Here is a 71,636-nt window from a genome sequence, read left to right on the forward strand (position 1 = left end):
TAACACCTTTTTTCCTCTCCTTTAAAATGAAATTAAAATAATACAAATTTTTATTGCCAGTGTGGCTCAAAGGTGCCACAACTTTCAATGGAGGAGTGTGTGAGCTACACAGTGTGTTCTGAAGGGAAAGGAATGGAAATCTTATTCCCCACTATTTTCCTGGGAAAAAAATTCATACATGTACAGTTGAATGATTTCATTTCATCGCTGGCATTATCTCAGACAAATCATTTCACATTCTTAAAAGATGCACAGTGCATCTTTTCAATAACATAAATTCAGCTGGCTCTTTTAGGAGTTCTGCCTCTGTTTGGCAGCTGAATGACACAGCTTGGAAGAAACCTATTTTATTTTAAACTTTTGCCCCAGGAATTATTTTATTGCTGATTAAAACATTCCATGGCACCAGGATTAGGCCCAGCTCTTTACATTAATTGGCCTGCATGTGGGGCCTAATTTTGTGTCTCAGCAGCACTGAGGGAAATGAAACTTGAGAACTCACTTGTGCAACTGCACTAATGACAGCAAAGTGAATTTTTCAGCCCTTCCTCTCCCTGAGAGCCTGGGAACAAGATTGCTTTGGACCTTCTTCAAGCACTTAAATGTAACTTTTTATGTAAAATCTGACTGTTGTCAGGAAAGGCCGCTGCATATTCCTAAGGCATCTCTGTAATTGCAAATATAAAATTCAGCAGAGCAATAAAAAAATCTACCTTCAGAGTTAAATAAGGTGAATAAGTGAGTGAGAAACACAGAGCCCTTAAAACCTGCACTGCTGGCACACAATCCTGGGTGTGTTTATCACTGTTTGTCACTTGTAGGGTAAGGGACAACAAACCCAGGGATAACACAGGCTGCCTTGGCTTTGCAGTGGGGCTTCCACAAAGCAAACTGTGCCCAGCCCCTGCATAGCCAGATCTGTGAATGTGTGTGGGTCAGGTGGGTGTGGTGGGCACAGTTTGCTTTGTTCCAGGCCCAGCTTTTCAGGGCTATAAATCCATGTGGGTTAGGTAAGTGGGATGGGCACAGTTTGGTTTGTTCCAGTCCAGTCCCAGGGGCACCCCAGGGCTGGGGTCTGCAGTCCAGTTCTGCAGGGCTGTGCTCATCCCAGAGCTGGTGCTCTTCCCTTGGCCAGTCCAGCTGTAGCTGAGCTGGACAAACGTCCTTCCTTCCTCCTTCCAGCTGTCCTGGGCTGGCTGGGCTCAGCAGGAGATCACCAGGGGCTTGGACAGGAACTGTGGGCTCTGTGTCTGCTCCAAGGGCTACTTGTGCAACAGTTCACAGGCTGTCAGCTCCTGCTGAAGGGTGTCCAGCACTTCTAACAGCTGGGCTTTGCCCTGGGGAAGAAAATTGCAAACATTAGACTTCAACAAAGTAAGGAAGTTGCAGTATCACAACCACAACAGACTCTTTTATTCTTAGGTGCCCTTTTGTCTTGGTTTAATTTTGACTTTCCCGGCCAATGCACCAAATTAATGTCTTGAGTTTGAGTTGCCAATTTGAATAAACTTATTTTTCTTGTTGTGAGACAGAACCAGGAGCAAAAGAGTGAGGCAGGCCTAAAACTTGAGAGAGTATAAAAGAAAATTTATTAACTACACAAAAAAAAAGAGAGGAAAAAAAAAATTTCAGAATAAGATTTTTTAGATCACTCCTTCCCTCCCTCTCCCAATCTTCATAACAACAAAACAAACATATAACAAATACTTCAGCCAGTGCCCAATTTAGTCTTTCTCAGTTCACTCCTGGAGAGAGAAGCCTCTTCTTGTTGAAGTTGTAGGGATTTTTCCCACAAGAAGGAAAAAGACAGTTCTCTCGTGGTTTTATCTTTCACGATTTGCATCCGCCCAGGAACCTGCAACCGTGACGCTCCTCCCAACTCCACAGCCGTCCCAAAGCTGTAGATGTGGGCCATGTCTGTCTCATGGGGTATTACTTTTAAGAATGAAATGTTCAACCGCAAAGATTCTCTCTGTCTCCTTTCTCTCTGCTCAGGCTTCATCTTCAGAGAACCATAATCCCCTTCTTTTCTCAGGGCAGAAATTCTCAACACAGGTGCTCTTTAGTCAAATCATCTATTAAATGGAACATTTCCATCCCCCCATGTCTCTTTCCATGGTTTATAGGAATATTCAGTACATCAGTTCATTCCTACAATTTCACAAAAAGATTTTCAGCCATTTCAGCATCTTCTCATTCTCCTTCCATCTTAAAAACTTAGCTCTTACGTCACTGACTTCAGAAATCTTCTTATTCTCTTTCATATTCAAAGGAAAGGCTGGAGGCTTTGCAAATCTTATCTGAGCACTAAAGAGTTAAAGTTTAACACAACTACAAGAGTTGGGCCAGGCTCAGGCCGTGCTGGGTGAGGGTGGCTGAGGTGTCAATCAGCCTTTCTGGGGCTGGGCTGCAGCCCCACACTGCTCATGGCCACCCGGGCAGGCCCGGCCCATCCAACAGCAGCAAGAGTCGGCCTCCCCCCACGCCAGAGCCGCAGGCCCGTGGAGGAGGAAGCTGTGAAGGTCTCATCACACAACTTTTTCTCCCCCCGGCCATCGGGTCCCCCTCGTTGGCAAAGGGGGCCCAAGCGGCTTCCCGAGCCTCCCCCCCCGTATGGGGGAGGGGAAAGCTCAGGTTGGTGTTACCTGCTCAGCCGCCAGAAAGAAAAAGAGACTCAGTTCTGGATTGCCTCCTTCAAAATGTGTGTTCACGGAGCAAACTAACTTTCTCTAATTGGCTGTTGCAGGTATCCCAACCCCCACAGAGGAAATTCCCTTAGGAAGAATCTCTTCTGAGTTTCTTCTTCCTAAGTCAACCTATCACACCTTTCAAGTGGTTATCATAAAATGTCTAAATTTTGCAACCAAATAATGAATTCCTGTCTATAAAAAACGTGAGCAAATCTGGGTTCAACTGTCTTCTCTGTTTTTCTCTTGCTTCATTCCGTGCCCACTGGGGCCCCATATACCTGTGTGAACTAAGACTATTTCACAGCACCATTGCCAACCCAACCATCCACTTTGGCTTGTCAGAGAAAGACGTTTGATTACAAAGACTTGGGAAAGCTGCTCAACTCTCTCCAGGTGCACAGGCAGACAGTGGAAAGCAGAGCAGGTGAGCTGTGTATGGCAGTGGTGATGCAGAATGGACAGACAGCAGCACTTGGAGCTTTAGGGAGCTGAGCTGTGCTGCTGTTTCAAAGGGAGGAACTTTGAGCAGCATCCCTTGGAGTCCCTGTTTCTGTGCAGGACAATTGGCAGCACTTTCTGAACACTGTGCTGTGGACCCAAACAGCCTCCTCTGTTCTCCAGGAGAACATCAAGCCATGGCTCAGCTGTGGTTCTCTCTCTATTGGTGTCCTGGAAGCCACAAAAGTCAGTCTTGGCCCTCTTTTCTCTGCTTCCTCTGCAGCTGAAGGGCACAGCTTGGCTCTGGGCTGCCTGTGCCCTGGATTGCTGGGCACGAGGAAAAGCAGGCTTTGAAATGCAAACCCCAGAAGGGTTCCCATGCTATTCTCCCTAAATCCCTGTAATTAGTATTCTCCAAAACCAAGCACCCAGGCCACATCTGGTCTTTTCTAATCTTGTCTTTGTCTGCTGCCTGCCTATTAAAAGCACCTCCAAGCCATGTTCCTGGGACAGGATGTTCATTCCTTGGAGGTAAGTACAAATGTTCTGCTAATAGGAACAAAGTTTTCAAACCAAAGCCCTGGGGCTGTGATCCCTGCACGGCTCCTGCAAAGGCAGCTCCAGACCATTGGAAAGGAAAAGGAGTTTGCAAATTCAATTTTCACACAAGGAGCACAAAATGCTGTTATTAGAGGAGTGCAGGTTTGATCTGGTTTGTACAGAACTGTTCTGATGGGTAAATCTTGCGTTGCAGCAGAAGAGCACCAACACACTGGAGTAGCAAACCTGAGAAACAGCAGCCTTACACACTTGGTCATTTTTCCACTTTCTTCTATCAATGAAACCCTACAAACATTTGTAAGATACTGAATTACCCCTCAAAGGCCACATTTTAATTAAAATTTTACTAAAAAAGTACCCTGGGTGTGGTTTTGATGCATTACAGACTAGAATCCATCACTTTCTATAGATAATCTTCTTGCAAACTACCTCCTTCTCCCCAGCCTGGACCCCAGGATTTGAAATATCCTTTTCCTACCCATCTGTGTATTACTCAGTGTTTGTCCCACAAAACATGTTTCATCTTTAGATGTGATTTCTTTTCTTACCGGGCTGGGGAGTCATGGCAGGATTCCAAAGTGCTCAGCAGGATTTTCCCCAAGGCTCGCTTAGATATGTTCTTTAAAAAAACAAAACAACATTATGGCACAAGTATGTCCTTCACCATTTTACAGATATGCAACAGAACCTACGTGCAAGGTATTTGCACTTGGAAACTAAAGCAAAATGACACTGAATCCTGATTAACACAAGACTTGATATTTGCTGTATTTTCAAGCATTTTATCTTAGACTGTGCTCAGAAGACAGCAGTTTGTAAGGGGTTGTAATACCTTAATATGGCTGTAGAAAGAGAAGTAACAACTATTCAGTGGAAAATACAGAATTTTCCAGATCATGTGCCCAAAGTTCTCCTAGATGGCAAGGAGGGTAAGCAGAGCAAAAGCTCTTTGAGTCCTCTGCCAGCTCTGTGGGGAAGGTGAACTGGACCTGGTGGTGTTATTTTAGGAAGGGTCTTCTCAGACTCAGCTGAAGGACAGAGCAAATATGCTGTGGCAGGGCTGGATCTGAGATGGAATAAACATTAGCCAAAGTGAGAGCACTGTAAAAACGACTCAGAACTTGGATGGTTTCTCTCAGTGGTGCTTTTACACAAGAAATCTGGTGGGACATTACATAATGTGCCTGGAAAAGCAAACTCTCCTAATTTGCTGTCAAGACGCTCATGTGCTTTCTGGAAGATGGTCTTGCAATCAGTTTAATTAGCATTTAGAGAGCCCGTGCCTGCAGGGACAGGCTGTTCTTGCTAAAACTTTGAGAAGTGGAAGTGGAAGGGAGCAATGCTGGGAGGAAGATGTTGTTACCCCCAGGCAGAGCTGGCCCTGCTCCCTCTTCCACCTGCCTGGCTGCCCCGGGGGGGACTGGGGCACAGCGGGAAGCAGTCTGGGAATTTCACATGGATTCACATGGCCTCAGCAGCACAGTGTGAGGTTTTGTTAGTGCTGACAGGATGTGTGTGTGCCTTTGGACAGTCACTGCCCGGTGGTAGGTTCTGATGTGAATGAGAGAGTTCAGACATGAGGGTGAATGTGCTGGGAAAGTGACAGCTAATCCCACAGGTTCTGATGGGGAAGGTTTCTTAGGGATATCCCACCAGGGATTTAAGGGATTCTTGCTAAATTCTTCTGGGAGTTTTATCTCTTTAATACTGACTCAGAGTTACATTAGCAGGCAGATAAACAAAGATCCTGATCTAGAAGGAAAAATACATATTCTGGAATCTTCCTGACTTCTCAGTTCTTTGTTTTTCTCGTTTACTCTCAATTTTGGATTAGAGGATAATGAGCTTGAAGGTTCAGCCCCAAGGAGCTCTCTAGGCTTTTAGAAAGCCAGTCAAAGGGGTCTAAAAGCTTCCTGCAACCACCAGGCTCCCAGGGCACACACATGTAAAATTCTGTCTTGCTGCAAAGGATTTTCTACCTCATAGAAGGGATGAATATATTCTCAGTTTGGAAAGGACCACAAACCCAGTTCTCAGCCCCAGGACTGCCTTCTCACCATACCAAGGCTGGGAGCTGCTGGAGAAGCTGCAGAACATCCATGAGCTTCTCTTCCCCCAGGGACAGCCGAGTCCTCTCTGTCTCCAACATCTGCAGCTCCATCTTCAGCATTTCTGTCTCCTCCACCTTCTGCCGCAGCTCCCCGAGCAAGGTGCCTTTCACCTGCACAAAACACAGCAAACTGAAGGCTCTGGAGCTCTTCCTTTCTTGCCCAAGCATTGCAAAGCTGAGTTTCCCCCCTTTTGTGGTAAATGGGGCTCACTCCAGAAGACTCTGTGGAAAGGAAGTACATTTTTCAATGTGCTGCATGAAGTGAGGTATCAGGAGCTGTTAGAAAATCAGTGCTTAGCTCTTGTGCACAATGGGAGTTCATTCATCACTGAGTGCAGGCAGGCCATTCAGGAATTTTAAATACTAAATTTATTATATATTTTACACTTAAATACTGGCATTGCTACATCAACTTTCTCCCCTTTTGCATTCCTGTTGCCCTCTATAAAGCAAAACTAATTTATGTGCCCTCACCACAACCATCTCTGTATCTTGCAGCTCCTATATAGCAATCATCTGTACATTCAGTGAGACAAGAAGATGTGTCTGTCCCTGGTGAAGGGGGAACCAGGTGAGAAACACCAAGAGGAACAACCTCTCCACTGTTTCTCCTTGATTTTCTCCAGATATTGGGATGAACTTCTCATTATAGCAGTTCATAAATGAATTGCCTTTTTAATTAAGATGGCAGCTTGCATGCAAGCTCATATAGAAAACAACTGGCATTTCTTTATAGCACTACACTTGGCAGCATAACACTATTTTTAGATTTCACTCATGTTCTCCCCATCCACCATCCCCAGGTCACCACCCTGTCCTCAGGAGGAGCTATTTTGAAGTGTTTGGCTGTTGGAAGGTAGAACTTTCTAGACATGACAAATCTCAGAACTGTCTCATCCTCTGGTTTCACAAGCCTCAGACTGGAGCAATTATTAATCAGCATTTGAGAGTGCTGCCCTTCACTTGCCTGCTGAGTCTCTTGCTTGTTAGCCTTGCTGTTATTTGTCTGATTTTCCACACGGAGCAGCTCCAAACAGAAGAATATACAGCAATGAATAAGGTATTTTTGTCAGCTTCAGAGAAAGTGTCGGTGGTTTATTTATTAAGCCAATGTATTTATTAGAAGGTGCTCGAGAGAGCATTTCTCAGACTTCCTATTTGCTTTCTGCTGATTACAAGGAGAGTCACCTTTTTGACAGGAATTTTGTATTACTTGTCTGTTTTGTAGCAGCAAATTCCTGCCTTATAACTGCTGGCTAATATAAAAGGGCCTAAGAATAAATTTCCTAACAGGCTCAAAATGATTAATCCCACTGCTATTTAATTAATGTCACAGTGAGTTGGCACTATGTCTTCTTCACCTCCCCGCTTGCCTCTGAATCAAGAGCAACAGATTCCATTTCTCTTCTGGAATTTTGCATTAATCTGTTCATAATAGTGCTCTCCCAGACAAGCTGCACAGAACTAATATCCATCAGCAAAGGATGGAAAAAGAGGGCAGTGTGATGCTGCAGAAGATGATGAGCACCTCAGAATGAGGAAAAAAGGAGAAGAAAACTGGCACTACCTGCAGGTAGTTTTTTCCTGTGGACTGATGCTAAGCAGTAGAGAAGGAACTTTTGTGTTTCTGCAAGGATAAATTGCCATTGAATATTGCAAACTGTTTAAGGCAGAAATAGGATTTTACTCTGGTTTTAATTTTTTTTCCCCTAACAAGTAAACTCTTCCATTAGTTTAGTCAAGGAAGAAAATTATATGAAACACTGTCAAACACAAAGGATGGCAACATGTAAAGAAGCTGAATATTTTACTTTAAATATTTCACTGATTCACATAATCCTTCCAGAACTACTGAAAGCTTTTTGCTTTGTTTAAAGATGGAGTATAAAATACTGAACAAGCACAGGAGAAAGCAGACCATGGCAATGCACTATTTTTGTTTCATAGTAAGATCGCTGGCACTTCAATCTGTGCCCATCAGGGGCTGAAGTCTGCAGAATTCAAATAGTGAGATCACACAGGACTGCTGGGATACAGCACTGGGGCTTTAAATAATGTGGTTATAATCTCTGCTCAAGGGGAGTTGGACATGCTGCTAACCTGAGAACTAGTTTTATTCATATTTTATTATTGTTAATTTGATTGATTATATTTAAGGTATAAATATATCTAAGTAATCTCAAAGTAATGTCCATGATTAACTGGCTTTTAATTGGCTCTGCCTTATTGTTATGGAAACATCGAGCTGCAGGAAAACTCACCTGCTTCTGGTGCTGAGCATATATTGGGCTTAAATAATTCCTGACTGATCAGAAAATAACTCTGAGGAATTATTAACTTGTCATTCACAGACCTTTAACTCATCTCTTTCAGAGACTTCCTTGGAGCAGATCAAACAGCTGTGTGTGTACATTGCCCTGAGTGTAGTTATACTCAGAGCAATTCATTTTCAAAGCGTAGGACTTGTGGCTTTTAACCAAAATGAGGTGTGATTTTTATTTTTGTACTATTTTACCTGAACTGTCAGAGTTCAGGGAACTCAGAATGGTTTCAGATTTGGCTTATTCCCTGCGGGAATTACAGACTTTGGGTGTGTACATTTTTGAATTATTTATGACTTTTCATTTACTATTTAGATTATGTTTTCACAATGGAGCTGAGTGTCTGTGTGGGTTTTCTGAATACGTCGGTCCCAGGTTGGTGCTGTGAGCTCCCCTCCAACAGAAATCCTATGAATGAACTTTCTATAATCAATCCAGATGCTTAAGCTCAGCTTTTAAATAGCTTGATCTGTCAGGCTTTAAAGATAAGTGTTTAAAAGCATGAATTTTTAGTGGCTACAATAAAGATCACTAAATATCCTGGCTTTATATGGGCAGTTATAAAGTACAGTTATAACTTCAACTATAATGGTTACAGTTCTGGGAGATTTCCTGGTTTTGGCTGATGATTTTCATTTTATTTCCAAAATCACCAGCCTCTAGAAAAAGAAATCATTTAAGTGATGGCCATGTTTTTTCTTGCAATCCCTTCCATCTCCCTGCACGTTGGATACGGGCAGGCAAATCCTGGACTGGTGCAGTCCCACGCACAGGGCTGTGCCTTGCTGTCCTTCCCGTGGTGACTCTGAGCACTCTGGAGACAGCACAACGCTTTGTGCACACACTGTGGAATTAAATTGCATTGTTTGAGGTCTGCTCTCAGCCCAGCCCATAAGGAATAGCAGCAGAGGCACGTGGAAGCAAACACAGACACACCCCCACAGCCCATGCCAGAACTGCCTGGATACATTCTGTTTGTCCTTCCTGCTTTTTAAACTCAGATCTTGGGGAATTCTGTCTCTCCTGCTGTCCTGACTTTGGATTTTACAGCAAGATGCTTGAAAGCCTACAATCAATAACTAATAACTAAAATACTGCGGTGTTCTGAGCACTGACAGCTCTGGCCAAGGCACCTGACATAAATCAGAGAAGTCGGAGAAAGCAGAGTGTGCTCCTGTGGATCATTTCCTTCTGCCACAGCTCTGTAGCAGCCCTCACCCTCGTGTGTTCCTTCATGTGTGCTGTTTAATCCCCAGGAATCCTTCCCTTATCTCCTGGCTGCTGCAGTGTATGCCAGCAAAAATCCAATGTCCAGGGAGCCTTTTAGTGTCTTCAGAAGGGCTCTTCCTAGCAGAGTACTTAGCAGCTGGCTGAAGGTCCTACAGAATTCCACTCCAAAAGCTTCAAAATGTGCCAAAGCTCAAAAATGTGCCAAAGCTCTTTCTGATGTCTGCAGAACTGCAGCTCCCCTGAGCGTGGGACAGACTCTGAGAGCTCCTACTGACTGGCACGGAAATTCCTGCAGCATCTACTCCAGCACCTCACAGATTTAGAGCCTCATGGATGTGGAGTGACAGAAGGGAACGATGGCTCATTTAACACCAAACATTGTGCTTCAGCTGGCTCCGAGCTGCTTCTGTCCAAGCATTTGGGAAAATGGACAGGATTGTGTGAGGGGAGAGGCTGGAGCATCACTTCTGCATCCAAGCTGGGAATTTCTCAGGAGCTGTGGGAAGGGTTTCTGGTGCCTGCAGGTTCCCCAGGAGAGCTGTGCTAGGGTTTTGTCAGTGCAGAGGCACTGGGAGAGCTGAGCTGAGGGCTCAGAGCCAGCAGTTGCCTGCTGGGGACATGGGGAAGGCGCAGCTTCCACTCCTCAGATCCTGCATCAGGAAGCAACAGCAATTACCTCAGCCCCTTGTGTTTGCTGCTTTGTAAAAACATCCTCAGAGCTTCAGAGAGTGCTGCTCTCCACCAGAGACTCTGGAACTCTGCACGTCCCTTCAGCCTAAGCTCCGTGCCTGCTATCTTGGTGCCTTTTGAAAGTTTTAAGTTCCCTGACAGCAGCCTGCCCTTTGCCTTCTTCAAGTATTGTTCTGGTAGGTGACTGAAAAGCAACTCCTGAATTGACTCACAGAACTCAGAATATTCTGAGTTGAAAGGAACTCCCAAGGCTCAATCTTCAGTGAATGGCCCATAGTTGGATCAAAACCACAATCCTGGCATTCTCAACACCATGCTCTGACCAACCGAGCCAACCTCAGGATCCATTATTTCCCTTTGCAAATATTTGTAAGTTATTTGCCTTTTCCTAGAGACCAGAAAATGCTGCCTAGTGATTCTGCATTTATTAGGATCCTACCTGTGCTTTGCCAGCAGTTATAGCAACTCTATTTTGTCTTTTTTTGATGATATGGTTGAATAAGAAATGTTACTAGGAGGTCAAACGTGTAATGTGACCATTTCTAGCTGCTCCCTGAGTCTTCCCTTCCCTGGTAACCCAGCAGAGCCATCACATCTGAAGTTCTGGGGTCTGTTATTCCTGCAAGAGCTGTATTTGTTTCCAAAACCAGGGCAGAGAGTTCACAGTGCTGCTGCTGCTCTCGTTGACTTCTCACGTCACTACATTATTGCAGAAGAAAATGTAGAAAAATCCCAGCATCCACGAGATGCCAGCTTGAGAGATATTTGTTGTGTGATCACTGCAAGCCTTCCAAGGATTTAGCACCTGCAACTCTTCACAGTTGCTAAGTTTGGCCAGTTTAATTTTAAATGATAATTACAATGGTTGTACTGCCTCTGGCAGGTGCGTCTTCCACGGACCCTTTGGATTTCCTCACTTCCCTGATGAGGCTGATGGAGATCTGAGACCTCCTTGTTGTTGTGCCCAAGGGCTCAGGTGCCAGCAGGACCTGAGGGTGATGCACACCTCTCCAAACTGTCCCTGATGTTTCCCAAGAGATTACCTCAACTCTATAAAAGCAGCTGAAATCAGAGTAACATCATTTCGAGGCAACACATTTGACTTTTCTTCTACAAGATGTATAAAATCCAAATCAAATCTTACAACCTACCAGTGCACACCTCAGCCTGCCTTCAGACCTATCTCAGCTGGTGCAGGAGATCATTTCCTGAGCAATCACTCTGGAATCCACATTTAGGTGCTTTAATCAAATTCTTTTTCATTCCCTGTGGGTCTGTGACCACTTGGAAAGTGCTCTAAGGACTGACTTTGGCATCATACACAAAACCTACCAAAAAACCACATACATTTTAGTAGACCAGCATGTGCAGTTATGTATTTGTACTTATGCGCCAGCATAGCATCCATAACAATGGAAAAAAGTTCTTAAATTAAAAGCTCAAAGCAGCCCATAAAGGAAAATTTCTCCTGTCCTCTGGTGGGGATTAGACCTGCAACTTTGAAATCTTATAGCACGTGGTTTATTTTTATAAAATTAATTTCCTGAAGAGGAAAACTACAATGCCATGTTTACAAACCTGATGAATTCTTCTTCTAGAAATGAACAGTTCAGTGGGAAGGGACTGACAGCCATCAACTAGTCCAAGTGTAAGTCTTCTAAATCAGTGTTTGCTTTTAAATAGTCTGTATTTGATATTCAAGATGGAGTTCTCTAGGATTCATAGCACACATCCTTACCCAAGACATGCATTGATGTGAAGACATTTTAAATGAGATTTTTCTGAATAATCTAACCAGACAATTTCATCATGCTCTTTTATCATATAGACATTTCTCTAGGGCTAAAATATTCAGGATAGAGCCTGTATTTGATATCTACGGTACTGGCAAGGACAGTGTAACTTCTATAAAAACAGATTTCTGAAATAACAAATTTGAATGTCATATTCAAAATATTCCTAAATCCCTGGCCAGGGTTGGACGGTACAAAGTAATAAGATCTATTACACAAACTTTCTTTCTCATTTTGCCACTAAACCAGCAGTTATTTTTCTGGTGACATGAGCTATTACAATGGCTAAAATTATCTGATCGTATAGTTTGCATGGTTGTAGAATATGTATCAATAAAAGCCACTGTTGCGGGACACTGCTGAAAATCCAGCTCCTTGTATTCCTAAGCAGTGCTGCTGGGGGAGGTTTGGGATGAGTGAAGCTTGGGATGTGTTTGGGATGATTTGCTCCTGTTGAAGTGAATAATGCAGGGTGTGCCCTGCAGTTAATAAGTCCTTTTGTGTCATCTGCTTAAACTTTGTGTTTTACAGCACAGCTCTGCTGGCTGGTTCTCCTCCATTTGTGGAGTCAGGCTATTCTTATATCCTCAGAGAGATTTTAAAGGAAGAGAGGATTCCCCATTAATACTTCATTCCTTTTTTCAATGAGATAAAATGTTGTATTTCTATCTCAGGACTACCTGGACTAGAAATAAGAAAAATCCGTCTTTCCAGGGTTATAAACACCATTTTCTCTCCCCGACAGTCCCAACAGGGTGTGAGAAACCAAGTTAGAGCTGCTTTTATGGGCAGAGAGAGGTGAGGCACTTGGGTATGAATGATCTCACACAGATTATTGAACAGAATCTTTAATACTGGATTTAATATACATGCCAAGCAGCTTGAAATGAGAAAACACACAGAGAAACACCAGTGCATGTCCGTGCCAGCCAGCTGCAAACAGCACGAAGGCCAAGTGAATGGAAATATTAAAGTACATATTCTATTTCTGATAAGCACACAGCGCTCTGAAAATGCTCTGCTTGCCCCCAAATCTCAGCCCGTGTTGAGAACCTCTGGGCCAACACTCTTACAAAGGATGTTTTTCAACCATGTAGGGAAATATTTGCTGTGCCAGCATGTCAGAAACACTAAGCCTAGCTTTTCAGATGAGATTTTGCTGTCGGCACGAAGGGCTGGGAAGGCTCCTTGCAATTTTGGTGTGGCTGTGTCTGCCTCAAGGGCTGACATCTCCACTGAATGGGCTGTGCTGGCTCCCACTGGGCTCTCAATGCCGATTAAAGCAGCGATTGCAGCCTGGACAATAGGCATCCTCCAGGACACCAGAAAGGAAAAGCCTGGCCTAAAGGCAGGGACTTGTGCAGGGCTTTGGCACCAGATTTGGGCTGGGCTCTTCAGCCACCTAATCCCGTGTCCTACTCATTATGTCCCACAAAGAGAAGCTTGTGAGGGGTGTGCAAGAAATCTTCGAGAGGTTGCTAACCAGGAAGTTTGGGCTAAAGCTGAGAGATTTTCCCAAATTTGAGCTAATATTTATCACTGCAGCTCAGAAATTCTCCTTACCAGAGGAACAGCTAATCCATTTTAAATCCTTCTGATCTCCAGCTATCAGTGCTATTTGTGCATCTGAATGAGAGGGGGTTGTTACAAAATAATTAAACAGCATCTCTAAGCTTGGAGGTCAACTTGAAGGGGACTGCAGGAGCAGTAGCTGATGTGGGTGATATCTGCCTTCCTCTGTGGTCATTAAAATCGCGTTTTAGAAGGGGAAATTGATGTGGAGAGACAGCATCCAAAGCTGTGGTGTGGAGTGTGAGTCAGAGCTCAGCTTAGAGCCCTCTGAGATTAGAGGTGTGAGGTGAGCTTGATTCTCAGAGCTGTGACCTTGGTCTCCTGCAGATGAAGCCAAGGCAATGTTAGAAACTCAAACTCTCATTTTGTCATTTTATGTGTATTAAAGGCTGAAAGACAATACCTAGAGATACATTTCCCCTGCTTATCATGGATCTGGTGCATCCTTAGTCCTTCCCTGGCCTTTCACTGTAGTATTTAAGTAATTTCCACAGTGAATCAGGTGGAGTCATCTTTCCATTTAATACCAGCAAAGTGGGTTTTTTGGGTTTTCTTAATTAATATTTCAGTTGCTTGTTTAATCTGTGTAACCTTTCCTCAAGCTCAGCACTGTGCAGGAAGATGCTCCAAGTTTGTGGGACCCACTGGATGAGATTAATTTTGTTTTCTGTCTGCTTTGAACCTTCCTCTGCTTTCATTGCACAGTTCCTGTGCTGAGAGACTGAACAATTCTGCCCTATTCATCTTCTGGATGAAAATTTCACTGAGGCATTTCACATCTCTCCAAAGCTATCTCTCTTCCACATCTGCAAGTGGCTAAAATAATTTCCATGCCTTTCTTTTCACACATGTTGCCTTTTCTAGGCCTCTTCCAGTTTAACTGGTTTCAGTGTAAGGATTCTTATTTCAAAGACCAGGTCTCTGAGCTAAAGCCAGTCTCTTGATGCATTTTACAACTCCCAGCTCGCTTGACTTGAGTGCACAGATTAGGTTTCACATCTGGAATTGTGAAAATATCATAGAATTTGAGAGTGGTTTGGGTTGGAAGGCACCTTAAAGTTGATCTTTAGGTGGTCTTAAAGTTCCCCTGCCATAGGGGAGGTGGAACTTGGTATACCTGGATATCTCTTTTCTGTAATAAAGGACTGAAGCAGATACATTGACCAGCTCTCCTCCTGCCCTCCTTCTCCCCCCACACAGTCTCAATCAGTCTTTGAATTTCCAGTCTGGGATTATCTCAGGACACGAATCTGTAAGACCAGATCCACTTAATCCAAGTTTGGTTATAGTGCAGGAGATAATTTTCTAGAGTTTTTTTCTGTTTTTTTTCCACTTTCCTTTGGTTGTGACTGCAGTTTTCCTTAGGTTTTTTCAGGGGCTGCAGCTCTGAATTGCTGAGGTTCAGAGTCCCAGGCAAATCCAGGGAAACGTGTTGAATACCACAAAGAAGATACCCCCAGGCAGGCATGAGAGAGGCAAATATCAGTCTGGATTTTAATCATGCTGCTAAGCAGGCAGCTGAGACACTGACAAAGTTGAAAGGATAGCCAGGAGAAAGAAGGGAAGAGCACAGCAAACATGGGCAGCGATTCAGCAGGAGTCCCAAACAGAACAAATATTTGCAGGGCTGCTGAGTACCTGCCTGTGTCCCTGGAAGTGCAGGAGTTGCCTGTACTCTATTTCCTCCCATTAGTGACATTGATCAGCTCAGCTCAGCCTCCTCAGAGTCCAAGCAGGTTTCAATGCTGCCTGACAGGCTCCCCCTGGGTGCCTCTGCTCCTGGCAGAGTCCTGAGGAACACGAGGGCATTTACAGTGTGGCTGAGGGCTGGTTATGATCCAGGACCATGTCTGCTGCTGGTTCTTGCTGTAAACCCAAATCAGTGGCTCTGGACTGGGAGCTCTGCTTTCTGAGGGTCACAGCCTCTCCTGTGTTTGAGTTTGAAAGGGGTAAGGGAGGAAGTTTTTTCTTTAAAGTGATGTTTGTGTGTGAAATCCATCCTTTTTGGGATGGACTTAAGACAAGATAGGGAATCTGCTGAGCACCTAGGAAGCACCTGTAAGAGAGTCTGGTACCGGGAGCACTGTCCAAAGGCAGGGCAGGCAGATGAAGGAGGGGCATGCACAGCTGTCACCAAGCTGCTGCCTGAATTTGCAGGCACTAATTCAGGGAAGAAGAGCTGCAGAAACACTGACTGCACCTCCCCTTGGCAAACACGAATCCCTCTGGTGTAGGAGGGCTTAGCATGATCCAAATCATGCACACAAGGGCGGAGGAGGCAGCTGTGAGAGGCAGGGCTCGCTGGGTAGGGGTGACAGCACCAGCTGTGCCTTGGGCTGGGGGTTTGTCACTGTGCTGCAGCAGGGCTGGCAGGGCACTGCCACCCCTCCATGCCCAGGAAGGGATGAGCTGGGGGACAGCTCCAGCAGGGCCAGCAAACGGAGCAAGGAGGGACAGACACATGGGTGTCCCTGGGTGTGCCACTGCCACCGATTCACTCCCACACAGCAAACACGGCCAGGCACATAAAGGAGGAGTTAGCGAGAAGCCAGGGAAAGCCTGCCAGGAATAAACACTGTCCATAAGAGCCCAGCATGGGAAAAGGCAGGGAAATGGCTACACTTCCAGTGTCACAGCACACCGGGGATAAATGTTGCAGCTCCTTGGGGATAAATGAATTGTGTGCAATTATGTGACTGGATTTGAAGTCAAGCCTTTGCTATTCTTATTCTGAGAAGCTTTGAAAGACTCTTACATTTGAAATAGAATTAGCCCTTCCACTTTAAATTAGCATGCAACTTTAAAAGAAGTATTCCAAATGAAGATTATCTTAAAAGGAACATATAATTTACATTTCAAACCTCACACTCTTTGTTTTGATGTAACCCATAAAATTCCTGCTCTGCAAGGCCAGTGGACATTGCTTATTGCCTTTAACCTGTTTCAAGGTGATCTTTTTATCCTTCACTGTACTTTGGAAAAGCCATTCCATGGGACAAGAACTCATCTTCAATCTTTGGTGCTCATGCCGAGGAGAACGGGACAGACCTGACAAGTTTTGTGGTCCCTTTTAGCACCAGGAGTTGTATCATTCATCCAGAGACCCTGACAGTCATCTTGAATATGCTGGGCCCTCACAGTGTTTTTTAAATGCTATAGATGTTTAAAGAAATGCTTTTATTTTCTTTGATCTTCTGCAAGCATGCAAGGATTAACATACACAATGCTCACAGAAAGACACTGGATCAAATGGTTATTTTTGGAATTTCCTCACTTCACCAAACAGTACAGTAGCTATGATGCCACAAAACTCACTATGAATTCTTCTTGGAAGCAAAGAGAGGAAGTGTGAGTTTAGGAAGAGGCAAGGTCTTCAGAAGATGCAATTTATTAAAATACTACATTTAGTAGGATAAGTAAAAAATATATAAAAATACTGGTTTTGCTTTGGGTCAGTGAAAATATAAACTAGATTTTATTCCACAGGTCAATCTGAATCTTGGGCAGAAATGCCCAACACTTAATAACCATCAGTGAGTCCAAGTTTTGTCTGAGACAAAAAGCAACAAAAGCAGTGGACTATTAAAGTCATGACCAACTTTCTGACTTCTGCAAAGCTTTGTTTATGCTATTACAAAAGTGGGCTTTAGTTGTGTAATGTTTTTTTGTTTGAGATTCTCACTACATTGTTTTGTGGGTTTAGGAATATTTCAGCTTCTCTCTTCTATTTCTCTCTTACTATTCTGTCAGTGAAGAAGCAATGAAGTCACAGCAAGTTTGAAACCACAGGCCAGAAATTGTCCTTGTGTGTTTTTCCCCAATTCCTAGGACATGCTGAAGAGCTTTTCTATGAAATGGAGTGTCAGCCAGCTGATTACAGCTGGCTTGGGATGGGACCTAACCACCAGGAAATGCAGTGAAAGAAACAAGTGTGCTGGAAATGCTTTCTGAAGGACTGCCAGCAATTTGTTTTGGGGCTTTCTTGAAGCATTACCGTGTTGAGTTCTGTTGTTGTGTGTCTGAGGAGGAACTTCAGCTCTCTGCAGATCTGCAGCCTTACATTGGCCTGGAAGGCTCCCAGATCTCCTACAGACCCCAGCCAAAAAAATGGACAAGCAGCTTCTAATTTCCCTCTGGCTAGATTTTACAAGGTGTTCTGGAGACATTTAAGAAGCCACAAGCAGAGATTCTCAAACTCCCTTGTGTCCCAACACTGTGATTTTACAGGCACTTTTTGACAGACTCCAACCTACCTGTAGTGCTGCAGTTGTGATTCCAGCTGCTGAAGGTATCCTTGCACATGTGGCACCTCGTTAGCTCTCACTTCCAGCTCCTTCACTTTGCCAAGACTGTTCAGGACAGCGTGTCTGGCCTCTTCCACCTTCCTCCTCATCTCTGCCTGCTCCCTCTTCAGGCTAGGCTGCAATCCTCCAGGCTGACCAGAGCTTCCTGACAGCTCTTCAGCTCCTTCTCCAGCTCCTGATTGAACCCGATGCCTTCTTCAATCTGCCCATCCCTGGAGCTGGGGATGAGCTCCATTTCCTTCAGGACACTTTGGAGGCACTTGGTCTGGGAGTGCTTCTGTGTTAATGGTCTCTTACTGCCTATGAAGCAGGATCCTTCTTCTTTATGGCTGCCATGGCTCTTCTGCAGTGCCACCTGTACTGAGCAGGAACACAAAGCAGGGAGAAATTGATGTGTTTTAATTAAGACTGAAAGTGGTTGGATTGGGCTTTGTTGGGCTTTTTAAAAATCGTATATAGTTGATCAGCAACTAAAGCTACTTGACCTTTGCCAAATACAGAGACAAGGAAACAATCTCTGGAAAGTACTTTTTAATACCTAGCTTGACATTTAATTTTCAAACTACTCATTATTATGTTATTGCACAAGTTCCTGCATAGCTTTAATGTCATTATTATGGTCTGTTCTCAGGAGTCAAGTAGTGTGCTGAAAAAGGTATTTCCAATGAAGTTCTGTTCAGAGCACCTGGGGGTGTACTGGAGCTCTCCTCTTTGCTGTTTTGATTCTTCCTGGGACCTCTGACTGGTGACTTCAGGTTTGCTGCTGATTTCCTCTCCCTTTTGAAGAGGAAAATGGTAAAAGTGTCTTTGACCTGCTTTGCTGGATATTTTGAAGAGGAACAGTCATCTACTGCAAGTGCAAGTGCCACAGGTGGAGCAGAGTTCTGTGAGTGCTGTGTTAGGATCAAATCAGACCTCGCCAGACCTGCCAGAACAACTGGTCCATGCTGCCCTTCACTGCTCTGCCTGTTCCACACTCTTTCATGCCAGAGTAATTGAACTGCTGTTAAGTGTGTATGTGTTTCACTCGAGCCAGTACAGCAGAACCAGCAGAAAGCAGCCCCAGAATGAACTGGGCTCTGCAGAGGAGCCCCAGACTATTCATCAGCCTGCCTGCAGAACTGGCTCCAACTCTGAAGCCTTGTGACCACACTCCGATGAAAACATACTTCTAATATTGCTGAGTGTTATGAATGATGTTCTATTTTTTCCAATTTATCAAGCAACAAGATTAAATTTAATAGTAAGTTTTTAATAGTAACAAAATGAATACAATCAAAGTATTGGAGATGACAATTAAAGTATTGGAGATGAAACAATCAAAGTGCATATATTTAAGAATATACAAAATTTGGCAGTAAGTAATTTAGTATAATTGAGGTTCGTATAAAGCATAAGCAAAACCGACCGGGGAGGGGCCCCCCTCCGACCGGGGATACGGGGAGTGGCTCCCATTCCTCACGTACCAAAGCATCCAGGCTAACAATCCCACTTATATACTGTAGGCTACAGAAGTTTCTAGAAAGCTCCTCCTAGTTTCTATTCTTAAAATTTACGTAACTATACTGCACGGCGCATGCTCTACTAATGGGTTAGGGGGTCTCTCATCCTTTTGAGGGTCTTATTTCCGATGAAGGCTCATCATCTTCCTCAATGACCGAGGTGTGACCTGCAGGTAGCGCAGGCGCCCTGTGTGACTGAGCAGATGTTTTCCATAACATGACTCTAATTAAGTCCCATGCTTGGAATCATTCCATTTTTGCCCATTTCAAGGTTGAAGCTCTATTTCTAGGTGCTGCTTATTAGACCTACGTCCTTCTACTATTCTTATCTGACTTTCTTCCAACCTTCTTCTTCGACTCCCAACATCTGGAAGATGTCCTGTGCCCTGTCTGATCCATCTCCCCCCTTACTCTGTAACAATAGTCTTCTATTGATTTAAATACAATTTTGTTAATATAGTTACAACTTAATTAGCACGAATCACATTTATCACACTGAGGCACTTATGACTCAGGCACTGCATGTGCTTGTGCAGGTAAGAATCCAAAAGCTCCTTCTTATTTCAGGAAAAACTCTGCACGTCCTCCAGCAGCTGCCGCAGGCTGCCCTTCTCCTCCTGCAGCTCGGCCGTGCGCTCCTCGGCCCGCTCCAGCGCCACCATCTCCTGGCAGCGCTCTCGGGAGCAGGGCCCCGGCGGCCGCCGCTCGGGCTCGGCGGGGGCTGCGCGGGCGAATGTGGCTCTCGATGTGCTCGCCCTCCCGGCCCAGCGGCAGCCGCGGCCCCGCGCGGGTGCTGAAGTGGCCGCAGAGCCGCGCGTGGAGCTGGCGGAAGGTGAGCTCGGCCCAGAGCCCGTCCCACAGCCCCGCGCACTCCTCGGGCTCCGCCGCCTCCTCCGGCCCCAGCGCCCGGCACAGCGTGCGGGACTCCTCGCCGGGGATGCGGCCCGGCCCGGCCCGGCGCAGTCCCGCTGCTGGAAGAGCTCCTGCAGGGATCGGGCCGGGCCGGTGGCCAGCACGACCATCTCGTTCTCCACGCCGCGCTCCAGCCCGTAGCGGTGGGCGAGGGCGCTGAGCAGCCACTGCGTGCGCCGGGCCGGCCGCCCGGAGGGGTCCCAGCCCTCAGGCGGCTCCATGGCGCCCGTCCGGCCCGCGGCGCTGCCCGAGCATCCCGAGCCCCGGCACGGAGCGCTCGGCTCGCCCTGCACGGACCCGCGTCCGCCTTTGTCCGGCAGGAGCAGGGACTCGGGCACAGCGGGCAGGTGCCACCCTGCTCTCTTTGTCTGCCAAGCCTGAGCCCCAAGTGTGGTTCTTAGTTCTTTGCTAATTTCTCCTTGGTTGCTCTCTAACACAAGCACGACTAGCATCGCACAATCCAGTTTGACAAGTAGAGCTTGTGAAAGAGTGAGTGCTTCCACTGAATTAAAAACCCCATGTGCTTGAATGCCGACCTTGTGTTCGCTCAAGCTTCCTCACCTCTGTAGATGAGGTGACTTCCTGGTGTTGGTATGTGGGTGTTAACAGAGGTCTGGGTTAGAGATGAGTAAGTGTTCAACTCGTTCAAACGAGCTGCCCAAAGCAGTGATTTTGGTCTCTCTTTGGCTGGGCAGTAGGACCGGGGTTGTTGAACGCAGGCAGCGGCACAAGCCGGGCTCCTCCAGCAGCAGGGACACGCCAGGAGCCAGAGGGGACCGTGGCACCAGAGGGGACCGTGGCACCAGAGGGGACCGTGGCACCAGAGGGGACAGTGGCACCAGCCGTGCCCGAGGTCTGAACAGGCTGCGTTAACAGCCCAGGCAAGGCGTGGTGAGGAGCCAGGGCTGGAGGCCATCCAAGGAGTCCTGTCAAGAGCAAATGATTCTAATATTCTCTCTAGGACAAAAAAGAAGCAAACCAGTCCAGCTGATACGTGAGGAAAAAGAATTCAAATTCATTGAAAACGCTGCTTAATACAGGGTTGGGTTTATTTTGAGTGAACTGATTCTAATAAGTATTTGCTCACATATGGTGGGGTTTCTCTGCAAATAGGCTTTGATGGGAAATTTCTGACCACCTTTGGTATTGCTCTTTAAGATAAGTCGAGCACCTGAGTAGCTTTGTTGAGGAATGGAGAATTGATTGTAGCTCAGTATTTTCTCAGGAGGAGCCTTAAATTCGAGCAGAGGAGGAAGGAAAGGCAAAGGTTGAAAAGCCTTCCCCTCCTGAAGTGACACACTTTCAGAGGAGGCTGTGAGAAGTCCCCTCAGCCACTGCCAGGGCTGTTTGCCTCCTCTGCAGGCTCAGTATTCTGGGAGTTCCACAAGCCTCAGCTGCCACTCTATTTTCCTCTGAATATTTCTTGTTGTGCAGTACACAGGGAGAATATTTTGTGCTAGATTCTCCTCTGGGCTTTGAGGTGAATCTCAGTAATAGTTGTGATTTTCATGTCCAGATGTACTTTTTATAGATAGTAAGGAAAAGGGAAGAGGTACCACGGAAAATTAATTGATCAAAATGTGAGTGGCCAACCACATTAAAAATGAAGTCTGAACTGAAGAACTTTTTTTATTTTTTTTCCCCCGCTAGGTGGGGTAAAACATACAGTGCTAAGAAAGTTCTTTGAAGAGATTCAGCCAGCACCCAGATGTATGAAAATCAAAGCAGCCAAGGATGAGACAGGGCATGGGAAAATCTTCAGACTTTCCTGCTGAAGGTGTAACAGTATGAAAATTGCCTCTAAGGGCCTAAGGGGAAGCTGTGTGAAGAGCAGCAGAGAACTCTTTGTCTCTTCTGCCTGGAGGAGACTGATGGGAGAGCTCATAGGCATCTCCGACTTCCTCATGATGGGAAGAGGTGAGGCAGGAACTGATCCCTTTCTCTTGTCCCCAGTGATAGGGAATGGCCTGAAGTTGTGTCAGGGGAGATTGAGGTTGGATATTAGAAAAAGGATTTTATGCAGAGGACAGCTGGGCACTGAAAGAGGCATCCCTAGGCAGCACCAAGTTCAAGAGAGGTCAAGATGCATTTGGACAATACTCTCAAGCACATGAGAGTATCCTGAGGATGCTCTGGTGCAGGGCCAGGAGCTGGACTTGATGACCACTGTGGGTCCATTTGTACTCAGCATAATCTCTGACTCAGTGATTCTGTTTGTTATAGCAGAATATCTGGGCATGGATCTCATTGAAAAAGATATCCTGGAAAAGAGGGGAACCATCAAGAGCATCTGCAGGGACACAGCCTGAGCAGCAGTGTCAGCAGGCAAAACCAAGGATTTGCTAAGCAATGGCCTTTGATGAAACAAACCATTTACAGTCAGGGCAGCCCATTCGTACAGATGGGGGTACGCTCTGGGGCTACAGCTAAGGCCATGAGGTCACAGCGGGCTCTGGGCTGATGAGAAGGGACATGATGAGATTCCGCTAGTCAGGAAATAATGCCTTGGGCAAGAACATTGTGCCTTTGAGCAAGGAGCAAGGCAATCACGGGATGTCAAAATAAGAATTAGCTTTTGTCAAAACAAGAACTAGATGTTGCGGGAGAGCGACCACAGCCATCCGGAGTATGTAGCAATATGTGCGGGGATGACGTTTAGCAAGGCCAGAGCACAAAACCAATGATGAGCTTAGCTTTTGCAATATGTATGAGCCTTATTATCTAGCCTATATAACTGTAGCCTTCTGATCAATAAACAGAGACTTGCTGATCATCATCTGGTGTGCTTGTCTTCCGTCGTTCCCAACACGCTGACAGCAGGCTGAGGTCACAGTAGGCTCTGGGCTGACAGCAGGCTGAGGTCACAGCAGGCTCTGAGGTCACAGAGGTCCCAGAGCCCCGTGGTTGCACAGCACCACAGCCACCGAGCAGTCAGTCCTTGAGCACAACCGTTGCGGCAGCAGCGGCGGCGGCAGCGGCGGCGGTGGCGGCGGCAGTGGTGCTGACATTGGGACAGCGGCGTCGGGACAGCGGTGGCAGCAAGAGCTGCGGGACTGGCACAGGGCAAGGCACCATGGCCCTTGCTCTGCGCCTCTTCCTCCTGCTCCTCCTGGCAGTGGCCCTCCCTCCCAGGGCTGCCCAGGCAGCTCCGTGGCGAGGGAAGGGAGCAGGTGAGCCGGTGGCATGGCTCCCCTTTCCCAGGACAGGGCTCCCTTCTTCCCACGAAGCCTTGGGGATGGTTTTGCATAGGGCTTTAGGGAGGCTTTCCTCTGTGGGAGGGAGAGAACACCCAGTGTTGGTCATGTCCGTTCGCATCTGGCTCCCACACCCTTACCCGACCCCCTTGCAGTGCCCAGTTCCCTAAGGGAGAAGGGGATCCCAGAACACCATGGAAACGCTTCTGATCTGTGCTCCCTTCTGAATTGGGATCAGGACATGGGTTTTCTGGAAGTCTAAGTGAATGATGGTTTAAACTTCTTGGAGGATGTTGGAGGGAAGTTCTCAATTCCCTGTTACTGACAGACTAATCAGTGTCACTGTGGCAACTGTTCACTCGTGCCACTTGTCCTTAAGATCATCGCAGTGTTGAGGGATTCTGGAAACCTTGCCCTGCTCCCTTCTGGAGCCCTGAGCGATCCCATAGGATCACTGTCACTGGGAGGAAGGAGCATTTAGCTGTACATCCTCTTCCCATGTGCAATGCCAGTGTCTCCTTCCGTGTGCTCTGTGCAGCCACAGAGAAGAGCAGAGAGGGAAGAGCTCAAGGCCCAAGGCTGTGCCCCGGGGCTGTGCCTTGTGTGCCTCTTTTTCCTGGCCCCAGGCAGCCTGAGGATCTCCTGCAGTGCTGAGATCTCTCCTGAGAGCTGCTCTGTCCTGCCTCTCTTTGCAGATGAACCTGTTGGTGAAGGTGATCTGGCTTCCCAACCCACATTTCTGGATGAGCCTCGGAGAGATGGCGAGGGTAGGTGAAGACCTTTCCCCCTGGGGGAGCTGCCAGCTCAGAGCCCAAAGCTCGGCCAGGGGGGTATGGCTGCAGGTGCCAGGCCAGAGCCGTGCACGTTCGTGCCCTCGCCCTGTGCAATCCCCTCACTGCTCCTGCAGCTCAGGGCTGCCCATGCAGAGCAGCAGAGATGACAGAAGCTTCTGTGCCTGTTGAGTTACAGGTGTGTCTGCAGGGAGCATTTCTCCGGCTCCTGTGCTGATAGCTGCACAAAAGCCAAGGTCCAATCACAGAGGTGAGTTGTGTGTCACGGCTGACCCCACAGGCCAAGCACTGCTTTTGTGGGATAGATTAATCTGAAATGGAAATACTTTCCGTTAAGGTTCTCTAAGAGGGAAGAAAACAATTGGAGGAGAGAAGAGATTTCTAAAGTCAAATGACATCTTAAAGGAACTGCAGAAAGAGCATGGTGGTGAGTGCATTTCCCACAGCCTTGTCCTGAGACTCAGCAGCCAAGGACTTTCTCTGCACATCTGGACACGCATTGCCTGGCACAGCAGGAAGGGATCCATGGCAGCCTCGCTGCCCCACTGCTGCTGTCACACCCTGCAGGGCTGTTTCCCAGCCTGGCCTGGCTGCAGCTTCTCCCCAGCCTCTGCACGAAGGCCTTTGGCAACAGCTGGCAGGGAGCCCAAACTGGCCCACGGACAATGCACACCCTAAGATCCCTGCAATTTTCTAGTCTCGGGGTAGATCAGGAGGGCTTGCAGTTTGCAGGAGGAAGTGCTCTGGCCCTAGGGAGAGACCCCAAAGCTTACCCGATTTCCTGAAGCCTATTCATGACTTCCACAAATATTGTCTCCTGAAGATGCCACCTCCCCAATGGGGAACGGTTCCATCTGATCCCACTCTCCCTTCCTCCAGAAATGAAAGGAAAGACTGTGCAGAAGGAAGCATTTCCTGGAGGAAGCAGTGGCTCATTGGCAGCCTCTGCTGCAGGAAGGGAGGCCATGCCAGGCACAGTCACAGGAGGTAATTGCTGTGCCTCTGGGCCTGAGCCCTGCTGAGCCTTGAGCTGCCATCTCCGCTGCTTGGCAGTGCGGGCGCAGCCCGAACAAGACGGGCACAGCCCAGAGGAATTATCCTGAGCAGCCTCAGGGCACTCGGGTACTGAGCACTCCTGCTGGGGTCCCTCCCTGGGAGACACTGCCCGAAAGCTGGGAGGGGCTGCAAGCGGTGACCACGGTGGGGAAAGGGCAGTGGGCTTGAGCAGGGTTCCAGTGTGTCCTGAGATGGTCTGGCTCTGTTCCCTTGGGCTGGGGGAGCTGTTCTAGAGGAAAGAGGGATGGAGAGACAGATAGAAAGGTAGGGAGAGAGGGAGGGATGGCAGGAGGAAGGTTGGGAGGTATGGCTGTGGCACTGCCTGCTGCAGTTTTCCTCAGTGCTCTTGCAAGACTTTCCACTGTGGGAGTCAGAGTGCCCTGCAGGCCTGGGCTGTTCCCCCAACCTCTCCAGGGATGTTGCACAGGGCTTGGAAAGAGAGTGGAGAGTGACCAGGAGCCAGCCCAGAGCTCCCCAGGCCTCTCTGCAGCTTTGGCCATGTCCATTCACATCTGGCCCCACAGCCTTACCCAACCCCCTTACACTTCCCAATTCCCTAAGGCGGAAGTGGATCCCAGCACACCGTGAAAATGCTTCTGGTCTCTGATCCCTTCTAGACTGGGATCGCGACATGGATTACCTGGAAACCCTAGCTCATAACCATTTGAAGTTCTTGGAGAATGCTGAAGGCAAGTTCTCAGTGTGCCTTTCTGAGAGAATAATCACTGTCACTGTAGAAAGAGCTCACACATGTGCCAGTTCCCATAAGATCACCTCAAGGTTGATGGTTTCTGGAAACATTGCCCTGCTCCCTTCTGCAGCCCTTGGGGATCCCACAGGACCACTGTCAGTGGGAGGAAGGAGCATTTAGCTGTACATCTTCTTCCCATGTGTAATGCCAGTGTCTCCTTCCGTGTGCTCTGTGTAGCCACAGAGAAGAGCAGAGAGGGAAGAGCTCAAGGCCCAAGGCTGTGCCCCGGGGCTGTGCCTTGTGTGCCTCTTTTTCCTGGCCCCAGGCAGCCTGAGGATCTCCTGCAGTGCTGAGATCTCTCCTGAGAGCTGCTCTGTCCTGCCTCTCTTTGCAGATGAACCTGTTGGTGAAGGTGATCTGGCTTCCCAACCCACATTTCTGGATGAGCCTCGGAGAGATGGCGAGGGTAGGTGAAGACCTTTCCCCCTGGGGGAGCTGCCAGCTCAGAGCCCAAAGCTCGGCCAGGGGGGTATGGCTGCAGGTGCCAGGCCAGAGCCGTGCACGTTCGTGCCCTCGCCCTGTGCAATCCCCTCACTGCTCCTGCAGCTCAGGGCTGCCCATGCAGAGCAGCAGAGATGACAGAAGCTTCTGTGCCTGTTGAGTTACAGGTGTGTCTGCAGGGAGCATTTCTCCGGCTCCTGTGCTGATAGCTGCACAAAAGCCAAGGTCCAATCACAGAGGTGAGTTGTGTGTCACGGCTGACCCCACAGGCCAAGCACTGCTTTTGTGGGATAGATTAATCTGAAATGGAAATACTTTCCGTTAAGGTTCTCTAAGAGGGAAGAAAACAATTGGAGGAGAGAAGAGATTTCTAAAGTCAAATGACATCTTAAAGGAACTGCAGAAAGAGCATGGTGGTGAGTGCATTTCCCACAGCCTTGTCCTGAGACTCAGCAGCCAAGGACTTTCTCTGCACATCTGGACACGCATTGCCTGGCACAGCAGGAAGGGATCCATGGCAGCCTCGCTGCCCCACTGCTGCTGTCACACCCTGCAGGGCTGTTTCCCAGCCTGGCCTGGCTGCAGCTTCTCCCCAGCCTCTGCACGAAGGCCTTTGGCAACAGCTGGCAGGGAGCCCAAACTGCCCCATGGGCCATGCACACCCTGAGATCCCTGCAATTTTCTAGTCTCGGGGTAGATCAGGAGGGCTTGCAGTTTGCAGGAGGAAGTGCCCTGGCCCTAGGGAGAGACCCCAAAGCTTACCCGATTTCCTGAAGCCTATTCATGACTTTCACAAATATTGTCTCCTGAAGATGCCACCTCCCCAATGGGGAACGGTTCCATCTGATCCCACTCTCCCTTCCTCCAGAAATGAAAGGAAAGACTGTGCAGAAGGAAGCATTTCCTGGAGGAAGCAGTGGCTCATTGGCAGCCTCTGCTGCAGGAAGGGAGGCCATGCCAGGCACAGTCACAGGAGGTAATTGCTGTGCCTCTGGGCCTGAGCCCTGCTGAGCCTTGAGCTGCCATCTCCGCTGCTTGGCAGTGCGGGCGCAGCCCGAACAAGACGGGCACAGCCCAGAGGAATTATCCTGAGCAGCCTCAGGGCACTCGGGTACTGAGCACTCCTGCTGGGGTCCCTCCCTGGGAGACACTGCCCGAAAGCTGGGAGGGGCTGCAAGCGGTGACCACGGTGGGGAAAGGGCAGTGGGCTTGAGCAGGGTTCCAGTGTGTCCTGAGATGGTCTGGCTCTGTTCCCTTGGGCTGGGTGAGCTGTTCTAGAGGAAAGAGGGATGGAGAGACAGATAGAAAGGAAGGGAGAGAGGGAGGGATGGCAGGAGGAAGGTTGGGAGGTATGGCTGTGGCACTGCCTGCTGCAGTTTTCCTCAGTGCTCTTGCAAGACTTTCCACTGTGGGAGTCAGAGTGCCCTGCAGGCCTGGGCTGTTCCCCCAACCTCTCCAGGGATGTTGCACAGGGCTTGGAAAGAGAGTGGAGAGTGACCAGGAGCCAGCCCAGAGCTCCCCAGGCCTCTCTGCAGCTTTGGCCATGTCCATTCACATCTGGCCCCACAGCCTTACCCAACCCCCTTACACTTCCCAATTCCCTAAGGCTGAAGTGGATCCCAGCACACCGTGAAAATGCTTCTGGTCTCTGATCCCTTCTAGACTGGGATCGCGACATGGATTACCTGGAAACCCTAGCCCATAACCATTTGAAGTTCTTGGAGAATGCTGAAGGCAAGTTCTCAGTGTGCCTTTCCTGAGAGAATAATCACTGTCACTGTAGAAAGAGCTCACACATGTGCCAGTTCCCATAAGATCACCTCAAGGTTGATGGTTTCTGGAAACATTGCCCTGCTCCCTTCTGCAGCCCTTGGGGATCCCACAGGACCACTGTCAGTGGGAGGAAGGAGCATTTAGCTGTACATCCTCTTGCCATGTGCAATGCCAGTGTCTCCTTCCGTGTGCTCTGTGCAGCCACAGAGAAAAGCAGAGAGGGAAGGGAAGGGCCCATGGCTGTGCCTCGGGGCTGTGCCTTGCACAGCATCTTTCCCAGACTCAGGCAGCCTGAGCTGCTCCCTCTGCCACTGCCAAGCCCTGGCCCTGGCTGGGGCTTGGTTCAGAGCTGCTGGCAGCTCCAGGGAGTCCTTTCTCCCCTGAATGTCCCACAAGGGGCTCCTTCCATCCCAGTGTGGGGCCACTGCAGGTACGTGCTCCCTGTGCCCCTACTCCTGAGCAGAAGGCAGAGCTGGGCAGTGCCTTGCAGATCTCACTGCACTCACTGCCACTGCAGTCTGGAGGAGAATCTTCATCAGTGCTATGGGAGCTACTCTGTCCTGCCTTTCTTTGCAGCCAAAGCTGTCGGTGAAGGTGATCCTGCTTCCCAGCCCATCTCCTGGGCTCAGCCTCCGGGATCCAGATGTGAGGCACAGGGAGATGGTGAGGGTAGGTCAAGGCTTTTCTCTCCGGAAGAGTTGCCAGCTCAGAGCCAAAAGGTCAGCCCCTGGGAAATGGGACTCGTGCACCAAGGTCCCTCCTGCTGCAGCTGCTCCCGGAGCTGCCCTGAGTGCCCAGAGGCCCAAGGCACAGGAGCAGCCCCGAGCAGGAGGCCTGCCGTGAGCCCAGGGCCACAGCCAGGCCTGGCTCCCGGCTGGGCAGGGGCTGCCCAGGGTCCTGACAGGCCCTGACTCTGTCCCCTTGGGCTGGGGGAGCTGTCACGGGGCAGGCAGGGTCGGGGCTGGCACTGGCTGCTCAGGGAGGGGTGGGCCCGGCTCCCTGGAAGGAGCGACTGCCCAAGCAGCTGCGCTGGCCCCGGGCTCTCCTCCCGGCCCTCTGGGCTTCGTTGGGTGGCACAGCCTGTGCCAAGGGGTGCCAAGGTGCCTGCAGGCCCCAGCTCTGGGGAAAGCAGAGAAAGCCAGGGCCATATTCAGCGAGCTGCCAGCTCAGCCGTGGAGCAGAGCCCGGGCTCACACTCCCCATTGCTCTCACAGATGCAGCTGGGACCTCAACACGTGTTCCCGATTCCCAGAAGGGCATTGGAAGCAATCTCTGTAAAACTACACGTTGTAGGATGGAGGTAGCAGCAGGCCTGCTTTCTTTCACAGTCATCATCACGTTGTGCTTTTTTGGAATCATGTATTGCTTTTAGAGAAAACGGTGAGTGTTTTGTTGCTCTTCCCCTCAGACAGCTTCATTTGATGGCTGCTTGCAGACAGGAACCATTGCCATTGAGCTGCTGTGGAGTTGTGGATGGTCAGTGGTTGTCCACATAGCTCTGCTGAGGCTTCTGCTGCTGCCCAGTGCTTTCATTGGCCTCTTCATTGCTGGGCCTTGTCCTGGGGAGCCCGCTGGGGCTGCAGCCAGTGCTGGCTCCCACTGAGGCTGCGGGGCCAAGAGCAGCCCCAGGAGCAGCGGGCAGAGGCAAAGCAAGGCGGGGAGGAGAAAGAGCAGGGACCAGATTGCCCTTGGAAGGCAGACGCGCTCTGGGGCCCGCTCCTGGCCGGGGACCCTGCCCAGAGCCATCCCCTGCTGGCCGGGGCCTTGAGGGGCAGCTGTCCAGCTGGGCCAAGGTGTGCCAGCAGCTGCAGCCGTGCTGGGGAGCCTTGCCAGCTCTGGGCCCTGCTGTGCAGGAGGGTCCCTGTGTGCCAGCGGCAGCTGGGGCCTCAGACACTCCTCTCTCCACAGGAGTGCCTCTGCAGCTTCACAACGTTAAAGGTATACATTATATTACTCTGGCGTTTTGCAAATATTAGAAGGAATGCTATATGTATAATGTTGGAAAGCTTTGCTACATGAATATAGTTTCTTTTATTTCGGCTATTAAGAAAACTTAGAAATAGTAGTGTGATAAATATATTTTTCCTTGGACTAATAACATGGTGAAGTAAAAAGCTATTGTTCATGTAACTAACTCAGAGAACGGTAAAAAATAATCAGAACATTCTTCCCATTTTTGTATTATCCTAGCTGCATAAAGACAAGGATGACCGCCACAAACACGACAAGTTTGTAGAGCCGATTTATGCATCTACACCATCAGGAATTGCACTATCAAGAGGGAATAATAAAGAAAACAACTTCAAAAGTAAAAATGTTAATTTACAGGTTGGGGTGGTGATTTTGAATAATGCATGGAACAAGCTGATGCATTTAACGAAGTGTTTTCTAAGTTAATGCGTGCTCTTGGCGGAACTCCAAGCACCTGGCCGTTGTGACTTTTTCCTTTATTGTCTCTTACTGTCTTTTACTAAACATTTTTTAAAATCTACCTAAAAACAAATACTCGCTTTCCACAATGAGACCAAAAGCCATCAGTTGGGGACACCTGTACCTGCCACCGGCCATCCCCAAACCAGAGACCATTGTCCCTGTCACAGCTGCCTTACCAGCTTGTTTCTCTGCTGCCAACACCCAGAACAGCAGCCTCTGTCCCCAGAGGTACTGGCCCTGGTGTTGGGGCAGGACTGAAGGTGGCCCCCTCCTGTCAGTGACAGGCTTGAGTCCACTAGCACCTTTGGGCTTCTTCTCTGGAGTCAGCACAAACTTGAGCGACAGTGTCCTTTGCTGCGCTGAGAAGCCAAAAAAACCCACGTCTAGTTGAACCCCACTGCACACATCATGAGGGATCCCTGCACAGCTTGGCACAGACCATAACTATGCCTTTGTGCCTCATGAGGGATCCCGTCACACCTTAGCAGAGAGCCCAAAATATCTGTGTGTGCCACGCAAATGAATCCAGCCCCTGACCATCTTTGGAAGGACTCAGCTGCTTTCTGGGCCTTGCCGGCAGCCACTAAACCTCCACGTAAATCATGAGGAACTCAATCCCCCTGCCAGCCTTACAGAGCTCTCCAGTCACCTGTATGCCATACAAGGGACCCCAAATCCCCTAAGAACCTCATGAGGAGCCCCAGCCACATGCACCACTGACAAAGAACCCAAACCCTGCATGTCTTACTGGAAAACTCCACCCGCCTCCCGTGTGCCTCATGACGGACCCCAGTCATCTGCTGGCCTTACAGGGGTCCTTATCACCTGCGTGCCATAGAATAGCCAGGCCTGCCATTAACTCTAGCCAGCAGCGTGTTCCCTGAGTGAAACCCTTTCCAATGCCCTCCTGGGAACTGGGAACATGTGCTGAGGTGCCGGCTGCATCTGTGGGAGCGATGTGGAGCGTGAGCCCATGCTGTGCTCCACTGCTGAGCTGGCAGCTGTGCTGGACACAGCCAGAACGTTCTCTGCTTCCCCCAGAGCTGGGGCCTGGGGCTCCTTGGCACCCCTTGGCACAGGCTGTGCCACCCAACAAAGCCCAGAAGGCCGGGAGCAGAGTGCGGGGGCGGTAGGAAGCTGAGAGAACCTCCTGCTCTAGAAGTGAGGCAGTTCTTTCTGAAGCAAAGACAGTGACTTCAAGAGATTCCCACTGTGCTCAAAGTTTGCCTCTAGCGACAAAGAGATGAGCTTGGAAATCCAAGAAAATGGCTGGAAAAAGGTTTTATGTAATTTGGTTGAGACTAGGTACATCTCTCCAGTGGGAAAAGAGCCTCTGCAGTAGGCTTGGTGTCTTGGGGTGTCTTAGTTATCATAGAGTAAAGAGTACCAATTAAATGCCAATTTCTATTTTATTCTACAATTGTAAAAATCTTCTAAGCTTTTCAGAATTCTAAGACTACTTGAAAAATCCTAAAGTACTACAGAAAAAGAAAGAAATATTTGGGGATGCTTTCTACAAAAATTTCTAAAAAAGAAAAAACTAAAAGGGGGTTCCTTTTCTTCAGGAACCCCATACCCAACTGCTGTCGGCCCAGCCCTGGCTGTGTCAGACAAGGAGCTCCGCCAGTGCTAGTGGCACCACCCAGACACCAGACCTGAAGCCCAAAGGTGTTGCTGGACTCAAGCACTGCCTTGGCCGGAGGGTCCCACCTCCTGTCCTGGCTGGAGAGAGGGGCCAGTTCCTTTGTGTTGCAGTCAGTAAGTCAGGAGTCTCTCTGATTTCTTCAGAGAGAAATCAGAGTACAGGGATTGAATTAAAGTCTTTGAATGAAACGAGTAAGTGAATAGATGGATTGAATAAGTAAGTAAGTAAATGGAGTAAGTTTTAAGTGCTTTTAGTGAGTAACAGGTCTTAGATGCCTGAGAAGTAGTACATGTTCTAGTGAAGGTTGAAAAACACACTAGTGTTTTCTTAGAGGCTCCAAGAACCTAGCTTCAGACATAATAGAGTTAGAGTTAAGAATATTGCTTACATTTTTCAGTTAGAACAAGATAGGCCACGTATGTAGTCTATACATAGCCTGGCATGCAAAGACACCAGAATTCTAATAGGTTAAGAAGTAATGGATCAAATTTGTGTTTTAGCAAGTTGGAAAGTTTCTATAAAATAACCTGCATCAGGGAGACCTGGGGCTCTATGCCATGGCTTTATGCCATGTGCATTTTGCCATAGCATTTTGCCACTGCAGTTTTGCCATTGCTTTGCCATTGATTTAGCCATCGCTTTTATGCCATTGCTTTGCTTTGTTATTGCCTTTGAGACTGATGTGCTTCTGCAATAAATAACTTTATAGCAACTATTAACTTGCTTGGCTTTTTAAAGAAGAATAAGCCCGACAGTGTGGGTGCCCAAGAGGCACCCGGAGGTTTGCCTAAACTTCACATTTGGTGCCCCGTGTTTAGTGCCGTGCTTTAGCTTGCTTTGCAAAGGATTTTAGCTACTGTCAGGCCTCCTCAAGGGCCTCATTTAAGTGTGGTAAGGAGAAGGCTGGACACCCCACCGATTGCTGAAGGAACAAGCACCCATAAGAGGTGGACGACTGGGGCTGAGGCCAGAACTTCTCATCACCTATCTTATATTGAGGTGAGCTTTGAGGTGAGTTTTTGGGGCAAGCTAAGAGCTTGGGAAATAATATGCCAAAAGAGCAGGAATATATTTTATATTGAGATGAGTTAAGCTTTGAGGAAATCTGTAGAAATGGAAAAAAAATCTATGAAGAGCAGAAATATATCTTTGATTACTTAAAATCTTTATTGAGGAAAAATTAATATTTCAGATGATGAGTTAAGAGACCTTTTAATATATGTTCAGAAGAATTTTCCAAATATAGATCCCGATTCTGCTTTAAGCTCTTTTCTATGGGATCAGATAGGACTTAAGCTTTTAGATGATACTACCTGGGGAGATGAAGCCCCTTTGTTATTATCCTCCTGGAGGTTGGTCGCAGAATCTTTAGGTGAGCCATTTACTGATTCTGAAAAGACAGAGTTCTCGCTGCTTTCTCGATTGATGTCGCAATTTATTGCAAATTACATGTGCCGCGGCTTTTTTCAAGCACGAACCACGGGGACCCCACCACCGCCGTCCCCTGTAGGCAGGGAGAACGGCACCGGGGACCGGCCGGCAGCACCGTCATTGATGCTGCTCGAGCCGTGTTTTGCGAACGCAGGGGCCCCAGTTTCCCCGTCACCAGCCCCCTGCCCTGCAGGGACAGTCCCGCCCGTCGCCGCTCCTCGTCGGGTCTCCGGCCAACCCTCAGGGACAGTCCCGCCGGTCCCCGCTCCTCGCCGCAGCCTCGCCACAGCTTCTGTGTCTGCTCGAGAAATTCCTACCACCAACCCCTGCCTGAGAGCGCGTTGGGAAAGAGGAGGGAGAACGGGGGGGAGGGACGTCAGGACGATGCAATTGAGGGCAAGAGGGAAGAGACTGAGGAGCAGGCTGTGGAAAATATGAGAGGAGATGATTGTCCTGTTTTGCAGAAATCTGAGATGTCAACATCAAAGCTGGCAGATTCAAATCGGGAGAGAAATTCTTTTTTTTAAAGTCAAAGATTCTCTGTCAAAAACACCACAGTATTTTTCAGTAGACTGGTCAATTAAAGAAAAAGATTTTGATTTAGTTACTGAGTCTTTCTTCCAGTCACGCGCAGGCTCAGGGCACTCGGGTACTGAGCACTCCTGCTGGGGTCCCTCCCTGGGAGACACTGCCCGAAAGCTGGGAGGGGCTGCAAGCGGTGAGCACGGTGGGGAAAGGGCAGAGGGGGAGGGCAGGTCTCCAGTGTGTCCTGACAGGGCCTGACTCTATCCCCTTGGGCTCAGGAGAGCTGGCCCAGCAGAAGGAGGGAGGGAGGTTGGGAGGGATGGTTGTAGCACTGCCTGCCACAGTTTTTCCACAGGGATTTAGGGAGAATTCCTCTGTGGCAGTGAGAGAGCCCCATGGACTCTGGGCTGCTCCAGCCCCCCCATCCAAGGATGCTGCACAGGGCATGGAAAGAGTGTGGAGCGTGACCACAGCCACCATAGAGTTCCCCAGGCCAATCTGCTGCTGTGGCCATGTCCATTCACATCTGGCCCACACAGCCTTACCCGACCCCCTTGCAGTGCCCAATTCCCTAAGGCAGAACGGGGATCCCAGCACGCCATGGAAATGCTTCTGGTCTCTGCTCCTTTCTAGGTGAATATGCTAGGAAGACTCCTCCAGCAGCTTGCCTTCATGAAGATTTGCAAGCTCCAGAGCCACCTGCAGGTATGTTCTCAGCGACCCACCTCAGATCAGATGTGGTGACCCGCTGAATTTCAGCATATTAGTCCACAGAGGAAAAGAAACTAACGAGGATTCCCTCAGCAACAGTGAGTGAAGAGGGAAAAGCCCAGCAGTGAATCCCTGCCCCGCGGTGGGGCGCGGGACATGTGGCATACAGAAGCCCCCCTGCCCAGTGGCGCTCTCGGGGGACCCACATCCTTGTGTTTCTCTAAGGACCTCGGATGTGAAAATGCAAAACTAGAGGACACAAGAAACCCCATGAACCATCCGAACAAAGGAGACAAATGCTGAAGGAAATGCTGCAGGGAAGACAAGATGGGTGCATTTCCCTCAGCCTTCTCCTGAGACTCAGCACCCAGGGGCTTTCTCTGCACATCTGGACACGCCATGCCCAGCACAGCAGGAAGGGATCCATGGCAGCCTCGCTGCCCTGCTGCTATCACGCCCTGCAGGGCTGTTTCCCTGCTTGGCCTGGTGGCAGCTTCTCCCCAGCCTCTGCACGAAGGCCTTTGGCCTCAGCTGAGAGGGAACCGAAACTGCCCCACGGACCATGCACACCCTGAGATCCCCTGGAATTTCCCAGTCTCAGGATACTTAAGATGTAGGGGCTATTTGGAGAAGGGAGCAACCTGGGACTGTCCCAAAATCCTGGGTGTTTTGTGATCTTTATCCATGTCTTTCACAAGTATTGCCTCCTGAAGACGCTACCTCCCCAATGGGGAACGGTTACATCTCATCCACCTGTCCCTTCCTGCAGAAGTGGACAGAGAGGCTGTGCAGAAGGAAGCATTTCCTGGAGGAAGCAGTGGCTCATTGGCAGCCTCTGCTGCAGGAAGGGAGGCCATGCCAGGCACAGTCACAGGAGGTAATTGCTGTGCCTCTGGGCCTGAGCCCTGCTGAGCCTTGAGCTGCCATCTCCGCTGCTTGGCAGTGCGGGCACAGCCCGGACAAGACGGGCACAGCCCAGAGGAATTAACCTGAGCAGGCTCAGGGCACTCAGGTACTGAGCACTCCTGCTGGGGTCCCTCCCTGGGAGACATTGCCCAAAACCTGGGAGGGACTGCACTAGATGACCATGGGGGACAAAGTCGAAGTCCTTGTTATGGTGGCCACAGCCCACGGACACTGTGATGCCAATAGCGGCTCCCCGCCGTACTGCACCCGGGGCTTCTCAGAGTCGGGTTGCTTGCGAATGCAGCCCAATGCGGGTGGTAAACTCCATCTAATGCTAAATACTGGCACAAGGCCGATAGCCAACAAGTACCATATGGGAAAGTTGAAAAGAACTTTGAAGAGAGAGTTCAAGGGGGCGTGAAACAGTTAAGATGTAAACGGGTGGGTCCCGCGCAGTCTGACCCGGACGATTCAACCCGGCGAATTGTGGTCAGCCAGCGCAGATTCGGCGGATCCTCCTCTCCTTCTCCCTTCTGTCCCCTGAGCTCCCGCCTGCGGGATCGGGCCAGGGGTGCTGTGCCAGCCCTGGCCGGGCGCATTTCCTCCACGGCGCTGCACCGCGCCCGGCTCTGGGTTGGCTGGCAAAGCCTCCGGCGGGCAGGTGGCCCGGTGCCGTGCGAGCGGGGGTGGGTGTTACAGCCTCCGGGCAGCAGGTCTCGCCGAACCCCGGGGCCGAGGGAGAGGACCGCCGCCGCGCCCCCCTCCTCCCCATCGGCGGCGCCGTGGCGGGGGTCGTCGCTCCTCCGGGAGCCGCGTCCTCGTAGCGCGGCGTTTTGCCCGGGGGTGCGGGGGCCGGGCCCGCTGACCTCCAGCGCCGCTGTCAACCGGGGCGGACTTCGCTCGGGTGCCCGGGGTCTGCGGCCATGTCGCCTACCCACCAGGCCCGCCTTGGAACACGGACCAAGGAGTCCAGCACGTGCGCGAGTCTGGGGCCGTTGTCCAAAGCCCGCGGCGCAGTGACGGTGAGGGCCGGCGCGGCCGGCTGAGCTGGGATCCCGGGGCGCGTGTCGCGTCTGGCAGCCCCGGGCGCACCACCGGCCCGTCTCACCCGCCGCCGCCTGGCGGGGCATGGGGAGGTGGAGCTGAGCGTCCGTGCTGGGACACGAACAATGGTGAACGATGCCTGGGCAGGGCGAAATGGAAATACTTTTTATTAAGGTTCGCCGATAGGGAGGAACAAAAATAAAGGAGACCCTAAGTCCCTGAAAGCATCCAAACACAGGGACAAGATGCTGTCCCTGGCCAGGAGACTTTGCTCTGTGTGTGATCCCTCTTCTGGATTGATTCCCAATCAGCCCTGGAGCCACTTTTGTGTGAAGCCTCATCCCAGCCCTGTCCTCTGGGCTCAAAGGGACACTGGAGGCTGCACTGCATGTGACTGGGGTGCAGGGTTCTATTAGCTAAGTGCTTTAAGCAGTTTCAATTACTATATTTTTACTACATGCTTTTTTTTAGAAAATTCCTTCACTTTTTTAAAACATCGTGTGATAAATGTGATTCGTGCTAATTAAGTTGTAACTATATTAACAAAATTGTATTTAGATCAATAGAAGACAATTGTTACAGAGTGAGAAGGGGGAGATGGGTGAGACAGGATAAAAGACATCTCCCAGATGTTGGGAGTCGAAGAAGGAGGTTGGAAGAAAGCCAGATAAGAAGAGTCGAAGGACAAAGGTCTGATAAAAATACAGCTTCAACCTTGAAGCTGTCAAAAATGGAATGATCACAAGCATGGGACTTAATTAAAGTCATGTTATGGAAAACATCTGCTCAGTCACACAGGGCGCCTGCGCTACCTGCAGGTCACACCTCGGTCACTGATGATGATGATAGGCCTTCACCGGAAATAAGACCCTTAAAAGGATAAGAGACCCCCAACCCATTAGTAGAGCATGCGCCGTGCAGTATAGTTACGTAGATCTTAGGAATAGAAACTAGGAGGAGCTTTCTAGAAACTTCTGTAGCCTACAGTATATAAGTGGGATTGTTAGCCTGGATGCTTTGATACGTGAGGAATGGCGAACCACTCCCCGTATCCCCGGTCGGAGGGGGGCCCCTCCCCGGTCGGTTTTGCTTATGCTTTATACGAACCTCAATTATACTAAATTACTTACTGCCAAATTTTGTATATTCTTAAATATATGCACTTTGATTGTTTCATCTCCAATACTTTAATTGTCATCTCCAATACTTTGATTGTATTCATTTTGTTACTATTAAAAACTTACTATTAAATTTAATCTTGTTGCTTGATAAATTGGGAAAAATAGAACATCATTCATAACAATTTGGTGCCGAAACCCGGGAACTCCAGTCCAAGTGAAGAATGGGTAGTTTTGGGAAGGAGCTCCCCACCAATTGTTAAGGTGGTCCCAAGGCTAGACCAGGCTCTCTTGGAAAAGGAGTTCCAAATTAAAATAAAGCATAAGCAAAAGAAGCTCGCTACAAGGAGGCGCGCCAGAAGAAGAAGGCTCCCGTGAGAACGCCGGCAGAAGGGGAAAGGTGCCCGTAAAACGTCTTGTGCACAAGAACCCTGTGTGAAAACGGGCTGTGTGAGTACCATGGGGTTGGGTAAAGGGGGCGGCTGTGTGCTTGTGTGTGAGTGAGGAATGTCTGAAAGGGGAGAGCGAGTGAATACCCCGGGAGGGACTGGGAGGGAAAGTCCCAGCCCGAGAACTCACGAGAAAAGTCTTTGAGAAGGGAGCTGATGCTCGAAAGAAGTGATTTAAGAAGGGAGTAAATGAACCAGGTTCAACTATCTGTTGGGAGGATAATAGATGGAAGTTTCAGTATGTGATTAAGAAAGGATTGTGGAGAATGGCCAGAAAGTGAGGTTGGGGAGAGAATAAAAGGAAAAGAAGGAATTAGGTAGGAAACAAGTGTTTGGCAAAAGAAGTGAGATTGGTATATTAAGCGAAGGAGTTGAACCGCAGAACGAATGAGAGAGAGCAAGGGAAATGTTGCCGCCAGAGATGGGTCAGAGGAAAAGTAAAATCTCTGACCCAGGGGTTGTGAATTATGAGAATAGTTCACGAGAACCCGGTGTGCCTGGGAACCGAGAGGGGGTTTCCCAGAAGGGGAGCGAGATTCCTCAGGACAGCCCCCTGAGGATAGTGTTACAATACTAAAGTACAAGGGAATCCCAAAGAGAAAAAGTAAGCAGAAAATTATACAGTACTGTATGTTTGAGTGGAGAAAAGAAAAGATTTGTGCAAATAATTTGTACTGGCCAGAGTTTAAATCATTTGAAGATTAGATTTGTCAGGCTTTAAATCTATATATGAGTTCAAAACAACGTTTTAATTAGGAAAAAAAAGTGAATATGCTGCTTTGTGGCTTCCAAAAAGTGTGGGGGGGGTAAATTTATAGTTCAAAGGCAAGAAAAAGAAGGTTATTCGTTATACCCTTTGCAAACTAAAGGACGGGCAGCAAGAAGGGACTGGCTAAAGCCACGGGAATCGTTAAATCACCTCCCACCCCCATACAGACAGCCTGTCCAGCCTGTCCAGCCCTTGGTCCCCGATGCACCCCCTATTCAAGACGAGCCAGTAGCACACAGAACTAGAGGCAGAAGGGAACAAGAGGAAGAAAGTGACAAAGAGGGCGAGGAAGCAGGAAGGGAAGATAGATTATACCCTCTTAGAGAGGTCCCAATGGTAAATCTGGCCCCAGGGCAGGGACCTATTGGTTACGTGAGTGTTCCCCTGAATACTAGGGACGTTAGGAAATTTAAGAAAGAGATGGGCAGGATGCCAGAAGATCATATTGAGGTAGCAAAGAAACTAGATCAGTTATTAGGACTGAATATTTACACCTGAGTGGAATTGCAGTCTATTTTAGAAATCTTGTTTACAATGAAAGAGAGAAATGATTAGATAGTCAGGAATACAGGCTTAGAATAGAGATCATTAGAAGCCAAACCAAAGAGATCAGAAATGGCCTATGGCAGATCCAAATCGTAATAATCAGGAGGTAGAACATAGGCAAAATACGAGAGATTTCAGGTGGATGATTATCCAAGGAATTCAGGAGGCAGTGCCCCGGGGACAAAATATAGGGAAATCTCTGAGTGAGCACCAAGAGAAAGATGAATGCCTGGCAGAATGGTTAAAGAGACTAAAAAAAAAAGGATTTGCAGTTATACTCAAGCATGGACCCCGATACACCAGCAGGGCAGGTCCTTTTGAAAACACAATTTGTAGCTAAGTCTTAGGGGGGGGACATCAGGAAAAAGTTAGAAAAATTGAAAAATTAGCAGGATAGGAGCTTCAGGAGTTGTTAAAAAAAGCACAATAAGCGTATGTTCGTAGAGATGAGGAAAAGAAAATTAAAGCCAGGATTCTAATGACAGCAATCCAAGAAATACAAGCAGCCATAAACACAAAGAATTTATCAGGAAAGAATAAAAATAAGAAAGAAAAATCAGGTCCTGCTTCTGAGGACACAAGACCTATGTGCTTTTCTTGTCACAAAAAAGAACATTTACAAAATTTTTTTTCCTGTTTCTAGGGGTACAGGACACATTTGTTTCTATTGTCATTAAAAAAAAAAAAAAAAAATTAATTCAAGAAAACTAAGGAGGGGTCAGGGGCTCATTTATTTAATATGAACCAAAATACCAGAAGACCCCTTGATAAAGCTGAAAGTAGATTCTCAAAATGAAGAAATCATATTTTTAGTAGACACAAGGACTTTGTTTTAGTTTAAGGTAAATTTAGAAAGAAACTTTTGAATAGAATTTTTCTGAGAAACAAATTTAAGCAATCTTTTTTTAATTAGTTAAAGAAAAAAAATATTTCCTCAGAGAGAAGTGGAAAAAATAACTATTTATTTAACAGGCAAAACACTTTTCAGTATAAAAATGAACAATATTAAACAACAAAACTTCTTATTGTTTCAAAAAGATGACAGATTCAAAAGAAGGTTTTTTTTGTAAGTTGCAGCTTAACTTACTTAGTCTGGTATCAGTTCCTTCAGTGCTGGGAAATGCCTTGGCCCAGGCCAGGCTAGGTGGGCTACGGTGTGAACTTCCAGTGCTTTCTTGGGTTTTCAGTCCAGAGCAAAATTAAATAATTCAAGAAAAAAAAGAAGAAAAACACACTCCAGGGAATTTTTTACTTTAATTGGTTAAGAAAAAAAAAAAAAAAAAAACCTAACCAAAAAGCAAAAGAGAGTTCTCTCCCGCTGTCCACTGCAGACAACTAGGTCTGTGAGCAGGAATGCGGGGGAGTCAGTGTAGTTTCTGATAACTAATTCTGCACTTTTTCTCTCCTCTTTCACTCCTGGAATCAGTCTTAAAGCTGCAGAATTCAATATTCAACACCAACTGAACAGACTATTTAAAGATACAAGCATCATAAAATAAAAAGAAACAATTTGGCTGATAATAAAGCAGGGGGGAGCCCTAGGAAAAAACGGCAGTGTGAGTGTGGCTTTTCGGGAAGCAAAAGCACAGGGTGGGGCAACATGCTTTTCCTTGGCAGAAGTGGAGGCTGTGAAAAAGCTGGGGGTAACCCTGAAAAAAGGATGAATTTTTCTGCCCAATAGTAAAAGAGCGGTGCCAGGACTTTTGGCCCAGCAGATCCCAGACAGCTCACATGGGGGGATTCACTGGGGCACGAGAGCACTTTGTGACCATTTTGTAAAATTTTATTAAAAAACAAATTACTCAAAAAAAAAAAAAGTAATAAATCAAATGAAACTAAGGAGAGTACTGGGTGCCAAAAGCTACAGTCCATATAGAGTTAGCATAGAACCACTGTACTTTGGGACCAAGGGAGAATGTGATTTTTGTATGTGCAGTGAAAAAAAATATTATTTTACTGCTGTTTGAAATACCAGTTTAAAGTTGTTTTAAAAGGTGCATTATCAAAGTCTGGACATCCTGAATTAACTGCCTGCTGCAACCTCATTGAACCTGAAGGCAGAACAGCGCTGATGAGAAAGAATCAGACACCTAGTTGATCAATGAAAACAGCCCAGGAGGATTGAAAAATTTCTCCAAAAGCCTCCAACAGTCAACATTAACTGATTTATTTGAAGAACTACCACTCAAGAGAAAGAGACTGGTAACACCTATTATTGAGGAGGCCCAAAAACAATTAGAACATTGGCAATGTCGTACTCATGGCTTAGAATGCCGCCCATGGATTTGTATTCTTTGCACTTGCTGTTTTAATTCATGGTGGAGAGTAACTAGGGCAAAAGAAAAAGAGAGACAATTGCTTTGTTTCAGTTGTTCAGGGCGTACGCATGATCAGCTAACAACAGAAAGATTTTTTAGTGACTTCTATGGGAAACCATTAAGACATGAAAACGGGACCTTTTATGCCGCAATTCAACTAATAGAGAATCAGGACCAACTACTCCTTGCCATATTAACTTTTGTGCAGGCTAAAGAACAAGCAATCCAAAATATTATAAATCAGAGTATCATAACTGGCAATTGCTGTGGAGAAGAAGTCTATGTGCCACGTAGTAAATACGTCTCACCAGCAAATTGGCATCGCGAGTATATCTATTGGTGGAAAAGAAGGTTTAGAAAACCAAAAAGAAGAATTATTTAATTGAAATAGTGTAATTTTGTTGTGGTTGGCATATCTCCGGAGCTTTACTAAATTGGGGAAAAAAAAAAAAAAATTATTAGCTAATCAATCTAGGGAAAGAGATAAGGCAGTGCTGCAGAACTATAAATATTTTGTGCCATCTTTGGAACAGAAAAAGTTAAAATAGATCGTGCGAACCTTATGAGGCCAAGGGTACCAAAGAAAAAGAAATCCCAGGATGAAAACTTTGCTACCGAGAAGATGGACATCTCGGCCCTTGGCTGCAACCCAAGGGGCCTTGAGACAGGTAGAAAGTTAAAATTCCTGAGGATTCTTTTCATGGTGCTTACAATAATACCCCTAGCAGCTGGCCAGAACCGTAAGACTGCATGGAATGGAAAAGAACAGGCCATGCAGGAACAAATTACAAGACGACAAACCACTCAAGAAGCAGAAATAAAGACACGAACCCTTCCTGATCCCTGTGACAAATGCAGTCATTCCATGTGGGTCAAGAATAAGATGGAATCAGTATTTGTGGCACACCCATATATTAGTGCAGCTTGTTATGATCGTAGCAGCTTCTTAGAAATTTGTGTAAAAAGTTCAAAATTGTATTAGGTAAGAAAAAATTTGGGATTCAGGGGACGAGCTCCTTACCCTAATGATAATCAACTCGGTCCTAGATACGAACATTTTTTGTGTTTTGAAAAGGATGAAAAAGGAAAAGGGTCAAAGAAAAAACTAATTGGAAAACAAAAAGAAACAATGAAGGATAGGGAAATAATCAAAAAGAAAGAGTTAGAAGAACTGGATGAGCTGTATAAACAATTAAAACAGCACTATAGCGACTGGGATTTGCCAACTTCAAACAAAAATTTGTTTGTAGATCTGATGCAAGAAATTGCCACCGAATTAGGGTTATCTAAATGTTTTGTTTGTGGAGGACTTAGGATGGCTGAAAGATGGCCATGGAGAGGTGAGGGTTTGGCTCCAGAACAATTTTTAAAATGGAATCATACACAAATTTCTAAGACCCTAAAATGGCCTGAAGGCTGGGTCCTGAGTCATCAAGTCATTGGAACAGTTTGTATAACTCGGGAAGGGAGAAAATACACTGAAGTGGTAGGATATACTCCTTGCCTATCTACTTTAGTAGTAAATTCAGACAATAACACAAAGACCTGGCGACCCAAGAGTCCTACTGGATATTGGGGAATAGCAAAAGAAATGAATTGCGAGTGGAATAATCAAACTAATTTGTGCTGGCATAACAGTTCTGGAGCTAACCCCTACCAATCCATAAAAGACTTGAAATCTTATTGGGAACAACCAGAAAATACAAAAGAAAGATGGAAAGCCCCTGATGGAATATATTGGATTTGTGGGCAACGAGCATACAGTGAACTACCCTGAAAATGGGAGGGAACTTGTACCTTAGGATTATACGACCCTCCTTCTTTGTCAGACCAAGGTCTAAGGGCGATGTACTAGGAACACCACTTTATGAAACCTTAGAAAAAAAAAAAAAGAGAATTAAATCTCGACTTTCCGATGGCGGGAGGAAACCAAAAATGGAAAGATGAAGAATGGCCTGCAGAAAGAATTATAGCATACTATGAACCTGCTACTTGGGCTCAGGATGGGTCTTGGGGATATAGAACTCCAATTTACCTATTAAACCGGTTGATAAGGCTCCAGGCCGTAGTGGAAGTCGTCTCAAACCACACAGCGGACGCCTTAAAGTTGTTGGCCAAACAGCATTCACAAATGCGAGCATTTGTATATCAAAACAGAATTGCCCTAGACTATCTGTTGGCAGAAGAAAGAGAAGTTTGTAGGAGGTTTAATGAATCTGAGTGCTGTGTGGAAATGGATGACCACGGGGAAACCATCACCAAACTTGCTGGCGAAAAAGTGGCACATGTACCAATTCAAAAATGGAATTCTATCCTGAAAGCTGACTGGTGGAATAATCTTTTTGAGGGTGTGTGGTGGAAAAAATTAGGATTCATGCTATTGTGTTCTGTTTTAGGTCTATTGTTTCTGCCTTGCATGATACCATGTCTAATCAGACTAATACACTCAGTAATTCAAGGAATGCAACTTACAGCCATACCTATAGATCCAGAATTAACAACAAAAGGAAAAATAAACTCCTTGATGGTACTGAAAGCACAGTCCACGTGCACTCGAAGAAGAAAAATCGAGAAAATAGTGACTGAATGCAAAGAGAATACCCTGGCATGAGAAATGTTAACCAAATTTGAGAAAAAGTGTGAAGAGCTAGATGCCATATGAAAAATGTTAAAAAAATTAAAAGCTAGTATAAAGAAACATAGACAATACGAAGTAGCAACTTTTTAGAGCACGAATCAATATAATCAAAAAGAGAAATGGGGGAATTGTGATAAATGTGATTCGTGCTAATTAAGTTGTAACTATATTAACAAAATTGTATTTAGATCAATAGAAGACAATTGTTACAGAGTGAGAAGGGGGAGATGGGTGAGACAGGATAAAAGACATCTCCCAGATGTTGGGAGTCGAAGAAGGAGGTTGGAAGAAAGCCAGATAAGAAGAGTCGAAGGACAAAGGTCTGATAAAAATACAGCTTCAACCTTGAAGCTGTCAAAAATGGAATGATCACAAGCATGGGACTTAATTAAAGTCATGTTATGGAAAACATCTGCTCAGTCACACAGGGCGCCTGCGCTACCTGCAGGTCACACCTCGGTCATTGAGGAAGATGATGAGCCTTCACCGGAAATAAGACCCTTAAAAGGATAAGAGACCCCCAACCCATTAGTAGAGCATGCGCCGTGCAGTATAGTTACGTAGATCTTAGGAATAGAAACTAGGAGGAGCTTTCTAGAAACTTCTGTAGCCTACAGTATATAAGTGGGATTGTTAGCCTGGATGCTTTGATACGTGAGGAATGGGAGCCACTCCCCGTATCCCCGGTCGGAGGGGGGCCCCTCCCCGGTCGGTTTTGCTTATGCTTTATACGAACCTCAATTATACTAAATTACTTACTGCCAAATTTTGTATATTCTTAAATATATGCACTTTGATTGTTTCATCTCCAATACTTTAATTGTCATCTCCAATACTTTGATTGTATTCATTTTGTTACTATTAAAAACTTACTATTAAATTTAATCTTGTTGCTTGATAAATTGGGAAAAATAGAACATCATTCATAACAATCGTTTTAAAAATACTTCTTTTCCAGCGTTTCTTCCAGTTATTTGATACAGTGATTTCTGGCATAAGTCTCCCATGGCTGAATTGGAAGACTGTAAGTACTATAAAATGAAACAATTTCTACACTTTTCTGTCTCTCACTGACTCTTCAAACTTAGGTTGGTTTGATGTGACCAACAGAAGAGTTTTGCTTTGCTTTTAATTCAACCAAGGAGCAGAGCTGAAACCTGTTGAAAAGTCTCTTCGCTTCATAGACAAAGCAAACTGCCAGGGTACTTTTTTTCCAGCTCTGGGCAGGAATATAAAAACATATCAGCAGCAACTACTCCTGTAAAGTGACTGATATAAATGAGGGATTTGGTGTGTTTGCTCACTAACCCCTGAGTTCCTCAGAGCTGCAGCTCCCTGTTCTCTGTGCAGACACAGGCTGGCTATGGGTGACAGTCCTGTGTCTGGCCTGGTGCACACCAGCTCCACACATGAGCTAAGGGATTATCCTTGCACACTCCATCCTGGAAGAACCGAGTTCATTGATGAATCTGACACAATTTTATGGCATGGCAGCAAAAAAGAGGCAAAAGAAAAGCTAGACTTGGCTCCATTCCAAACACTTTACATTTTGCTGTGTGTCATGGAGATAGGAACTACAAGTTTCCTATTCATGAACTATTTGCTGTCTGAGAGCACACAGCCCTCAAAGTCACAGGGGCTTGCAGGGCTATGTATGAGTTGACTTTAAAAACAAAAACAACCTTTATGTGCAACTCCTGTCTTCAAAACTTTACAATCCAAATCACAAGCTGATTCCTACTGTACACTGGAAAAAACCCCCAACCAAATAACAAAACCAAAAGAGTGACCAAACAAAACAGTCCAACAAAACAACCACCAAGGAAAATTCAAAACCAATAGAAAATCTCCCACAAACTCAAAAAAATATAAAAATCAGGTGAAGGAAGCAGAGTACAAAGAGCAACAAATTGGCAGGGAATCTACAGAAAGGAAGACAGGTCATCAGTGGCTGTGGCACTAAAGTAGCCAGGGGATCCGAGATACAGTTCTCACCCTGAGGCGGCTCACAGGAGCCCGGGCTAGCTCACTGGAGACACACGGGCACCACGCCAGCTGTGGGGAACTGCCCCAGGGCAGGATTTCCTGGAGGCAGAACCCTTTGAGCTAATTGCTCCCCGGTGTGCTCAGTGTCTGGGGTCAGGTAAAGCAGGAGAGGGAGGCTCTCGGCAGGTTCCTACAAGTCTATTAAGGCTGGAGAATTCAGGGGCAAAGAGCCCCAAGCACTTCTGTGCCCAGGATGAAATACAGGCACAAACCTGGGCGTGTGTACAAACAGTTAAGCAGTGAGGGATCCTCAGGGGAGGAGGGGAGGGCAGGGTCTGACAGAGCTGAAACCAATGAGGGCAGCAGGGGAAGGAGAAAGGATCACGTGGGCCAATGGGACGTCGAGTAACAGGGGATTTCCAAGGGGGCGGAGCTACCAGGGATTGGCCCAGGGTGGGACTGACAAGGAAGGTGCTGGAACAAGGGGCGGGGTTACAATGATGGACAGGAAGGAACTGGAACAAGGGGCGGGGTTACAATGATGGACAGGAAGGAACTGGAACAAGGGGCAGCCAATGCAAACGGGGGAGTTTCAGGGGCGGATACAACTTGGGGACAAACCAACTGGGGAAAACGCAGGGGTGCATAGGAACAAACTATTATAACAATAGACGGCATCAAATAAACATGTAGCACAACATCACCCTTCTGAAAACAAAATAAACAGAAAATAAATGATGATGACTGTGAAACGGTCTCTGCATGTTTAGCTTTAATATATCCATTGTGTGTAAGTTCTGTTTGCCTTGTTAAATCACATCATCTGGCAAGGATGTCTTTCTGCCCAAAGAAAACACTGCAATGGAAGAGGAGGCCAGCTTGGAAAATGTCAAAATCAAGAGCTAAAACTAGAGTACTTGTTTTTAATATCTTGTTTGGTTGGTTGCTGTTTGTTTGTGGTTTTTTTGTCTGTCCTTGAAAGCAACCCCTTGGTAACATGTAACAAGTCCTTTTTAAAGGGCTGTCTTTGCAAAAAACCTGCCCATTTTGTGATGCAAGAGAGAAACAGCTTCCCTTGGGCTACAGCTGGAAGGCTTGAAAACGTGTTCCAGAGACTTGTAATATGACAGAGTCTGATTAACACAATTTAGTGTCATCAAGTGCAAGATGTAAGTTATGCAATAAAATACTCAGAGTGTTGATATGCCAAGGAGCAGGAAAGGGCTGTGCATTGGAATGACAAGAAACAGACACAGGGTGCAGGATGGACAGGTTTCCCTGCCAAAGCACACCAGAAGCACTGGAGCACAAAGGGACACATCGAGGAGGCCCAGCAGCTCGTTGCTGAGAACCCATTTCATGCAAGGATTGGCACTCAGAACATTAAATAAATTAAAAATAAAAGGGTGGGGGAAGGCGGCAGTGAAGTGGCCTCAAAGGTTGAACTCTGCTTTTGTCACCAACATTCTCATAGTTCCAGTGTTTGTTTTCCTAGAGAATTTGTAGTCAACAGAGCTTCAGTCCCTTTGATCAAATCAGTCTTAAGAGCAGCCTGGGGCTGGGTCAGTTATTCAGATGCGAGTACTGACTGGGGTCCAGCCAACAGAAGAATATTAGCTGCAGGCCACCCATACAGCTTTTCATATTAATGAGCATAAAGCCTTTGTTTATGCAAACTGAGGGATGTTGGGGGGGATTTTTGCACCATCAGGCTGAGATACAATTCTCTGCATCTACACCGCACTGTGGTGAAGAGGGGAACACAGGTGGGGATGTTCCAGGCTGTTAGCAGTGCCCCCACCCCCTCATTAGGGACATCACAATTGCTTTTAGAGCTCCTAAACCTAAAGCTGATGAAAACCTGTTCTTTTTTCCTCGTTCCTTGCACACTGACAGGCAAGTTGAACAGAAAATCTCCCCCTTCCTCCATTATCTCTGAGCACCAAAGCAAAGAACAAAAAAACCCCAGCTGAAATCCAAAATTATTTTGTGCCCAAGCTGATTTTTTAAAGAGCTTTATAAGATTGACTAAGCCAATGCTAACATCACTAATTTCAACAAATATTTTACTTCCCAAAGTTTTGTGCTGAATGAAGAGTGTCACACATTATGTGCCTTCCACAAAGCATGGGACAGTGGCTGCTGTGCAAAGGTGGGTGCAGGGTGAGACCCTTTACCTTCAGAACTGGCTCTGCTTTCCTGAGGGACAGAAATTCATCTGCCAGAATCCCTTGGAGCCTCTGGAGCTGCTTTAGGCCCAGCTGTGGATAACTGGGCTGCTGTGGAGCACCAGAGAACTTTCAGCTTGGTATCAACGCATGGGGTGTGCAGAATCTAAGCAGCATCTTCCTGGGGCCAACAACAGACTGGAAAGGAAAAACCAGCATCAGAAACCTGTGAGATGGAAAACTTTTGGCTGTTTGAGATAAAGAAATGTCAACTAAAAATCTCTATGGCAAAGAACAACCTTTCTGGCAAGGATTCCAGTAGAATAAATGACACAGGTGATGGAATCACAGCCAGTGCCCACTGCAAAGACAATTCCCTGTCCTGTGGGCTCCATGAGCCAGACGTGAACATGGCATCCATCCTGACTGCTTCCCAAGGCACTTCTCTGTCGCAGTGAGGGTGGCTGCAACAAAACTTTTGGCTTCAGACTATTGAGGGTTTAAGTGGCAAAAATAAGGGAGTGGGAACAACAGAATTGGCTGAAAACTAAAGAACTTTAATGGAAAATAATACAGGGACGATGCCCAGAAACCGAGTGCTGTATGGGGACAAACTCTGAGGACCCAAAACAATGGGGATGTGACAATATATACCCTTGGGAGGAGAACTTTCTGGAACTTTGACCATATAGGGGGAACGAGTAACCAATAGGAGAACCGAACTTGAACCAATTAACACAACAACACTAAGGACTGTGGAAAGAAGGCTTAGGTTTGCCCCAAGTTAGCAAATGTTTCCCAGGGCTTCAACTCAATGCCTGGTTCTTTCTTGGTGAAATCTGGCTGACTCTGTGTCCCAGCCCGGCCAACTCCCACATTTCTCTGCAAGAAGCACTGGAGAAATGCATGGGACAAGAGTTCTGCAAGCGCCAGGTTCTTGTGCAGCAGAAAAGTTGTAAAATAGGAAAGATTCTAGCAACGACAATAAATCAATTATTTATGACTTGTAAATATTCCAGTGAATCTTAGATACTTCTGGGAGAAAATAAACACAACTTTCCAAAGTACGGTTTCATAAGAAAATTCCAGTTTGTCTGTTCCTGTTTGTGGGAGAAGATGAAGATACAAGCTGGCCAGCTCAAGAAGGAAAGGAGGATCTACACTTCCCTGTCACATTTTCCTACTGACACAGGAATTAAGACCAAGAATTTGGGTAAATGGAGGGGTAAAACTGGAGTATGGATTGTCACGATCCGCTATTAATGCAGAGCGGGGGTCGTGATGGTTCTTTTGATCTTAAAGGTGCAAACAGGCAAAATGCAGGGGACAAAATCAGTTTATTCAACAGCAGAAAATCAGTTTATTCAACAACAGCAATGCATTTCATCAAATGCCAACAATTCAGTTACGGTAAAGGGGAGAGGTATAGGAAACAAAGTATAGGGAAAGGGGAAGGAAAGGAAGGGATGGGAAAATAGCTACCAACAGACGAGACGGGTGTCCTCACGGGTCATCCAGTAGACGAGTCTTCGTCCGTGGGGAGATCTCAGGGGTCTTCTCCAGGGAGTAGACGGGTCTTCATCAGTGGAGAGATCTCAAAAGGTCTTTTCCAGAGGGTCGCTCTTTATAGTCCTTCTCCAAAGCGAGTGGCCTCTGGCCAAGAGGTGGGAAGATTTATGGACCATTGTGTGGTGCTGCAGGAGACAGGTACAGACAAGCAGTCCTCAGTTGGTACAACACAACCTTTGGTTGGTGCCATGACAGCACAGTCCAGTGAACACAATACACCAGCACAGTCACAAGCATCCACCTTGGCCAGGCCAGCAAACCATTGTCCAGAGTCAGCCTGGGTGGGGGTCCTCGAGGTCTCCTTGCAACGGTCGGGAGGCAAAATCGAGGGGAACTTCGGACCGACCCTTACATGGATGAGGGTTTACATCCTAAGACTTCATTTGCTAGAGTACAAACAGTTCTGCTGTGCGTAGATCTCCTTGCTAAACCTCTTTGTCTTCAAACTCTTCCTCCGTGTCAGAACTGAACAAGCTCCATATGTCAGAGTTTCAAGTTGAAAGCTTTGTGATGAGTTCATTTTAATGGATCCATTGCCAATCTGTGGGGTTGCTGTCATGAGGAGCTCAGGTGGCTTCCTGTTGAGATCAAAATCAATGTGCCATTTGTCCCAGCTCCATCAGTCCTGGGACAGCACTGGCTCCACGGGAGCACAGTGAGTGTTCTTGTGCCATTTCTAAATGAAAATTGAACCTCCTAAAGAAGCCAGACCAAAATCACCAGAGAGCAGTCACAAAAAAAAACCCCAAAAATATTGGCAGTTTACTGGGTATTGATCTAACAGTTACCACCTTCCCAAAGTCCAGGCTACACTAAACAAGGCTCTTTTCTCTGTAAGCAGCCTTTCAATTTGTTGTGTTTGATACACATTCAGAGGAAATAAAAAGCCACTTCCACGCTAGAAACATGAGCTGCAGCTATGCAGTAACTTGTGCTCAGTAGCTGACGTGCAGATTTGGTTTTGAGGGGGTTTTAGACAGGAGATACTACAATAAAATTTCACAAGAAAACTATAAAGTATCTAAAATATGCAGTATTATGTTATTTTCTACCTCCAATATTGCCAGCACATGGCTTAATGAAGAAGGTATTTACCAACCATCATGGAAGAAAAAAAATAATGTTAAAAAGGACTTTTGAGGATATCACCACCATGTCCACCAGTCATTTTTAGGCTTTGCAGGATTTCAGTTCAAAGTCAATCTCAACAAGCCAGCATATGTCTAGCAAGAAAGAAATCACAGTTCATGTCTACTCCTAATCCCAAGCTTTGCTATATCAAAGATGGGTGGTATTATTTTCCAGCTCTCAACAGATGTGTCATAATTTACAAAGAAACAAAAGACCATGCATAGAAATATTTCATAGATTAGTAAGATAGAAAAATAGATTAACAAGACAGATAGAGACATATGAATGCACTTGCCTGTATAACTTTGTATAGAAATGGATGAGGAAGTGAGAGGTGATTGTTTTCCACACATGGAAAACAATCTTTTTGCCAGGAAAATCAGCTTCCTTCTTCAATGACCACCAGGGTGCCTGAAGATCCAACCAAGAAGGCCCTGTGATCCCAATGGCCTGTGCATCCAGCACTTCAAGAAAGTCATGCCTGCCTCTTAATACTACAGTGCTGTTAAAGAGGTTTATTCCCAGTTTTTGTTAGCAAGATGAACGAAATGAAGGCAGTTACTGTAAAATGCCTGCACAAGCAGCACCACAAATCACAGCCAAAAGAAGGATGAAGCCGAGGTGTCCCACAACCATGGCCCAAGCAGCCAGAGACTCTCCTTCAGCTCTGTCTGCATTGCAGCCCCACTGAGCACCAAGAAGGAAAAGGCCCTACTGAAAGCAAGCAAACTTAACCCTCTGCCAGCACACAAATTTAGAGGGCAAAAAATTAGAAATCCCCACATCATCAGCCACGCTTCCCAGTGAGAAGGGTTGGAATTCTCTGTCCCTCAACCCTTCCCCAGCAGGTTCACAAAGGTAACTGGTGTTAGGAACAAGCTCCTGTTTGTTCTGTTAATGTTCTGTTAACTGTGGAAAACACCCTGTTTTTATGTTAGTTGTTGCTGTTGTTCTGTTCTGATTCCCACTTGCTGGAATTGCCTGGCCCCAATGCCCTTTCTCTCCCCATGGGTAATGCCTTTGCTGCTCCCAAAATGGTGTCTGGCAAATAAGAAATCCTCAAGTGCTTATGGGACACAACTCAGTAATAAAAAACCCCTAAAAACAACGAGCCAATATAACATCAAAAACTGAAAATGGTACTCCCAAGTAAGAAAAAGAGTGAAGAAGTTGAAATCACCAAGCAGGACTCGCTTACCTTGTCACCATGACCTGAACAGCACCCAATTGACATGACACGCCTAGAGTATGAGCCAGCCAGCCTCTTGTGAGGGACTCCTGTGAGGACAGAAGGCCCAGCTCTGCTGCACAGCAAAGCTGAATTCCTCCTGCTCTGGCTGGTCCATCAGGAGCAGCGGTGGTGCACGTGACCTGCCGGGCCCCCACCCAGAGCTGATTTCTCAGTGAAGGCATTAGAACAGGAGCTGGTCTCCTTACCCTTGTTTCTTTCAACTGGGATCTAAGCTGTGCCCCCCGAATGAAGAGAGCCAGCCTCCCTTCAGTGTGAGAAACCACGGCCTCAGTTAAACCCCCAGGAGCAGCTCTGGCTGTAAATGTGTGTTTGGCTGCAGCACAGCCTCATCAGACCCCACCATGGCCACAGCCATTCCCTGCCGAGGCCCTCACCTGGCCCAGCCCGGCCTGGCCTCAAGGAATGGGCTCCACGCGGCCCCTGTGCACACAGGCCGGGCCCGAGGGTTTGCAAGAGGTTTTCTGCCAAGTTTGCAAAACCTCCATCACGAGTGTCCCTTTACTGTGCTGGGAAGAGTAAAAAACCCCTCAAATTTAACTCTGCTGCCGCTCATGAGAGATCTGTTCTCACCTTAGCAGAGAACGCAAAATAGCCCTGTGTGCTTCATGAGGTCCAGACGCAGGTGATGCCACTGAAGGAGATGTGCCCTCAGCCCAGGGATGCACAGCATGGGCTCCCCCAGCCCCTCGGGGCCCCGCCGCTGGTCACAGCAGCCCCTGCCTGGCTCCTGCCTGCCCGCACCGTGGGCATCCATGGCTGCTCCTGGACATGGAGCTCAGCCAGTGCTGCTGCCTTGTGGGATTTCCTGGTGCTATCACTCGGACACTGGGATGACATCTCCATCTCTTTATTGAAAAAGAAGAGTTGATTTTGGAAGCTCTCATTCAAGGTTCAGTTGAGTGCTTCCAAATCCATTCCTGAGGGTTTCACCTTCAGCCCTAGATAGAGGGCTGAGCCTGTGGTCTCAAAGCAGCACAGAGCTTGGTGGTGCAAATACAAACTGCTCAGACTCAGAGCTGCTGCTGTGGCTCTTCTGGCTGTAGACGTCTCGGGACCAGCTGCCAGCTTTCAGCTTTTCTTCAAGAAGCTGCCTGTGGAGAGAGGAGTGTCTGAGGCCCCAAGTGCTGCTGGTACACAGGGACCCTCCTGCACAGCAGGGCCCAGAGCTGGCAAGGGTCCCCAGCACGGCTGCAGCTGCTGGCACACCTTGGCCCAGCTGGACAGCTGCCCCTCAAGGCCCCGGCCAGCAGGGGATGGTTCTGGGCAGGGTCCCCGGCCAGGAGCGGGCCCCAGAGCGCGTCTGCCTTCCAAGGGCAATCTGGCCCCGGCTCTTTCTCCTCCCCGCCTTGCTTTGCCTCTGCCCGCTGCTCCTGGGGCTGCTCTTGGCCCCGCAGCCTCAGTGGGAGCCAGCACTGGCTGCAGCCCCAGCGGGCTCCCCAGGACAAGGCCCAGCAATGAAGAGGCCAATGAAAGCACCGGGCAGCAGCAGAAGCCTCAGCAGAGCTATGTGGACAACCACTGACCATCCACAACTCCACAGCAGCTCAATGGCAATGGTTCCTGTCTGCAAGCAGCCATCAGATGAAGTTGTTTGAGGGGAAGAGCAACAAAATACTCACCGTTCTCTCTAAAAGCAATACATGATTCCAAAAAAGCAGAACGTGATGATGACTGTAAAAGAAAGCAGGCCTGCTGCTACCTCTATCCTACAACATGCAGTATACAGAGATTGCTTCCAATGCCCTTCTGGGAATCGGGAACACGTGTTGTGGTTCCGGCTGCATCTGTAGGAGCAAATGGGGAGCGTGAGCCCGGGCTCTGCTCCACTGCTGAGCTGGCAGCTCGCTGAATATGGCCCTGGCCTTCTCTGCTTTCCCCAGAGCTGGGGCCTGCAGGCACCTTGGCACCCCTTGGCACAGGCTGTGCCACCCAACAAAGCCCAGAGGGCCGGGAGGAGAGCCCGGGGCCAGCGCAGCTGCTTGGGCAGTCGCTCCTTCCAGGGAGCCGGGCCCACCCCTCCCTGAGCAGCCAGTGCCAGCCCCGACCCTGCCTGCCCCGTGACAGCTCCCCCAGCCCAAGGGGACAGAGTCAGGGCCTGTCAGGACCCTGGGCAGCCCCTGCCCAGCCGGGAGCCAGGGCTGGCTGTGGCCCTGAGCTCACGGCAGGGCTCCTGCTCGGGGCTGCTCCTGTGCCTTGGGCCTCTGGGCACTCAGGGCAGCTCCGGGAGCAGCTGCAGCAGGAGGGACCTTGGTGCACGAGTCCCATTTCCCAGGGGCTGACCTTTTGGCTCTGAGCTGGCAACTCTTCCGGAGAGAAAAGCCTTGACCTACCCTCACCATCTCCCTGTGCCTCACTTCTGGATCCCGGAGGCTGAGCCCAGGAGATGGGCTGGGAAGCAGGATCACCTTCACCGACAGCTTTGGCTGCAAAGAAAGGCAGGACAGAGTAGCTCGCATAGCACTGATGAAGATTCTCCTCCAGACTGCAGTGGCAGTGAGTGCAGTGAGATCTGCAAGGCACTGCCCAGCTCTGCCTTCTGCTCAGGAGTAGGGGCACAGGGAGCACGTACCTGCAGTGGCCCCACACTGGGATGGAAGGAGCCCCTTGTGGGACATTCAGGGGAGAAAGGACTCCCTGGAGCTGCCAGCAGCTCTGAACCAAGCCCCAGCCAGGGCCAGGGCTTGGCAGTGGCAGTGGGAGCAGCTCAGGCTGCCTGAGTCTGGGAAAGATGCTGTGCAAGGCACAGCCCCGAGGCACAGCCATGGGCCCTTCCCTTCCCTCTCTGCTTTTCTCTGTGGCTGCACAGAGCACACGGAAGGAGACACTGGCATTGCACATGGCAAGAGGATGTACAGCTAAATGCTCCTTCCTCCCACTGACAGTGGTCCTGTGGGATCCCCAAGGGCTGCAGAAGGGAGCAGGGCAATGTTTCCAGAAACCATCAACCTTGAGGTGATCTTATGGGAACTGGCACATGTGTGAGCTCTTTCTACAGTGACAGTGATTATTCTCACAGGAAAGGCACACTGAGAACTTGCCTTCAGCATTCTCCAAGAACTTCAAATGGTTATGGGCTAGGGTTTCCAGGTAATCCATGTCGCGATCCCAGTCTAGAAGGGATCAGAGACCAGAAGCATTTTCACGGTGTGCTGGGATCCACTTCAGCCTTAGGGAATTGGGAAGTGTAAGGGGGTTGGGTAAGGCTGTGGGGCCAGATGTGAATGGACATGGCCAAAGCTGCAGAGAGGCCTGGGGAGCTCTGGGCTGGCTCCTGGTCACTCTCCCCTCTCTTTCCAAGCCCTGTGCAACATCCCTGGAGAGGTTGGGGGAACAGCCCAGGCCTGCAGGGCACTGAGGAAAACTGCAGCAGGCAGTGCCACAGCCATACCTCCCAACCTTCCTCCTGCCATCCCTCCCTCTCTCCCTACCTTTCCATCTCTTTCTCCATCCCTCTTTCCTCTGGAACAGCTCCCCCAGCCCAAGGGAACAGAGCCAGACCATCTCAGGACACACTGGAACCCTGCTCAAGCCCACCGCCCTTTCCCCACCGTGCTCACCGCTTGCAGCCCCTCCCAGCTTTCGGGCAGTGTCTCCCAGGGAGGGACCCCAGCAGGAGTGCTCAGTACCCGAGTGCCCTGAGCCTGCGCCCGACTGGAAGAAAGACTCAGTAACTAAATCAAAATCTTTTTCTTTAATTGACCAGTCTACTGAAAAATACTGTGGTGTTTTTGACAGAGAATCTTTGACTTTAAAAAAAAGAACTTCTCTCCCGATTTGAATCTGCCAGCTTTGATGTTGACATCTCAGATTTCTGCAAAACAGGACAATCATCTCCTCTCATATTTTCCACAGCCTGCTCCTCAGTCTCTTCCCTCTTGCCCTCAATTGCATCGTCCTGACGTCCCTCCCCCCCGTTCTCCCTCCTCTTTCCCAACGCGCTCTCAGGCAGGGGTTGGTGGTAGGAATTTCTCGAGCAGACACAGAAGCTGTGGCGAGGCTGCGGCGAGGAGCGGGGACCGGCGGGACTGTCCCTGAGGGTTGGCCGGAGACCCGACGAGGAGCGGCGACGGGCGGGACTGTCCCTGCAGGGCAGGGGGCTGGTGACGGGGAAACTGGGGCCCCTGCGTTCGCAAAACACGGCTCGAGCAGCATCAATGACGGTGCTGCCGGCCGGTCCCCGGTGCCGTTCTCCCTGCCTACAGGGGACGGCGGTGGTGGGGTCCCCGTGGTTCGTGCTTGAAAAAAGCCGCGGCACATGTAATTTGCAATAAATTGCGACATCAATCGAGAAAGCAGCGAGAACTCTGTCTTTTCAGAATCAGTAAATGGCTCACCTAAAGATTCTGCGACCAACCTCCAGGAGGATAATAACAAAGGGGCTTCATCTCCCCAGGTAGTATCATCTAAAAGCTTAAGTCCTATCTGATCCCATAGAAAAGAGCTTAAAGCAGAATCGGGATCTATATTTGGAAAATTCTTCTGAACATATATTAAAAGGTCTCTTAACTCATCATCTGAAATATTAATTTTTCCTCAATAAAGATTTTAAGTAATCAAAGATATATTTCTGCTCTTCATAGATTTTTTTTCCCATTTCTACAGATTTCCTCAAAGCTTAACTCATCTCAATATAAAATATATTCCTGCTCTTTTGGCATATTATTTCCCAAGCTCTTAGCTTGCCCCAAAAACTCACCTCAAAGCTCACCTCAATATAAGATAGGTGATGAGAAGTTCTGGCCTCAGCCCCAGTCGTCCACCTCTTATGGGTGCTTGTTCCTTCAGCAATCGGTGGGGTGTCCAGCCTTCTCCTTACCACACTTAAATGAGGCCCTTGAGGAAGCCTGACAGTAGCTAAAATCCTTTGCAAAGCAAGCTAAAGCACGGCACTAAACACGGGGCACCAAATGTGAAGTTTAGGCAAACCTCCGGGCGCCTCTTGGGCACCCACACTGTCGGGCTTATTCTTCTTTAAAAAGCCAAGCAAGTTAATAGTTGCTATAAAGTTATTTATTGCAGAAGCACATCAGTCTCAAAGGCAATAACAAAGCAAAGCAATGGCATAAAAGCGATGGCTAAATCAATGGCAAAGCAATGGCAAAACTGCAGTGGCAAAATGCTATGGCAAAATGCACATGGCATAAAGCCATGGCATAGAGCCCCAGGTCTCCCTGATGCATGTTATTTTATAGAAACTTTCCAACTTGCTAAAACACAAATTTGATCCATTACTTCTTAACCTATTAGAATTCTGGTGTCTTTGCATGCCAGGCTATGTATAGACTACATACGTGGCCTATCTTGTTCTAACTGAAAAATGTAAGCAATATTCTTAACTCTAACTCTATTATGTCTGAAGCTAGGTTCTTGGAGCCTCTAAGAAAACACTAGTGTGTTTTTCAACCTTCACTAGAACATGTACTACTTCTCAGGCATCTAAGACCTGTTACTCACTAAAAGCACTTAAAACTTACTCCATTTACTTACTTACTTATTCAATCCATCTATTCACTTACTCGTTTCATTCAAAGACTTTAATTCAATCCCTGTACTCTGATTTCTCTCTGAAGAAATCAGAGAGACTCCTGACTTACTGACTGCAACACAAAGGAACTGGCCCCTCTCTCCAGCCAGGACAGGAGGTGGGACCCTCCGGCCAAGGCAGTGCTTGAGTCCAGCAACACCTTTGGGCTTCAGGTCTGGTGTCTGGGTGGTGCCACTAGCACTGGCGGAGCTCCTTGTCTGACACAGCCAGGGCTGGGCCGACAGCAGTTGGGTATGGGGTTCCTGAAGAAAAGGAACCCCCTTTTAGTTTTTTCTTTTTTAGAAATTAGAAATTTTTAGAGATATTTAGAAATATTTTTGTAGAAAGCATCCCCAAATATTTCTTTCTTTTTCTGTAGTACTTTAGGATTTTTCAAGTAGTCTTAGAATTCTGAAAAGCTTAGAAGATTTTTACAATTGTAGAATAAAATAGAAATTGGCATTTAATTGGTACTCTTTACTCTATGATAACTAAGACACCCCAAGACACCAAGCCTACTGCAGAGGCTCTTTTCCCACTGGAGAGATGTACCTAGTCTCAACCAAATTACATAAAACCTTTTTCCAGCCATTTTCTTGGATTTCCAAGCTCATCTCTTTGTCGCTAGAGGCAAACTTTGAGCACAGTGGGAATCTCTTGAAGTCACTGTCTTTGCTTCAGAAAGAACTGCCTCACTTCTAGAGCAGGAGGTACTCTCAGCTTCCTACCGCCCCCGCACTCTGCTCCCGGCCTTCTGGGCTTTGTTGGGTGGCACAGCCTGTGCCAAGGGGTGCCAAGGAGCCCCAGGCCCCAGCTCTGGGGGAAGCAGAGAACGTTCTGGCTGTGTCCAGCACAGCTGCCAGCTCAGCAGTGGAGCACAGCATGGGCTCACGCTCCACATCGCTCCCACAGATGCAGCCGGCACCTCAGCACATGTTCCCAGTTCCCAGGAGGGCATTGGAAAGGGTTTCACTCAGGGAACACGCTGCTGGCTAGAGTTAATGGCAGGCCTGGCTATTCTATGGCACGCAGGTGATAAGGACCCCTGTAAGGCCAGCAGATGACTGGGGTCCGTCATGAGGCACACGGGAGGCGGGTGGAGTTTTCCAGTAAGACATGCAGGGTTTGGGTTCTTTGTCAGTGGTGCATGTGGCTGGGGCTCCTCATGAGGTTCTTAGGGGATTTGGGGTCCCTTGTATGGCATACAGGTGACTGGAGAGCTCTGTAAGGCTGGCAGGGGGATTGAGTTCCTCATGATTTACGTGGAGGTTTAGTGGCTGCCGGCAAGGCCCAGAAAGCAGCTGAGTCCTTCCAAAGATGGTCAGGGGCTGGATTCATTTGCGTGGCACACAGAGATATTTTGGGCTCTCTGCTAAGGTGTGCTAGGATCCCTCATGAGGCACAAAGGCATATTTATGGTCTGTGCTAAACTATGCAGGGATCCCTCATGATGTGTGCAGTGGGGTTCAACTAGACGTGGTTTTTTAGGCTTCTCAGCGCCGCAAAAGGACACTGTTGCTCGAGGTTGTGCAAAGTCGGTGGGAACCTTCCTGCAAAGCCTGGGGCCCAGCCTGCGGGCCCAGCGGGTGGGCGGAGCCCATCCCTTGGGGGCCCGGTGGGGCCTCTGGAGCCACCTCGGCCTGGTCGAGCGGGTCCCGAACCCGGGCCGGGTCAGGGCTCCAGCGGGGAAGGGCCGCGGCCACGGGCTCCGATGGTGCTGCCGAGCAGCACTGCAGGCACAACAAGGGCCTCGCTACACCCGGGCCCTGTGCTGCAGCCAAAGACACATTTACAGCCACAGCCGTTCCTGGGGCACAGGAGACACCCGGGGTTACAATTGAGGTGCAGGCATCTCACACTGACGAGCTCCATGCAGTGCCCAGTTGCCTGAAGCAGATGGGGAATCCAGCACACCATGAAAACGGTTCTGATCTGTGCTCTCGTCTAGACTGAGATTGAGATATGGAGTGACTGGAAGTCCTGGTTGGTTTCAGTGTGAAGATCATACTGGAGGCAACTTCTAAATGTCCCTTTCCTGACAGAAAAATCACTCATTATTAATCCTGCCCAAGAGCAGCCCCAGGAACAGCGGGCAGAGGCAAAGCAAGGCGGGGAGGAGAAAGAGCCAGGGCCAGATTGCCCTTGGAAGGCAGACGCGCTCTGGGGCCCGCTCCTGGCCAGGGACCCTGCCCAGAGCCATCCCCTGCTGGCCGGGGCCTTGAGGGGCAGCTGTCCAGCTGGGCCAAGGTGTGCCAGCAGCTGCAGCCGTGCTGGGGAGCCTTGCCAGCTCTGGGCCCTGCTGTGCAGGAGGGTCCCTGTGTGCCAGCGGCAGCTGGGGCCTCAGACACTCCTCTCTCCACAGGCAGCTTCTTGAAGAAAAGCTGAAAGCTGGCGGCTGGTCCCGAGACGTCTACAGCCAGAAGAGCCACAGCAGCAGCTCTGAGTCTGAGCAGTTTGTATTTGCACCACCAAGCTCTGTGCTGCTTTGAGACCACAGGCTCAGCCCTCTATCTAGGGCTGAAGGTGAAACCCTCAGGAATGGATTTGGAAGCACTCAACTGAACCTTGAATGAGAGCTTCCAAAATCAACTCTTCTTTTTCAATAAAGAGATGGAGATGTCATCCCAGTGTCCGAGTGATAGCACCAGGAAATCCCACAAGGCAGCAGCACTGGCTGAGCTCCATGTCCAGGAGCAGCCATGGATGCCCACGGTGCGGGCAGGCAGGAGCCAGGCAGGGGCTGCTGTGACCAGCGGCGGGGCCCCGAGGGGCTGGGGGAGCCCATGCTGAGCATCCCTGGGCTGAGGGCACATCTCCTTCAGTGGCATCACCTGCGTCTGGACCTCATGAAGCACACAGGGCTATTTTGGGGTCTCTGCTAAGGTGAGAACGGATCTCTCATGAGCGGCAGCAGAGTTAAATTTGAGGGGTTTTTTACTCTTCCCAGCACAGTAAAGGGACACTCGTGATGGAGGTTTTGCAAACTTGGCAGAAAACCTCTTGCAAACCCTCGGGCCCGGCCTGTGTGCACAGGGGCCGGGTGGAGCCCATTCCTTGAGGCCAGGCCGGGCTGGGCCAGGTGAGGGCCTCGGCAGGGAATGGCTGTGGCCATGGTGGGGTCTGATGAGGCTGTGCTGCAGCCAAACACACATTTACAGCCAGAGCTGCTCCTGGGGGTTTAACTGAGGCCGTGGTTTCTCACACTGAAGGGAGGCTGGCTCTCTTCATTCGGGGGGCACAGCTTAGATCCCAGTTGAAAGAAACAAGGGTAAGGAGACCAGCTCCTGTTCTAATGCCTTCACTGAGAAATCAGCTCTGGGTGGGGGCCCGGCAGGTCACGTGCACCACCGCTGCTCCTGATGGACCAGCCAGAGCAGGAGGAATTCAGCTTTGCTGTGCAGCAGAGCTGGGCCTTCTGTCCTCACAGGAGTCCCTCACAAGAGGCTGGCTGGCTCATACTCTAGGCGTGTCATGTCAATTGGGTGCTGTTCAGGTCATGGTGACAAGGTAAGCGAGTCCTGCTTGGTGATTTCAACTTCTTCACTCTTTTTCTTACTTGGGAGTACCATTTTCAGTTTTTGATGTTATATTGGCTCGTTGTTTTTAGGGGTTTTTTATTACTGAGTTGTGTCCCATAAGCACTTGAGGATTTCTTATTTGCCAGACACCATTTTGGGAGCAGCAAAGGCATTACCCATGGGGAGAGAAAGGGCATTGGGGCCAGGCAATTCCAGCAAGTGGGAATCAGAACAGAACAACAGCAACAACTAACATAAAAACAGGGTGTTTTCCACAGTTAACAGAACATTAACAGAACAAACAGGAGCTTGTTCCTAACACCAGTTACCTTTGTGAACCTGCTGGGGAAGGGTTGAGGGACAGAGAATTCCAACCCTTCTCACTGGGAAGCGTGGCTGATGATGTGGGGATTTCTAATTTTTTGCCCTCTAAATTTGTGTGCTGGCAGAGGGTTAAGTTTGCTTGCTTTCAGTAGGGCCTTTTCCTTCTTGGTGCTCAGTGGGGCTGCAATGCAGACAGAGCTGAAGGAGAGTCTCTGGCTGCTTGGGCCATGGTTGTGGGACACCTCGGCTTCATCCTTCTTTTGGCTGTGATTTGTGGTGCTGCTTGTGCAGGCATTTTACAGTAACTGCCTTCATTTCGTTCATCTTGCTAACAAAAACTGGGAATAAACCTCTTTAACAGCACTGTAGTATTAAGAGGCAGGCATGACTTTCTTGAAGTGCTGGATGCACAGGCCATTGGGAATACAGGGCCTTCTTGGTTGGATCTTCAGGCACCCTGGTGGTCATTGAAGAAGGAAGCTGATTTTTCTGGCAAAAAGATTGTTTTCCATGTGTGGAAAACAATCACCTCTCACTTCCTCATCCATTTCTATACAAAGTTACACAGGCAAGTGCATTCATATGTCTCTATCTGTCTTGTTAATCTATTTTTCTATCTTACTAATCTATGAAATATTTCTATGCATGGTCTTTTGTTTCTTTGTAAATTATGACACATCTGTTGAGAGCTGGAAAATAATACCACCTATCTTTGATATAGCAAAGCTTGGGATTAGGAGTAGACATGAACTGTGATTTCTTTCTTGCTAGACATATGCTGGCTTGTTGAGATTGACTTTGAACTGAAATCCTGCAAAGCCTAAAAATGACTGGTGGACATGGTGGTGATATCCTCAAAAGTCCTTTTTAACATTAATTTTTTTCTTCTATGATCGTTGTTAAATACCTTCTTCGTTAAGCCATGTGCTGGCAATATTGGAGGTAGAAAATAACATAATACTGCATATTTTAGACACTTTATAGTTTTCTTGTGAAATTTTATTGTACTATCTCCTGTCTAAAAGACCCTCAAAACCAAATCTGCACGTCAGCTACTGAGCACAAGTTACTGCATAGCTGCAGCTCATGTTTCTAGCGTGGAAGTGGCTTTTTATTTCCTCTGAATGTGTATCAAACACAACAAATTGAAAGGCTGCTTACAGAGAAAAGAGCCTTGTTTAGTGTAGCCTGGACTTTGGGAAGGTGGTAACTGTTAGATCAATACCCAGTAAACTGCCAATATTTTTGGGGTTTTTTTTGTGACTGCTCTCTGGTGATTTTGGTCTGGCTTCTTTAGGAGGTTCAATTTTCATTTAGAAATGGCACAAGAACACTCACTGTGCTCCCGTGGAGCCAGTGCTGTCCCAGGACTGATGGAGCTGGGACAAATGGCACATTGATTTTGATCTCAACAGGAAGCCACCTGAGCTCCTCATGACAGCAACCCCACAGATTGGCAATGGATCCATTAAAATGAACTCATCACAAAGCTTTCAACTTGAAACTCTGACATATGGAGCTTGTTCAGTTCTGACACGGAGGAAGAGTTTGAAGACAAAGAGGTTTAGCAAGGAGATCTACGCACAGCAGAACTGCTTGTACTCTAGCAAATGAAGTCTTAGGATATAAACCCTCATCCATGTAAGGGTCGGTCCAAAGTTCCCCTCGATTTTGCCTCCCGACCGTTGCAAGGAGACCTCGAGGACCCCCACCCAGGCTGACTCTGGACAATGGTTTGCTGGCCTGGCCAAGGTGGATGCTTGTGACTGTGCTGGTGTATTGTGTTCACTGGACTGTGCTGTCATGGCACCAACCAAAGGTTGTGTTGTACCAACTGAGGACTGCTTGTCTGTACCTGTCTCCTGCAGCACCACACAATGGTCCATAAATCTTCCCACCTCTTGGCCAGAGGCCACTCGCTTTGGAGAAGGACTATAAAGAGCGACCCTCTGGAAAAGACCTTTTGAGATCTCTCCACTGATGAAGACCCGTCTACTCCCTGGAGAAGACCCCTGAGATCTCCCCACGGACGAAGACTCGTCTACTGGATGACCCGTGAGGACACCCGTCTCGTCTGTTGGTAGCTATTTTCCCATCCCTTCCTTTCCTTCCCCTTTCCCTATACTTTGTTTCCTATACCTCTCCCCTTTACCGTAACTGAATTGTTGGCATTTGATGAAATGCATTGCTGTTGTTGAATAAACTGATTTTCTGCTGTTGAATAAACTGATTTTGTCCCCTGCATTTTGCCTGTTTGCACCTTTAAGATCAAAAGAACCATCACGACCCCCGCTCTGCATTAATAGCGGATCGTGACAATCCATACTCCAGTTTTACCCCTCCATTTACCCAAATTCTTGGTCTTAATTCCTGTGTCAGTAGGAAAATGTGACAGGGAAGTGTAGATCCTCCTTTCCTTCTTGAGCTGGCCAGCTTGTATCTTCATCTTCTCCCACAAACAGGAACAGACAAACTGGAATTTTCTTATGAAACCGTACTTTGGAAAGTTGTGTTATTTTCACCCCAAAGTATCTAAGATTCACTGGAATATTTACAAGTCATAAATAATTGATTTATTGTCGTTGCTAGAATCTTTCCTATTTTACAACTTTTCTGCTGCACAAGAACCTGGCGCTTGCAGAACTCTTGTCCCATGCATTTCTCCAGTGCTTCTTGCAGAGAAGTGTAGGAGTTGGCCGGGCTGGGACACAGAGTCAGCCAGATTTCACCAAGAAAGAACCAGGCATTGAGTTGAAGCCCTGGGAAACTGTCCTGGTTTTGGGCAAATTTGGGGGAAAACCTCCGGAAGGAGCCCCCAGACAGCAAACCCCACGACTCCTCCCCCCCCCCACCACCGGGTTCAGGAAGAATTTCCTCAGAGAAGAGTGGGAGAAAAAACCTGTTTATTTAACAAGCAAGACACTCCCCAGCACAGGGAAAAAAAAAACAACACGAGCTGACAAAAAAACTCTTTCACCGTTCTGAAGGGATGACAAACTCAGTCTCTCTGGCGAGTGGTCGCCCAGTTATCAGTCTCCGGTGCTGGGGAATGACTGCTGCAGGTGACAGAGTGTAGACTCCCGGTGTTTCTTGGGGTTTCCCAGGTCCCCTTCCAGAACAGGTTCAGATGGTATCCAGGAGAGGGAGGGGACGGGGTGGAAAAGAAAACAGTCCAGGGAAAAAGTTGGACTGCCTAGCTGAACTAACTAATAAGCAAAAAGCAAGGGCAAAGCAAAGGAAAGAAAAAGAGGCAGAAGCAAGCAAGCAAGCCAGCAAGCCGAGCTAAAACCTCTCCTAAACATAGACCATGGAGGAGGTGAGCCGGCTGATAACAAGACAAAACAAAGCTTCACTTTCAGAGTCAGTCCTGGAAGCACAGGACATAATACCAAACATAATCAGAACACACGATTGGAGATACAAACACCATAACATCACCCTAGGACAGGGTGAATGGCAGCCTTGATCGTCATGAAGAGGTAAACATAAATAGACACACACTATGTTTTTTTCTATTTTCCTTGGCTGACTTCTACTGATGCAGCTGAGTGATATTTTCCAGGTTATAGAAAAAGAGATTTTTTTTGTTTCGGCCTCCTGGCTGAAATGATGAAACATCAAGGCTGTGGAAGCCCGGTGGATGTGGAACAGCTGGTGGGCTGCAACTGGGCTCCAAAAGGAAGCCTGAGAGATGCAATTGGTGCTATGGTTAAAAGTGAAAGATGAATACATTTTTCTGCTTTAGACAGATCTATAGAAATCTGCACAATGTAAATTTCCTGTTTCAAACATTTTTGAGAAATATATAGAGATGATTTAGTGGAGTGGAACATTAGAATTAAGTATTTTCTGATAAATAGAACTGGCATCTAACATAGAAAGGGAGTGGTATGCTAAAAGAACTATAATATTTTTGCTTTTTAAATATCGGTATCTGAGGTAGCCTCTGCAACTGAAGTATGCAGATCTTTCCAGGAAAAAAAAAAATACAATGCAAGTTAGTGGGAAAGAAATGGAGAGTGGAAAGTGAAAAACTTGATATGAAGAGGACAGAAAGTGGAAGTCTGTGATGCAGCAAAGGAGTGGCGAGAGAAAATGAGGAAAAGCCGCAAAATAAAGAAGGGAAATGCTGTCATCAACAAGCAGAGCACAACACCCAAGAAAAGGCAGCATTTAAATTGCCTAGATACAAATAACACATCACTGTCTGTTGGTTTCTCTAACAAGAGAACACTTTTCCTAGGAGGCTGATTTCATAAAGAAAGGAAAGTAAGAGTATGTTTTGCGGGAATGCCCTAAAAATGAAAAGTTTGCATAGCTTTAAGAGCAACAAAAATTATATATGAAGCGAGTGGGGCAAAGTTAAGACATCTTTTCCTAAGGGGGCAAAGTTGGCAGATAACAACATAGAGAAAAAAAATATTACTTGGGGAGTAATGGATCATGCAAGAAAGAAGGATACAATTACATCATTTTATCTCAGATATATTCTAAGACTACTTTAGAATATTCAACTTCAACAGGAAGGTTAGAAATATGGAATTCTTGGCAAAGAATTTCTCTTGAAAAATTTAATCCAGTAGGTAAAATTAAAATGCAGATGTAACTGCATCTTTCATGCAGTGAAGTAATTCTATGACTTACACACCAGTTTCCTACAGACAAATTGAATTTTGATTGCTTTGTTTAAAGGTTTTATTGGTCCATCATGTCCCATTTTCACCAGACATACAGAAAGACTTTCTAGGAACAACCTCTCAAGTGGGACTGAACCTTAAAGCATGACAATGGATTAAGGATTCCAAAAAACTATTTCTCGTCTCTGGTTTCTGTGTGACACAGTCATGATACATCTTGAGAGGGCATAGATAGCATCTCTTCTGTCTTGGTGTCTGAGTTCATGAGACATTTAGAAATGTCTTATTTTGAAAGCTCTAGCTTCTCATTGAACTGGTTAAGAGTAGCCAAGAAGTTCAAAAGTTCCTTTGTGTACACTACAAGACAAGTATAAAGCCAGTACAATAAAAAAACACCCTAATTTCCTGTAATTTGTTTAGTCATTTACATAGGTAAAAAAAATTAATTCTCACCATAAAGAAAATAGAAGATTAAAAAAGGGGGGATGGTATATTTGAGCACATTTGCACATTTCTGTATTTCTTGTTTACGTCATGGAAAAAATCAGACTGAAGTTTGAACCATGCCTGTCCTGTGCATACAGTGTTAACAGCAAATATTTCACTTAGAAGTCTTGCATTTAATTTTAAAAAGAAATTCTAATATATTGCATTCCCAGCTTTCTAGCTTCATCGGTGTCATGTAGCTGAAACAACACAGTAACTACTAGATATGTATTTTAGAAATTCTCTAAAGTATGGTTTATATAATCTTTATACAGTGCTGAAAATTAAAATCAAAATACGGTAAATTCTATGAATATGTAGAAAATTATCCTAATGTTTCTTGTACATGTCCTTAAACTGACTTTAACAGTAAAATTTTTGGAGTGAATGCTTATATTCATATTGCATAGTTCCCTTTTAAAGAAATACTTTTTTCTCTAATGCTGGTACATAATGCTGGGCAGTTACAGTACTGAGTGGAACTGGTTTGAAATATCATTTAAAGTTGCTTTGAACGCTCGGCCAGGAGGCAAGCGGCGCTCGCAGGCGGCTGTAGCACAACCAAGGCGTAGCTGCCAAAGGAGCGTTTCGTCTCGGCTCCGAGGGGGGCCCGAGGGAGCCCGGCCGGGCTGCGCTGCCCTCAGCCGCGCCTCGGGAAGGAGCACGGCAGACTCCGGCCGAGCACTCCCCGCCTGTGCCGTGGTTCTGACGTGCCTCTGGCTGCTGAGGTCCGGCTGCTCTCCCGGCAAGCAAGGGGAGAGCGGCGGGAGCCACAGCTGGGATCCCTCCGCTGGCCCCGCACGTGTCGCTCCTCACGGGGCCCAGCCCTTGGGCCCGAGCCCTCTCCTGGAGCACGTCTGCCTCCTTGCTTTGTTCTTCGGAAATCGTAGCTGCTTGCTTGTACTTTTAAATGCCGGGTCACTTTTCCCTATCCCAAATTCACATAACTGCTGGGCTTTTGTAGGCCGGATTGCTCAAATTCCTGCAAAAACTTTGGACTCTGGACATCACTCAGTCCCACATTTTCCCTCAAGGTTACTGGCGGTGCAGAGAGACAACTGCAGGGAATGCTTCCTCAATTTTTGCAGGAGAGAGCTTGGCACGTTAAGTTAATAAGTAAGGAGAGGAGAGTTGCTCTGCTACAGGAGGGTACCAGCTGGAGAGTCTGAAGGCTCCTTTCAGCCGTAGGCTCCTCTCAGCAGCCCATCATGCTACAGGGGACACTGCAGAGACATGAGTCAGTCAGGTAAGGCATTTTATGTCCTGAAATGTCTCAGAAGACTGAACTGAGGACAACCCTCAAAGCCCTTTGAGCATTTCCGGAGGGAAATGTGTCTAGGTATGGAAAAATATATAATACCAAGTAGTGCTGAAAACAAATGTGTTTTATCAAAAGAGTGGTAATAATGATTTGAGTGTATGTGAGTTGCAGCCAGTTTAAACAGAGGCAAACAGATTGAACTTTTACTGTAGTGAATACAGAGAAACCTATTCTCACTGATATTCTTTGATTGAAAATCATTATTACTTTGCGTATAATTGCCATAATTTATCACATTGTTGAAATTTTCCAGTAATGTGGTCCTATTTGTCTACGGTTACACTCTAATTGCACATAATTAATTATTCACTTTGCTCAATTGCTAATTGCCTTTTAACATACGCTTAAATATAAACATAAAAATACCACTTCAAAGAGAATAGAAAGATAGTTTGTTAAACTTTTAATATCTGTTATAATTGTGGCTTCATGGAGTGGGGGATTTGTAAAAGTGTTAGAACAGTAGATCATGCCCTAGCAAATTATGAAGCGTTTGTTGGACACGGAGGTGAATACTCACCACAAGGGTGAGGGAAAAAGGTTGAGGTAGTGAGTGCCTTCTTCACCTGAGTGTTTAGCAGAGAGACCAGGGCAATCAGTTCCTTGAGCTGGTCAGGGAACAGGGACAGGGAGCACAAGAGACCCCCTGCAATGCAGGAGGAAGTGGTTATACACCTGCTGTGTCACTTAGACATTCACAAATCTATGGGGTCGTGTGGGATTCACGTACCTGAGGGTACTTAGAGGGCTGGTGGAAGAGCTCACCAAAACACTCTCCATCATTTGTCGTTAGTCCTGGTTATCTGGGGGGTCCCCAATGATGGTTGGCCAGTGTGATGCCCATCTACAAGAAGGGCTGTAAGGAGGATCCAGGGAATTGCAAGCCCATCAGCTCGACTCCAGTGCCAGGGAATGCTGTGGAGCAGAGAGCAATCACTGGCAAGCACAGGGCACCCAGGGGATCAGGCACGGCTAGCCAGCATGAGTTTAGGAAAGGCAGGTCCTGCCTGACCAGGCTGATCTCCCTTTATGACCAGGTGGGCCACTCGCTGGGTGAGGGAAAGACTGTGGAGGTAGCAAGGTGAGATTCAATCTCTTCACCTAGGCAGCCAGTGACAGGACAAAAGGAAAGGGCCTCAAGCTGTGCCAGTGGATGTTAGGACTGAACCTCAGGAAGGATTTCTTCACTGAAATGTTGGTCAAACATTGAAATGGGCTGCCAAGGGAGGTGGTGAAGTCAACATCCCTGGAGGTGGTCAAGAAACCACCGGGTGTGGCACTAAATTTTGGGTTTTACTGGTGTTTGGTCAAATGATCTTAGAGGCCTTTTACAACCTTAATGAAGCTTTGGTTCTATAAATTCCCATGCTTGGTTTCTATACACTTGAGTGTAGTTCAGAGCTACGTAACCAGGTAAATTATAGTGTATGAGGTGACAGCTTCTCAGAGGAATAAACAAAAAATCTGGTTGAAAATATCAAAAATCTTACTCTAACCTCTCTGCAAATACAGTCTTTATTGTCCTGAGGCTGAAGAGGGAAGGCCCCAACACTGGCACACCACCAGTTGTTGCAGCACCATCAGAGCCATGGTTTGTCCCTTTCTGGTGAAGGAATTTGTATGACTGTAGAGAAAGCGAAATGCTTAATACTTCCTCAGTGCATCAATGAGCAAAAGTAAGAATATATGATATAGCTCAAAATTACATCTTTAAATGCAATTTATAAAACTATGTTTAGAAAAAGCCCAGTAATAGTCTAAGCAGAAGAAAATCTAAGCATCAAAGTAGAAATAATTTTCCTGAATTCAGCTGTTTTTAGAAGTATCTCATAATCAACATATACCTGTTAGTCCTGGTGTGTATTTAGGTGTATCTGAATATATGTATATATGTATATGCATGTATGTGTACATTTCTAGACCTGCAATCGGGAAGAAATTTGAGAGTCTACCCGATCTAGAATTAATATGCTGCACATCAGTAAATAGTTTGCATTACTTGCATGTCTCAGATATTAATAAGGGCTGTTGCAAGAGAGCTAGTTGACAAATTCGGGTGGGTTAATTAGCTTAAAGATACAATATCCATGTATATGTATTTTATTACGATTATTTTGAGAAGTCACTGAAGAACAGAGTTTAATGGATTTTAAAGTGGACATGAACAAAGTGTCCCTCAAAGACGGCTGCAGCTCACTTATGATTCACAATGCCATCCCATTTTCATTCTCAGTATGAATTGAGTTTGTATTGTACAGCACATAAATGATTTTCCTCGACTTTTTAAAAGGCAATATGTATTACTATTTTAAACTGAAGTAATTGCTTCTTGTTCAGCAATGGATTTCATTTATGAGTGTTTATCCCTAGCAAATGGAAAGTATGGTTAATCTAAGTTAAAAATGGATTCTTTCAATAGCTCTAATTGCGTTCTGTTTATATTTGTGTGTTTTAGACTCTTAAGCTTTAATCAGTAGCAGTTCTAACAAACCATAATGTTTTTAGCTGGATTTAAGTTATTCTTATGGATGATAGTTCAGTGAGAAAATAAATGATGATTTGCCTACTATAATGCATGGTAAGTAAAAGATGGACCTGCACAGAAAAGAGAAACTGTGTATTATATCACTTGATTTTTGTATTAGAAATGCAGACAGAATGGAAGAAAACTTGAAACAAGAAAGGGAACAGCTTCTCTTTCTAATTTCACTTATACAGATTGTTTGTAATTTTTGCATGTTTGTTTGGTTGAATCAAAACTTTGGAGTATTATCGTTCTTTTAACTTTATTTTGCATCAATCATAACAATTTGTTACTACATACCGGCACTTTTCTAGATGCTACCAACTTTACACTTCCAAATCATAGCTTCTATGAGGACCAGGTACAAAATTATTTCTGAAGCCTCTATTTTGTCTTGACTAAACACCATGCAAGTAAGGAGATGAATTAATTGATAACCAGAAATTTTTTTTGCAATGAAATGTTCATATCAGTAGAAAGACATAGTGCAAAGTATATAATAAAGTGATTATGGGAAATCCTTGAATTACACCT

General features: G+C 47.3%; 1 protein-coding gene across 1 annotated transcript; it reads right to left on the bottom strand.

Moving 5' to 3' along the window:
• Positions 1-1,202: 1,202 nt before the first annotated feature.
• EFCC1 (EF-hand and coiled-coil domain containing 1) lies at positions 1,203-20,344 on the bottom strand. Its single transcript, XM_088171774.1, is given in 9 exon segments — positions 1,203-1,337; positions 4,243-4,308; positions 5,752-5,910; positions 16,680-16,731; positions 17,659-17,824; positions 17,827-18,117; positions 19,786-19,922; positions 19,924-20,165; positions 20,168-20,344. Coding segments are annotated over 9 exon segments (1,425 nt in total).
• Between the last annotated feature and the right edge of the window lie 51,292 nt (positions 20,345-71,636).

Source organism: Sturnus vulgaris, chromosome 11 (genome assembly GCF_052056855.1).
Source record: "Sturnus vulgaris isolate bStuVul1 chromosome 11, bStuVul1.hap1, whole genome shotgun sequence".
In the NCBI taxonomy this organism is placed as follows: domain Eukaryota; kingdom Metazoa; phylum Chordata; class Aves; order Passeriformes; family Sturnidae; genus Sturnus; species Sturnus vulgaris.